Source organism: Amblyomma americanum, chromosome 1 (assembly GCF_052857255.1).
Source record: "Amblyomma americanum isolate KBUSLIRL-KWMA chromosome 1, ASM5285725v1, whole genome shotgun sequence".
Lineage (NCBI taxonomy): Eukaryota > Metazoa > Arthropoda > Arachnida > Ixodida > Ixodidae > Amblyomma > Amblyomma americanum.
The window spans coordinates 200,371,516-200,443,604 of NC_135497.1; the positions used below are offsets into that span (position 1 = coordinate 200,371,516).

The 72,089-nt window shown below is 44.3% G+C and overlaps 1 protein-coding gene across 9 annotated transcripts; it reads left to right on the forward strand.

Annotated features, from left to right (window-relative positions):
• The first annotated feature begins 568 nt into the window (after positions 1 to 568).
• On the forward strand, positions 569 to 58,148 carry Rgl (Ral guanine nucleotide dissociation stimulator-like). Of its 9 annotated transcripts, XM_077648265.1 has the most exons (17): positions 617 to 946; positions 1,057 to 1,155; positions 1,311 to 1,338; positions 4,872 to 4,970; positions 9,603 to 9,707; positions 15,058 to 15,254; positions 21,825 to 21,890; positions 27,308 to 27,492; positions 28,512 to 28,663; positions 28,778 to 29,182; positions 37,053 to 37,139; positions 40,708 to 40,952; positions 42,776 to 42,832; positions 44,976 to 45,072; positions 49,994 to 50,182; positions 50,288 to 50,396; positions 55,120 to 58,148. In XM_077648265.1, the coding sequence occupies exons 2-17, from the start codon at positions 1,148 to 1,150 to the stop codon at positions 55,281 to 55,283; spliced, it is 2,193 nt and encodes a 730-aa protein (XP_077504391.1). In that variant the 5' UTR covers positions 617 to 946; positions 1,057 to 1,147; the 3' UTR covers positions 55,284 to 58,148. The 9 variants fall into 9 exon arrangements, with proteins under 9 accessions (XP_077504397.1, XP_077504392.1, XP_077504391.1 ...); XM_077648270.1 differs by lacking the exon at positions 37,053 to 37,139; XM_077648268.1 differs by lacking the exon at positions 1,311 to 1,338 and having other exon boundaries at positions 632 to 733.
• The last annotated feature ends 13,941 nt before the right edge of the window (positions 58,149 to 72,089 follow it).

Below are 72,089 nucleotides of genomic sequence, written 5' to 3' on the forward strand. Positions count from 1 at the left end.
TTGTCACCATTTTTGCCATTGAGCTAGAAGAAATGTTTAGACGAAGGATATGCATTTGGACATATCAGTGTAGACCCCAAATTTTAGTTTGCTGTACCAAATGCATCTTGAATTCGAACCCATGGGACATTTGAGATGAACTTCTTTTTTTTTTGGTGCTTAAACTTGTCAACCCGTTAATGGTACCTTGTTTGAAATAGGTAAATTTTCATTTCAAGGAGGACATTAGCACATATAAGGCAGTGGCCATTGTGGGTAGAAGCTTTGGCTCAGATGGTGAATACTGACTACGATGTAGTGGCAAGTAAAGAAAGGTAAGGGTGAGAGTTTGCTTGCGCCGTTTGCAGCCGGTTCCAACTACTGAATTTTCTGAGTATGCAGCTCTACATACATTTTTTCTGCTGATATGCCGTGATCGGAATTGCGAAGTTAGTTTCAAACAGCCTGTAGTTTTCTTTAAAATCATGCCTGCATCCAAAGCAAGCCTCTGCGAAGCATTCTTTTCCCCGGCCCAAAAATAGCAACAGATAGCGAGCGCCCCGAGGTGATCGTCATCTTCCTCATCCGCGAGATGGCGGCACGTAAGAGCGGAAGCAGCCGCGTGAGAACGATCTCGGATTCATACTGACGCTGCCGGTCGACCGAACACGCTAAGCCGCTGAACTGCTGAACTGTACGTCTTGGCACGCACGGCATCGCGCACCCGAACTACCACCGTTTCGTCCTTGCATTGGTACGCTACCGTTAGTCTACATCGTAATCAATGTCGGTCACGCAGTTTTCCTTGAATCGAGGCTGAGTTGAAGCTTGCGATGAAATGCATAGTGGTATTGGGCACTGAAGGAACGGTTCCTTTAGTTTGTCTAGTATGTCGTAGATGTGCGACCAGTGCGACTGCATAACATCGTCTGCAACGAACAACGCTGCGTGAGGTCCCCATTAGCAGGTCGGTCTCGAAGCCTAAGTAGAGCTTGTGTGTGACGCGTTCTTTGCTTTCGTTGCCGTGCGGGTGGCGTCGCGTCGGCGGTGACATGGTGTCGGCTGTGCTACGTGCAGGGAGAAGGTATAAGGTGCCCCTGTTATGAATGTCAGCCTTGCGCCTCGACATGTGCTGCGCGGGCTGAAGAAGTTATGAACCCCATCATTGATGGACAGGTAAGCAACAAGTTGCTCTTTCTGGCGCCGAAAGCTTAAATGCTACTTTGGCTGTACCTCAGTTGGTGGTCTTCGCTGTGGCATGCAGCTGGTTTTTTTTTTTTTTTCTCGAGAGGTTGACGAACATAACCATTCTAAATGCAACGCCTTTGCAGTGTCCCAACGCATAACGACGTACTGTTTGTAAGTACACCCTGCTGAAAATTTTTACTGGAAGGCTATGAACTCCAACAGAGCTGTTTAGATATTCATCATGCATTTTTGTTATGAAAGTTGTGCGCGTTGCTAAAAACATCGGTCATTTTTGCTGCATCCCATGTGCAGACGCTTAGATGGTTGACGGGGAGTTCATGGGTCTGAACCGCGGGGTGGTTTCCGCGTCGCCGCCCACCACCTGTTGATGTGTTTTTCGCTGGTGCCGGAGCGTTTGTCGTTGACTTCCAGGTCTTTCTTATTAATTCCTAATGCATAGAATGCCACATTAATTTCGCTCACGCACAGCCGCAGCAACTGTAACTGTTGAGCCTGAAGTTTGTTCCGGTGGTGCTCACTTTTGATAGTGCTATGGCGAACTTTATCAGCTTCGGGTGCATAAGTATGACTAGCACGATGTGCTGCGCACGATCAAGATCAGAGGGCTTGTTTCTTCTTAACGGATGCAGCTTAATCGTTTGTGCGATTTCTTGCGCGTTTAGTCAAGGGAAAGGAAAAAAGATTGGCATTTGTTAAGTAGCTGTCTGTTGCCGGTTCAGTCTTGTGCTAAAATGTAGTAAAATGCATTCTTTTTGCTCGTCTCCGCCCCCATGCTCTGGTGGTGTCAGCTTTCAAGCGTTCGCGTAGGTATGCAGGTAGTAAAACGAGATCTGATGCGGCACCTAGCCAGTTTTTCATTAATTTTAACCTTAGCTAGTTATCTAGCCTATGAAATTCCACCCCTATATAAGCATTCATTGGGTAAACAAAATTCTTGAGCACATATGCCCTGTTGAACATCTCTCTATAATATCTAATAAATATTTGGTAGCTACCTGTGTTAGTATGTGCACTCATTCCTCATACTGACTTCTAAAGCACATGCTTAAGGAGAATGAGACTTCTTGGTTTGTGTCGAATTGCATAGAGAATGTCCATGTATCCCAAAGCATAAAGTGACAACTGAAACTGCGCTGTAAGATTTACTGCTGTACAGCGCGTGGGCGCAGCTGTAGCCTAAAGCTAAGGTAGTTAACTAGCAGCATACATATTTAGCATACCTGCTCATATGATCTCATGGTTGCATAGGGCATGTGCGTAGTCTATCAGTGCTATGGGATATGCCAAGCTTGTGTGAGCATGTCTCACTTTGATTTTATCGTAATATGTGCTGTTGCTTAATCAGCACTGCCAGAAGGTGCAGTCCACGCGGCTTCGAGTATTTAGACCAATAACAGAGCCCTAGTTTACCATGGAATAAGTATAAATGCTTGGCATTCGTGGGGCCAACCTATAGCGCTTTAACTTTTGCATAATTTGTAGTAAGATGGGCCTTCTTTCTCTCATGTTTTCGGTTCACCATTTTCTAGCTGGTCTTTTGCAGTCACTGTTTCATTTGGTGAATGAATTAACTTAATTGGGTATCATAGTGTGTCCATCCTCTCATATTATTTTGCACTCTAAGAGGACAATAGAGTCTGAAGTCCAACTTGGAAAATTATCCTTGATTTAGACGAAGAGCAGAAGCCTCCATTTGTTTTTGAACCTGAATTTTGCACTAGTTGTACCGCACAACTGTTTTTACTGCAGTAGTTACTGAAGTAATACAATTTGTGCATTTCTTGGAACTGAAGCCACTACATTACGTAATGTTACATTTTGACAAAATTTGATTTTCATGCCAGGCCTGCCTGCTTAACCTTTCGCTTGATGGGCCGCCGCGGTGGCTCAGTGGTTATGGAGCTCGGCTGCTGACCCGAAAGACGCGGGTTCAATCCCATCCGCGGCAGTCAAATTTCGATGGAGGCGAAATTCTAAAAGCCCGTGTACTATGCAGTGTCAGTGCATTTTAAAGAACCCCAGGTAGCCGAAATTTCCAAAGCCCTTCACCACAGCGTCCCTCATAGCCCGAGTCGCTTTGGACGTTAAACCCCTATAAATCATAAACCTTTTGCTTGAAGTAGTATGGACGCCAAATTTTTGTATAGATGTTCTCTTCTTTGGAATGTTGCTCAAGACAATAGTGCACCAGAGTTCCCTTGTGGAGTTCACGTGTAATTTAACTGAATTTCTTCTCTCATGTTTTAGTTTCAACAGCAAAAAAATGGTTGTAAGTTCAATTCAGGCCATGTGAGGCATATGAAACCTGTGATATAATTGATGCTTTGTTTTAATTCACTGCGACCCTTATTATTTCAGCCTGCCCCATGAGCCAGTGCAACGAATGAAGCAGCTATAATACTGCTGTTTTTGTATGCCTCATTGGACCTGAACTAAAGTTTGACATCATAGTCACTGTTCAGCTGTTGAAACAAACTGATACGTCAGAGAAAAAATTTAGTTTTAAATTATTTATTGGGGCACAGGGAAATTGCACATGGCAGTTTATGTTTACTTATGTCACATACATATTTATAAAGGAGGAACAGACTACCTAAATTTGGTGTCCATACTGCTTTAAGCAGGTAAATGATTTTTTCAGTGCTACCCATGGTTTTGCAGGCCTCCATAGTCTAATCAGTAAAGTTCCTGAAAGGCTTTGGTTTTTTCGAAGGGTAATTGAGGGCTGCGTATCCCGCTGTTCGAAAAAAAAATAAAAGTACAGTTGTTTGCTGGCGCCCATCACTAGAATGATAGGTCATAGAGAGTGTGTAGAAACATGTTGAAAGCTTAAAAGCTTTTAGCAGCTGAAAAGTGCCATTTCGATGCAGCTGGTGCAAATCAAACCAGCAATGGGAACATGGTGTGTAAAATTCTAAAAACTGCCAGAAAATGGTTACGTACGCTTAAACTCATGTGATATAGAAGCTGGCAGTCATTACTGTACTCGGTGCTGAAAACCTGAAAGCAAATGAACTCTCTTGAGGGCACTTGTTTTTATGTATGCACATGCTCCTTTGGTTTTGTGCTATCCCAGAATTGTTGCACTGCAGTGCTACAGTTGGCAATATTTAGAATGTTTTCTTGTACCAGCATAAATTTTCTGATAAATTAATCATATTAGACTGAGTTGCTGAAGTTCATTCTTTCGCTGCTTACGCCTAGATATTCTCATGTGCCAGTTCTCTTCTATATCGCTATCATGTGCAAATGCCCGTTTATATATATATATATATGACACACGCAGACAAGGTAAAGGAAAAAGGAAATGAGGGGCTTGTGTGTGTATGTAGCACCACACATTTAAGTTACTTGCTCTGTTAGCTCATTGCACTTGCACATAAGCAAAGGGCACTTTTGCATGTTTTTAGATGTAGTTGACGGTATCTTTTGGCAGTCCCGCAAAGCACAAAAAAAAACTAAAACATTTTTCATGTCATTTAGGTAAAAGCAAAAACAGTCTGTTGTGATAATCCTCGTCAAAGCACAGAGTATTATTAGATCAGTTCATGACCATGTCTGCTTTTACATCGGGTACATGTAGTTAATGAAAATAAAAAGGCCTAACGTCTACTTCGATGCATGGACTGTTATGAAGTGCATGCAGCTCCCGTTAATGGCTCCTTAACTACTTTCCTAAACAGGCCACTATAAGCAGTGGCTTTCAACATACAAAAATGAGAGGGCACTCTATCAACTGTCATGGACATGTTCCCTGGAGCGCAGCTGCTGAGACCATTAAGGTAACGTATCATAGCTAGCGCAGTTGTCTTTTCTAGGCATTTGAGCCACTATGCCACAGAAACGTAGTTTTGGCATCCTGAGCAAAGGTGTGTCTGAAAGCGGTTGCCATCAGCAGGAATTCTCCTGTCTGTGCTTAACGTCTGTGCACACAGTAAGTAATGCACAGTGTCTATGTGTGAAGACTAGTATGCACTCTTTGCACATAGACGCAGCTGTTAGTTCATAGTAGTTTTTTAGTGCTGCAAGTTGTTACATATGTGTATTGGTTAAAAAGTATCTTTCAAAAGGTTTATTCATGTCTGCAAACAATGCATGGTTTCATTAACTCTTCCCCAGAAAATGTCATTATAGCCATGCATCTGTATGCCCCACTCCCAAGATGTCTGCTTCATGCCTGGTTTTTATTTGTTTCGTTTTCTTTTTGCTTTTTGTTTAGTGGCGCTTTTGTTTGCAAGTGTGATCTGTACTGTGGTTTGCACAAATGATTGTGTAAATGTTATTACTTCTGTAAATGATATTGTTAGAACCTTTAATAAGAAGATAGTTACTGAACATTAACTATTTCTTCTAGGCAGTAACTATCTCTCGTGGTCAGTACTATCTGGTCAGTAAGCAGTTTTTGCATTCCATATTGCATAGTGCATTCATATATGTAAGCAGTACATTTTGCCTTCCAGCAGTACATTTTGCCTTCCAAAATACATTTTAAAAGCAATGCACAAACTCTAATGACAAAGTGCCCAAACAGGTAACTTTGACCAAGCATTGCAAATAGTTGGGGATGGCTGTTTGGTTGATTAACCCTCCTAGTTCACCAGTTAAGGCTCAGAATGCAATAAATTCTCAATTGAAGCCATGAGGTCAAATGATAAAGGCCTTTTAAAATTCTGGATGCATAATCCTAGTTGCATTCATACCCATGCATCAATGCATGGATGCATGGGTATAGGGAAGTATGGAAGCTTTCTGCATTCATGTAATGTGCAGTCAATATATTAGTTTGCTGGCAGCATGCTTAGGAAATGCAGTGATAGTCCTGCTGCTGGAGTTATCAAAGAAAGCCTAAATGGCTGTTCTGTATGTTTTTTGAGTGTGCACTCTTAGGTGCCATCTTTTTTTGGTGTTTATAAGCTATGAATACCGAAGTGCCATGGAGTAAAAGTGTACTTGCTGGAGCCGCATATTTGCTAGAAATTAGATCACAATTTGTTGCCTGTGCAAAATGGGCAATTTATCCATTATCTTGCTTAGCGTTATCAGCTATGGCTGGGCAGGACCTTACTTGAGTGTCAAGTTATCAGGCAAAGAGAATAGGAAGCTGCTTGCATGTTTTCCTATCTCATATGTCGTGTTACTTCACAATGCCTTACTCACTTCCCATCAACATCAGTATATCCACTGTGCTACAATTGCGTGGGTCAAGTGCATGCCACTGTTACCGAATGAGCTTTCTCTTGAGAGTAAAAGAAGAGTTCCAACTTTCTCGTTCTGCATGTTTTCAAGTAACAATGCGCAATGTTTGTCCTTTTTGAATATTATACACATAAATTGTTCCAATTAGTTAATCACAAGCTGCCAGCCTTGATGCAGTCAGTTTGTTTTTTTTCAAGATGCATCTGTGATCATGTTGATTTATCAGTTAATTGAGGAGCCTTTTGAGAAGCTGGGCTACTGTGGCATAGTGGCTGATGTTTTCTGCTGCGCAGCACCAAGTTGCAGGTTCAGTGCCTTGCTGCGGGAGTGACATTTGGTTTGTCGAATGCCGTGTGGTCAAAATACTGAATACTCATCATGGCCAATGAAATAGCATATTTTGTTAACCCTAAGCTTTTAAGGTGACAAAATTTGGCATTGAATTTGTACTACATCTAAAGAAGTGGTCAAAATACTGAATACTCATCATGGCCAATGAGATAGCATATTTTGTTAACCCTAAGCTTTTAAGGTGACAAAATTTGGCATTGAATTTGTACTACATCTAAAGAAATGTACTTTCCTGCAGTTTCTCTGTCCCCTCATATTCTTTGCTGTGCTAGGTTTGTTATTTTCAGGGTTTCAAAAAAAGGTGCAGAAGGGCTGAAAGCTCAGCATTGTGCCTACTTGCATGTGCATTCAGTGCAACAGTACATATGTACAGGGTTGGTCAAAAGTTTCCATTCCACAAGGTCTGCTTTCGAGCTGTGTGTCTGGTCATTTGCATCATCCTTGAAGCTGAACATATCTGCACGGGGTAGGAGAAGCATCGTTCTTGCCGTTCACAAGCCTGTTAGGTTGATAGCAGTGTTGCTCAACTATAACGCTTCAAAGCAGACTCTGCGGCCTGTGAACTATTGACCAACCCTGTACTTGTTGCATCGCATTGCTTATATGCTTGCCCACCAGCAGTCACCTGAAAGTTTAACCTTGTTTTATCCCTTTATTACAGCTTTAAACAATGATGTGGGTAATTGCATGCTTTATAAAGGGACTCTTTATTTCTTACATCTAACTCTAGTACTTGAATAGCTCATTAACACTGCTTAACTAAGATCATTTGAACAGTGCGAAGAGCTTCACTAATGCAAAGTGTTCGAATTTATTCAGAAATACACACTGTGTAAGTCTTGTGCTAGCTCCCTTTTATATAATATTCAATAATGCATGTTTTTCCTCTCTAAAATGATGGCAATTGCTTCTCATGCTGCACTTGCATGTACTGAAGTAAGATAAAAACAGCATGTATTGTCATTGTTAGTATAAGCATCTCAACAACATTAAGGCTGAGTGTTGGAGTTTGTGAGAAGGCATTCTTGGTCCTGGACTGACAGTTGCTCTCCTTAGTCAGATCCATGGTAAGCGCTAGCCTACACAAGTAAATAGCAAAATCTGCCTGTGCTGCTAAAATATTTTAATGTTGGCAGTGGGCTGTGGTAGGCAACTTGTGAATGCAACCACCACAACTCTACTCTGGACTTTGCAGTTGTTGGTCATTCATCTGTATGGACATTTACTTCGAGCCTTGTAGTAGTTGTACCAGTTGTAAGTTGGATACTTTTGCCTCAGTTTTGCAGGGTGCAACATGTTGATGTGAGACAAGTTATGCAGTTCATATGGAGCTCAAGCAAGCTATAGAGGGTTTTGGAAGGGCTTTCTGGCATTGTAGTCCATAGTAAGATTACTATCATTTTACAGCAGCCTCTGGATATGGTTCATTCAGCGAAGTCACGTGGTCGTTGGCGGCGATGTCCACACGCTCCTCCTTTCACCCTCCGCCTTGCTGCACCTCTCATGTCATTGATAGGTGGCCTGTTGTTAGGTAAGGCAGGCATCCAGTCCAGTATGACAGGCAGAATGAGGGAAACAGGCTGGAGTGAGAGGGAGCATTGTATTTGGGACAGTGCACGTAAGCGGGAGGCCAAAGCCTGCAAATGCGTGGCAGATGGAATAGAGGATAAACATGCTTGGAATGCTAGTTGCAAATGCACTGCACTAGACGTTGTAGACCCCAAAATGGAAGTGAACGGCCACCGGTATCAAGGCAAAACAACATAGCATTGGTTGGTGCCACATTGACCTTTGTGTCCGATGACTGGTTACTGCATCAAGCTATTCTGTACACTCTCAGCAAGAGGCATTCACTAGAGATTACCTGCGGGACCAATGCTAGTGCAACATAAATGTAACAGACATCCTACACCCTTACCCAGGGTTACTAAATGCTCTGAATGGCATCAGCATTTTACACTACCCAGCTGTTCTGAAATTCTCATTACCACGAAGGTAAATGTCTGGGGAGTGTTTTGCAGTGCTGTGAGCAGTTGCAGAAGCCAGGACTTGATGGACACACATGGAAACAGGTGCAAACCTGCACCTTGCTTCAGCGATGTGTCTGATAAGAACATAATTAGGGGCAGCAGAGTAAATAGGAGCTTGTGAACCCTATGCATTCAGTATGGAAATCCTTTAAGGTGTTAGAGTGAACTAGTTGGTACCAGTTTCTACTTATATGGGATGGAACTTTAGTGCATCGGGCTGATGTTTGCATCCTCTGTTGCCCTTAGTATATTTTCATCTGATACAGTATTGGAGCAAGTTGGAGGTTTGAGTCTCTTATGTCTGTTTTCTCTAGTTGCGTCCCTCGCAACAACTTGCAACGCAAGGACGGGAAAATTGTGGCTGGATTAGAACCAACTAGCCTTTGGTAATGCCTGATTAAGATTATGGAGATTAGTCATTAGTGACAGTCCATGCAAACACTGTTATACACATTGTATGTAGAATTGTAATGTTGTCCAAAAGTTTTCGCAACACGGAAATTACAAGAAAGCTTAATTGCTTGTCACTCTGTACATGCAGCCATGAACTGGAGGGTGTTCTTTGCACTTCCTTCCGCGACCTGCACAATTCAGCCCTCAATGCCTGGCCATGCCTCTGGGCAGTGAGGAAATTGTGCTTTTTTGTGAATTTGGTGGTCGAAAATTTTTGTGGGCACCTGTACACCTGAGTGTCATGCAAGTGTGTCATGAAGTTTCCACCAAGGTGGTATGCTGGCATGCACGCTGCGGCTAATGTTCTGTACAGGTTTCTTTCATGCATAACTATTTCGTGCTGCAAATTCATATTCTTTATGTGCTTTGATGCATTTTGCACAGCAACCTTCCTGGCGTCTTTGGGGGGAAGAAAAGAGTGATGGAGCCGTGTACACAGTTTACCTCAAGAAAGTACGGTACCACCCAAGCAGCTCGCTCAGTCGACATGTGAGTGCTTCGTGTGCTTTCGGATTTCATTGACAGATATGAGGTACATGTTTTGCTTGCCTACTTTCTTGTAGTTAAAGAATATCTCCTGTCAGCTTGGCTGTGATGCAATTGCCGCGCCAATTGTGCCAGACTGTGCCAAAAGGCAAAGCCTGCTACATGCTGGTGCATTATGACAAAATACGAGTTATCTGTGCCAGGCCTGCACCAAAACTTCGCCTTTTCTTTAGGACAAAATTCTCGGGCGCCACATGTTATCCTTCGTAAATGTATATGCATGCTGCATTGCATATCTTGCTAGCCGGGCCTGTTGTCACCCCACGTAATGAAAACAGAAGTGAAATAGGCCAGCTGAACGCAGGTGTTTATTCTGGTCATCCTGTGATGTGGAGGGCATGCTGGAAATGCGCATGGTAAAAACATTCACAAACGGCAGCGGTTTTAGCTTCCATGCTCTTGCTCGGCTGAAGGGGGAAGTGGCATGCTACCGCAAAGTTTTCTGTGGCCGTCTACTTTGGGGTTTGTTTCATTGCCCTGTCAAAAAATGGCTGATAGTCCTGGATAATTTTTTTCACTCACGTCGAACTGTCTCCCTGCTGCGTGGTTCCCGTTTCTCCAGCACATCCCAGTAAAAAAAAAAACATTGGAGCCAATTGGATTTCCAACTTGTTCCAATTGGACCAAATCAGTTGCCAGTTTGTTTCAATTGGAATCATGTTCCAATTAGATAGCCCAAATGGACTATCCAATTGGACCAACTGGTTTCCAGTTGGTGAGCCCCATTGGTCTTACCAGTTGCATCCAGTTGGTCTGTCCAGCTTCACCCAATATATTCGTATGAATATTTCAAACGAGGCAGAACTAATATGATTCTTGTAATAACAGCTATCAGCAGCTTCACCTTCTAAACTGTATTTGTCATCTGCACCATCACTGTGGTCGAAATTAAAGAACTGCACTTAGTGGGCAATCGCCACTGGCCCCAGCACCTCATAAATCAGGTATATAAGTTTGAGTAGAACTGTGTTCTGTGGGTGTACATATTGAGCTAATATATGCTACTAGTGTCTGAATGTGTAGCGCTTCATATGTGTGATGTGTGAGCGTCTGTTGTCCTTTATTTCCATAAAAGCATGTGAATTTCAATTCCGTAGTAAACTGTTGGTTGGCACCAGGCAGAGTGTCTCCCTGCTCCTCACAAATCGGTTTTCCTTTTGCACATTAATAATACGTTAACTCGTAGAAATATTACGCAACAGCATATACTGCTCATTTGGTCGAAAAGCCATGGGTGTCACAGTAGTAGTTGTCAGCACCAAGCATCAGAAATATTCCTTTCGGGCGTCCACCAAGATGTGTGAGACAGGCGTCATTTCTTTTCCTTAAAACCAATTTTCATTTCATTTCCTTCCCTTACGGTGCGTGCGGTGTGCGGTTCAGGTTTCCACAGAGATATGTGAGACAGGCATCATTTCTTTTCCTTAAATCGTCCAAGCTCAAGGGGCTATGGCATTTTCTGGACTCCTTAGCAACGCTGCAACACGCTGTCACGTCCCACTCTTAAAGACTAAGCTTAAGCATCCTCCAATTTTTTCTCACACTTGTATTTTGCACAGCTTAATCTGGAGTTATATTTTGTGAATATTTCTGGGTGCAAAAACTGCCTGGGCTAATGGGCCCAATTGGTTGGTCCAGTTGGGTCCAATTGGTCAGCTGGCTAAAAAGCTAAAAACAAAACAGCGACCAATTGGTTCCAATTGGAAAGTCTAATTGTAACCAATTTGAATGTCCAAATGGTTCCAATGGTTTTTTTTCTTGATTGGGATATTCAGTGGCATGCAACTTCAACAAACGCACGACATGCACGAAGCCCTATGGAGGCAACTCTGAAGTCGAAACTTTCGACAATATGACTAGGTGCAGCGGCAGTGTGCACTTTGTGCCGCTGCATCCAGTCCAATTGTTGCGAGATTATGCGATTCTAGCCGTAGGATAACATTTTAAAAAGTTCTAGCATGGCATGTTCTGCTACTGTTAACTGCATCCACGGTGAGCTATCTCCGCATACGCAGATGGCCCTGAGAAGCGCACACCGGCCACTGCGCAGACGTAGTTGGGCCCCCGGCTCCCCGCGGCAGCGGATCACTGTAGCGGACTGCGCTGTGCTAAACCTGTCTAATAACTCGATTCTTTTTTGCATATCTTTTTTCTTTTCAAACATTGTTGCTAGGAACGGAAAGGATGGTGCACAGTGGTGCGTTTTTTTTAACTGTATATGAGTCGCATTGATGACAGATTACAAAAAGAAAGTGACGTATACACCGGAAAATAAGGTATATAGCTGCGCCAAACACTCACTTCTCTGCACCAAAGTGACGTTGGCCAATCATATCCTTGGCTTGGTCAGTCAGATCATTCCGACTATACACCAAAGCTTTAATCACCCAGTTTTTCATGTCTTCTAATAAATTGTTCAAATTCTTCCTCTGGCATTTGTGTTTACGTGGTACTAATTCCCACTCCACCATGCACCTGTTCTGTATTTTTACACTTGGACCTAACAAGTGCCCATCCCCCAATATCTCGTGATTATCTTCAAATTTTAGGTGGGTGCTTTGTTCGATATTTTATGGTAGTACCACCACATGGAATACATCTATGTGGGTTTTGTAGTTTGTAATTTTTTTTTTCTAATGTAGTTTTAGTTTCAGCAGCCAAACAGTAGCCGGGATGTCACATGTAGAATAGAGGTCGCACAAGGCATGCAAAAACTGCAATATAATAGTTGCTTGTTCATTGCTTTCAAGAGTTGGAGTGAATTTAAGTGATGAAGCAGTGATTATAGGTTTTTTATGCCTTACATGACCACAAAGCCAACTTTTGATGTCATAGGCACCATTTGTATGCTGGAACAAAAACTGAAACTACATTGGAGAAGGAATTGTCTATATTATTCACTGGGCATGAATTCCACGTGATGATTCATTTTTGCTAATATCTTGCACATCACTCTGAGGAAGAAAACACACAATGCAAAATTTAGTGACCGTACTCCTTTAATAGTTTCACATAGGCGTTATACAGTGAATCCTTTGCTTAAGCTACTACTGAATTTGAATGAGCTACAGTTAAGCTTGAGAAACTTCTGTGATATACCAGGTGTTTCAGGGAAGCCCACCACTAATTTCTTTTTTAATTTTTTGGGGTAAAGAGAAGCTTTTCCCGTTTTCGAAATTCTAAGCACTGATACGGCTATTACCAACAGCCGGCTTCAAATTTCTTGATGTAATCGGGTGCCTATCGATAATAGTTAAAAAGTTAACTATTGACGTCCAGCACTGGTATTATTATGCCAGAAAAAACTTCTCTTTACCTCAAAAGCCTTATTTTTAAAATTTAGTGGCAGGCTTCCCTAACACACCTGGTGTAGTAACTAGTAGACAAATGGTTCAGCTAACTCTGCTCTAAAGGAATATGGACACCTAATTTTTAGTTCCGTGTCTTCTTTGGAATTGCACGCAAGGCCTTTGTGTACAAAAATTGCCATGTAGAATTCGGCTCCGTCTGGTAAATAATGTATAATTGAATTCTTCCTCTCATGTTTTGTTTTCAACAGCTGAATGGTGGCAGTGATGGTGGTAAAGTTCAATTCAGGTTACATGAGGCATAAAATATAGCATGATTGCCACTTTGTCGTTTTAATTTGCTACGTCATCACTATTTTTGTGCACCTAAAATAGCGTAAACTAAAATTTGACGTCATAGCCACCATTTAACTGATATGAAACATGAGAAAAGAAAATTTGATTATATACTATTCACCTGGCATAGGTGAATTCCATGTGCGATTTTTTTTATTTAATTTTTCACAGCATTACAGAGAATGAACACACAACTGTACTTCTTCAACCTGGGTCAAACAATAGAAATGAAGTGCACTGAGCGATTGGTCTCTGTGCTAATGAGCTGCAAGAGTTCGTTCAACAGTCCAACAGGCTGCACTTAATGTGTTGCCGACGGTTACCTTGAGGTTTTTGTTTTGTATACTTAAGGGGGGAAGGGGGTCTTAGAGAAACAAGTTATTAATGAAGTCATAGTTATGAAATATTCAGGGAACACATACTTTTTGTGTGCTGATTCTAAATATTATTTAATTTCATGTAAATCAAGTTTTTGTGCACTTATACGTAATATGTTGTGTAAGTTTTTTGTCTAGAGGTTTTAAGAAATTTTGCTGCAGGGAACTTGCTATAATGCATGCCATTGGCCTCTCTTGCCATCAAGGAATGCAGTAAGGGCAAAATTAACATCCTGCCTATCGTAGAAGTTGAGTTATAGGGTTTTGAAATTGCCACTCCAGAAATGGGAAGAAATGTTTTTATTCCTATTTTTGAAGTGGCAACTTCAAGACCCTATATCTCAAGTTTAATGGTAGGAAGAATGATAATTTTACCCTTATTGTGTTCTTTGATGGCAAGAGAATCCAGTGGCATGCATTTATAGAAGTTCCTTATAGCAAAAGGTTTTTAAAAGCTCTAAAAATTCCATAATATGTTACATATGTGCACAAGGATGTGAAATAAATGAAATTAAATTACATATTTAGAATCGGCACACAATAGTACATGTTCCCTGAAGATTTCGTAATTTTTGCTTCATTAATAAAATTTTGTATTTAAGATCCTCTTTCTTGCTTAACATAGACATGCACCATGTGATTTAGTTCATTTGTCGCATTTTGCATTGATAAACAATCTAAATCCTTTTTTTGATGCACATCTAAGCATCTAGCTTGTGGATTTCTGAACGTATGAGGTAGAGCACTTATTCTAGAAGCATGCTACAAGCTAGGGTTGATAAGTTCTCACTTTGGTAATAAAATTCTCAACTAAACTAGGCACCTGGAAAGCGAAGTAACTAAATTTCAGTTACTCTTTAATGTAAGCTTAGTTGTATGGCATCACTGTCACTTTCCACTGCGACTGCTATAGAAATCAAATAAATTTAAAGCAGTGACATTTACCTTGAACTTTAATAGCAGCTAATACAGAAAAGGAGTGGCTTTATGGAATTAAAATAAAATGGCAAGTGCATGGTACTGTTCATTTAAATGACCCAATCAGTAATGTTCCCTTGACATTGCTGGCAGAATATTTTCAAACGTGCTTGCACCATACCTCAGCTTGACCTTGGCCAATTTTTGGCCACTGAATGCATGTTTTCAGAAGTGAATGTAGCTAATAGGTAAATAGTGACCCCATAAAATAATGGCATTGCTTTAAAAGGATGTCCTGTTGTTCTCTGAGCAGCTTGTTTCATGGAAGTCAAAGGCATTACATTTCCCACCCAGGACTCTGAGGACTCGGTGTCCCACTTGGAATGGGAGACAGTGCGGGTGCGAGTCATCAAGGCAGGGCCCCTGGAGGCCATCGTGGCCAACCTGGCTGATGATGAGGGGGGCCTGGAGCCAACAAATGTCAATGTGTTCCTGGCCACATACCGGTCATTTGCTAGCCCCCAGCAAGTGTTGGATGCATTCCAGGCCAGGTGCGTCATTATGCTTTACTTCCTCTGCTTTGTAGAGCTTTGGGGTCCCAAGAAACAGCATGGCTTACTGCTTCTGGGATATCTAACACAGCCACAAGTAAATTCTTTTTTTCACTAATGTGTTCAGTGAAGATTTTCCCAGGTGTTTCATGTGCAGGTTGTACTATTTCTGGCCTTCAACCACTGTGGTAACACGTGGGAACATGCTTCACTTCAGCACCATTGCGACCGGCTCAAGTTTAAGTAGTGACATTGAATCTCACTAAGTCAGTCTTCTCTATCTATGTTGAATGCGGACTTCCTGGCATAAGTATAGTACCTTGATGAAATCCGTTACCTGTAGCACACATTATACCTTGTTTCAAGTATGTCTGAGGTTTCCGTTCTTTTAACGGCATCGTGGAAAGATTTGAATGTTCTTGATTATGAATGATTACTTGTGCTGTAGTTCAAACTTAATTTTGCAACTTTAGTAGAACGTTCTTTCGAGCTAACTGGTTCGTTTTGAGAAAAATTAGAACTGTGCGAATAGAATGAGGACAAGAGGCAACGAAAGAAATACGACACCACGGGCACAGACTGCCAGCGGTTTGAAACAGTTGCTAGTGTGTGCCCGTGGTGTCGTATTCTTTTCTTAGCCTCTTGTCCTCCTGTTCGCTCAGTCTTAACTTTCCTCGGCGCACAAAGTCTGGTTTCATGAATTTTCTGATTGTATGACATAATTCTGGTTTGTTGAAATTGTGTTCACATTAAGATCTCAATAATTCATACTCTAAGGGTACTGAAAATTTGTTTGATATATGCAACTCAAATTCGGAGGAACCTTCTTAGTACACTTGATGTTGATGAGACCAGAGCGCCAGTCTGGATAATCAGAAGCCCAAATTGAGTTCACATTACCGAGTGTTCTCTGTAATGTCATCATAGGTAGAGTCTGAAGAACAAATGATTTCATTTTCATGAAGTGTTCCAGATGAGAAGCAAAATAAAAAAGCCGTAGTAGGGCAAGAAGCCTCGAGCATACAGCAGTGTGGCTAAAAAATAGTCACTAACAGTGATAACAGTAAAGATGTCGTACAGGTTCATGACTAGAACTTCCTCAGATATAATACCGGCCCCAGTAGTGTCCATGTGTGTCTGTGTTAGTGTGGTTGCACCTGGTCAAAGCAAACAGTTTCAGTGAATCGTTGACTACATTGAGGGAAACTGCCGCAAGTATGTCTTAAAAGGGACAAATTCTCAGAGTTGCTGCAATTTGTGACCACTTTTTTTATGGTGTACCCCCATCCTTTGACCACATACCAATCTCTTAAACTTTTCATCTTTTTCAATGGCAAAGAAATGAAAATGTTATCTGTGCCATACCCCCACCCTTCCCCTTCCTGGAGTGCCCACTCTTGCCTGCCTGTATTGTGTAACTGCAGTAGAGCAGACGTTTGGGCAAGTTGGTGTAGATTCATGATGATAAAAGCAGCACACCCTTTGACAGAACACAAAGAACAAGAAGGAAGACACCACCAGCGTCCTGTCAAAGTGTGTGCTGCTTTTGTCTTCATGTAACCATAAGTGACGTATTCTCGAGATTCCCAGTTCATATGCAACTGATGACTGAGGCCCACCTGAATAGCAATTTTTGGGGCCAGAGTTATAGCCAGACTTATATCCGTACACAAAATTTCGCAAATGAAAACTTGCACAGAATTCCACAGGCATTCATCAGTGCAGCCGTTCGAAGCATACCTGCCATGAAAACTTTACCAAATTTGATTGGGCTCTACCAAGCTAGCAGCTATGAACTCCATGAGTGAAACGCTTTTGTAGACACACTTACCAGACATGTCAGATGATAGACATCATGTGGCTTGTTGTGAATGCACAATGGGCATCAGAAAATGAGGGTACAGACACTACAAAAGAATCTGTTCCACTGTCAAATTATTAATGCAGCAGACCTCGTAGGCAGTTTTCTAGGCCTAATCATAATCAAGGCCCCTAACTTTATGCAGTGGAAAATTCTAAGTTCTGCACGTACAGAATAAAGAATCTGCGAAATTTCATGAATGCAGAATTAAAAATCTATGAAATTCCATGGGAAGCATACGACGCATGAAATGAACATGCAAGTTTATTTTTTGAGCATACACTTTGCATGTTGCAGAGGTCCATCTTCTAAAAATTGAAGGTGGCTGTTGTAACTCAGCATCCAGTAATGTTTCATGTTATCTTCAAAGAATGGCACTTGTTTGATACAAGATCTCTGTGACTGCAATGGAAAAGGGTGCTGGGGTCACTTCTTCCATTCCAGGCCAGAAAAACGGAACATAAAAATCTTCACCCTGTTTGTCTTGCTTAGAAAAAAATGGTGCAAAGTCTCTGTCACTGGAATTCAGTTCTTGAGCAGTTTTCAGGTACAGTTGCTACTCAGCAGCTAGTACCGGCAATTCTTGAGCAAGTCCAGGCGTGCTTGCAAGCTCCAGCCTTTTTTTTATGGTAGAAAACTGAGCAGCAGTGGATCCTCTTTAGGCTATGGTTTGCCTGAACGGTTTGGGATTTCATTTATATTGTAATATCGCTTCTAAAAATCTCTTGAGGTCCTTAACTTCTCCTCGTGTTGTATTTGAGCAAATAAGGTAAATTAGTAGTTTTCCCATCATTTTGCCATTCCTACTGATATCCGTAACAGCATTTGTATCAAGAAATGAGAATTTGACTGTCAATACAACATTCCTACTTAAGTCCTTTTTTTTTTTGCAGAATCACAGTAAACTAGTGGTCATAATCATGATCATCAGCCAGAGTCAATTCCACTGCAAGATAAAGTTCTCCCTTTGATGTGCAATCAGTTTCCTCAGTTTTGCTCCAGCCACAGCCACCCTATTCCCACTAATTTCCTAATCTCACCACCTCACCTGATTACGTACTGCTTTTGGCTATGATAACTTTCTCTTGATATCCACTGTTTCACTTAAATAGACCGTTGGTTATTTTTTCTATGCATTACGTCTTTTACACAAGCCTATTTCCTCATTTTAGTTTTGCTAATGTATAATTTATGCACATTCGTTCTGTAATAAAAGCTTTTTTTTTTAATACATCTTTTTCTTTTTATTGCTCATTGGGCTATGATTAGTGTCTGCTGAAGTGTTTACTTTGCTAAGGAGAGAATATTAGATGCACTGGAGGTTCTCGTGAGCTGCAGAAGGTACGCACCATTCTTGATTGAGCAAAAGCAAAAATTAAGAGTGAATACTGGAGGTTTTTTATTTTTGTTTATGAGTAACCAAGTCTCAGATCCTAGTGTTGAAAAATAATTGCTGTCTACTCAAAGTGTCCCTTCGGTTATTGTTGTACGAAATGTTCTGTAGTGCTTGGGGACTGTTATTATTGTTTCATTATGTTAAATTATGCATTCTTTTTGTGGACATGTTTATTTTATTGATATTTTGTTTTCACTACATAAATTGTTTTATTAAATAGCCTGAAACCTCACTCGGTTCTTAATATCAGGAACTCCCTTTTTGCAGGGTGCCAAGTGTTGAAACTTGAATGTACTCAGGTGCATTCAGCCACTTCAGTGAATCTGGATGTATCCATCACTCTTGTCATAAACACACCTGGATTGTGGTTCTAGGTGTACATTCCAGCTGGTGGACTGGGCAATCAGTTCTAGTAACAGATTTTTCTAGTATGGACTAAGCTTACACTATGATCTGCCATGGTGATCCAGTGGCTGATGCATTTGGCTGCTGGTCACGAGTTTGTGGGTTCAATTCTGGCCATGGTGGCTTCAGTTTGGAGGCGAAATGCAAGAACACCTGTGCATTGATGTTATGGTTCATGTCAAAAACCCCAGGTGATTGAAATTAATCCAGAGCTCTCTACTACAGAAGAATGGCAGACTAAGTTGTTCATGGTTGTTTAAGAACAGCACTACCAGAGATGAGATACAGAAAATGAGAGGACACGCACTGCGCAGTGTGTGTTTTCTAGTGTTCTGTGTCTCGTCTCTGGTAGCGCTGTTTTTAACTCTTTCGTTACCACGAGAAAATTGACTGTTTTTGATAGGCCCGAAACATAATTTTTTCCTGCAAAATATGTGAGGTGTAAAAAATGCAATATGCATGAAAATGATAGCAATGGAATGTACTCTTTGAAGGCATGTATGTGAACACAAATACTTGGTGTAGGTATCGCGAAAAGAGTTGGAAAATGCACAAAAAGTGAAAAACTAAGAAAAAACGGTATTGACAAGATACTTCTTGTAGAAAAATATATTGAAAATATTCCAGAATGTACAAAATGTGTTAAATTTGTTTTTAAACTAGCCACTAAAAATTTGAAATTATAACTCAAAATCTTTTTGACCTACCAGTTTTTTTTCTACACTACTACATGAAAAAAAGGCCATTTTCAGAGTGTCTTTGATATAAATTTTTCACTCCAAGCAAAAAATTTTCAGAGCAACTTGTGATGTATCAAAATATAGCTGGATAAATATACAGTTTTTGACATTATCAGTTTGCACTAAGAACATCTTTGAAGAAGCCAAAAAAAATGGCAGTAATTCGAAAAGTATTTCTGCCATACCATTTGGGATGATGTAGTCACATTAAAATTAAAAAAAAAAAAAGCAATACAGTGAAACCTCGTTACAGCAGATAGGTAAAAAATTGTAAAATAGCTCAGTATAGCCAAATTTTATCTGTGAAAGAACGGCAGCTGGGAGAGACCTTTTTTGTAGATTTAGCACTGTTTCGAAGCCGCTGGCGGCGTTTGTAGAGGCTGCAAAAAAAAAAAGACAAACGTCAGTTAGGTTGGCTTCCTCACAAAGCACTGCTGCACGCAGCAAGTAGGTAGGTAGGTGCATACAACTTTATTTGAGATTTTAGGGAAGGGCTGGCGATCAGATGGCTGCATGCCCTTGCACCACGGTAGTCTACGCAGCTCAGGCGACAGCCCTGTCTTGAGTGGCAGCTCCAAGAGCTGTGCAACAGTGCCTCCCACTGTTCGGTTATGGTTCGTAATGCAGACAAGATTCGCAGCATAAATCTTGTCTGCATTATGGATAGCAGCCAACTAGCCCAAACCACCGTGCTACTGCAACAGTTGGGGCTACTGTTGGGTGTGTAAAGGGTACGTGTTGACACTTCTAAAGAGAGACACGGCGGCAGCTGGGTGGTTCCTTGTATTGCACTGGTGTCGCATAGAAAATTGGACGCCTCAACAAAAGCTATTGCCGTTGTCAGCACCTCTTGTGTCATTGGATGTGAGCAGAGGATGACTGCTGGAGAGCTACAGCAATCGACCATGTTACCGGTTCCAGGGCACTAGCTACGAGTGCGAGAGGCTTGAACTAATATCTACCGCCTGGCTATCAGTTTTTCTCGCCACTATATCTTCTGTGGCACTGTTGGCAAATGCGCGATGAAGCGTGAACTGTAGCGTTAAGGCTTTCCACACCACCATTAGTCACCTATGTAGTGAGGCAAAACTAGCCGTCTGCCATCTGAGCGGGCACAGCTTGGCACTCTGCAGTTCAATATATACATTTTATGGAAAATCACATTCCATATATAAAGTAACAAATTCATGTGTTTCTTGAAAGTATTCATGAGCAGTTCCATATAGCCAATAATTTGTAATATCAGTGTTCGTTATGATGAGGTTTGACTGTAAATTGCCTGAAAGTTCTCTACAATGCTTTAGGTTTACAATAAACTATTTTGGAAGACGTTTCAGACAATTTTGAACCAGTTGGAAAACATCCTACAGCTTTCGCGAAAAGGTATTGCGGAGCGTCAATCCGAGGTCGGTGACGTGATTTCTGCTTGGTCTGAAGTCAATTCATTTTTGGGTAGATGGAAGTAAATCTTGCCCATAGCTGTCGAGACACTACAGAAGCCAGAAATATCATTCATTACATCAGTGCAATGCGTATACCGGCTACAGGAACAAACAAGCAAACAAGAAGTGAAAAACGAAATCTATGGTCGGACAAGTGCCTACGGTTCGTGCCTAGCTTACACAGTTTCTTCGTTGGAATCAAAATTTGTTGACTTAATGTCATTGTCAGTCATTGCTGCCTGATGTTTGGAAAAAATCTGCTGCAGATCCAGTAGAATCGCGTGAAACGGGAGTTATCAGATTGCGCACCGTCCCTGCAGCTGATGCCATTTCGCGAGCACACTATGCCAGAACCTCGAATTCAACGGTGTTTCAAAAATTGCCACCTTGCATGTAAAATACAAACTACACAAGAAATGAAAGTAGTGTCTAAACAACCCATTATTTTCCGCAACAAGTCCTCGGTGACTCCGGTAGCACTGAAATCGCACTTCGAATCCATTGATCACCGGTGATCAATGCATAGTGTAGTGGTAACGAAAGAGTTAAAACAACCTCTCTACTATAGCGTGCCTGGTAGCCCACAGAGTTGCTTTTTCACATAGAAGCTATATTAATTTAGTAGTCAAATCAAGCAGTCAGTCAGTCAGTCAATAAGTAAACAAAATTTTGTCTTCTGGATGTGAGTCTTCTGTGGCTAATAAAAATCAATTTACTTTTGTGCAGGTTTCGGGAGCTGAAGAATCGGGATGGTGCGAAGGGCCTCAGTGCAACATCTCAGCGACATCACCAGTAATTGAACCACATTTGTTTGTTTGGTGCAAAGTAGCTTTCATCTGAGTGATGTTGAGGAACTCTGAATCTGTAGCAGCAGCACTTTTTAGCATGTTGGTCAATTTACACAATTTCATGAGGTCAACTTGGCAACAAGGTAGTGTTCTGACCAAAAGTGTTTCACAGGGCCCAATTTGTATCAGTTTTCAAAAACAAGATGAAGAATGCTTGCATTCCTGTTGCAACTGTGAGCTGATGTTCCTGTTCATCCATGTTAGCTGCGGATGTTTGCCAGTGACCTTCACGGTCACACGGATGGGAGGTCTTGAAAAGAAACAGCTGCTTTACCACCTCGCCTTCCAGGATATGTGCACGTGCCCCAGAAGTAAAAGTTAGCACGTATTCGTAGAAAAAATGCTCTGCTTTACCAGAAATGACAGTGGTCAGCTGGATTGGCACGGGTCTTGACTTAGCTTCACAAATAAAAAGAAAATGAAATATAATTAAACTACTACTTGCTAGGTGAAACTCAAAGCGGTATGAAGTTGGACCAGGGCCTTCCTTGCATCCTCCCCTTTATACCAGGCAGTGGGTAGAAGTGTAATGTATGGTTTTTTTTTTTTTCTTAATCTCTTCCAGTGTGAATCCGTGTCCCTGGCAGTGTCAATGCTTCCAGAGCAGCCAAATTATAAAATTTTGTAAATTGTGCATTCTTGAGAGGTTGCAGTGAATTTAGTATAAGTTAGTAAAATTAAAAATTATATATGTGAACTATTTGGAGCAGTCTAGTGGAATTCTGAGTTAATTTGGCGAGCATTCAGTTAATGCATTGGTTGGGCGCGGCTTTTTAACTAATGCATAAGAAAGAACTATTGTTCAGTCAGTAGTCGTCCTTTATTTGCCATTTTCTTGTTTAGATGTGCTTTACTACACTTGCATTTAGGGGACACTGTGCTAGTGGCATAGCCTGGAAGGCGAGCTTCTGTGCCAATTACCCTTAGTCATTCCTGTTATTCTGTCATGTTGTCCTACCTGTGGTGCAACCAGTTGCAGCCATGTAAGATTTGCGTAAAATAGATAAACAGGGCCCCTTAAGAAGACTTTTATTGGTGCAATGTGCAAAACAAGAGCATAAAGTGGTGTTCTCGCAGTGAGTGAAATCGGAAGGGTAGCTTACTTTCTCATCATCAATAGTTTTAAAACTCTTACGACTGCTCTTAAGTTCAGGTGGGACAGTGAGGAACCCTGGTGACCATGCAAGTGAAGTCTGAGATGTAAAAGGCACACCACCCACTGCAATGGCCCTTTGTTCCCCGCTAACCAATCGTAGAGGAACAATCATTCCCTCCCTTTCTTATACCCGAAGGGCAGGCTGCTTTAGAGTTGTCATGGGCCTCTTGGGCAGTGGGTGGAGAGACAGGTGTGTGCCCCTTGTCCTCATGGGACCGGTGTGCAATGCCTTGTGACAATTGCATGCTAGTACCAGCTCGCAGAAGATGTGAGGTTCTTAATGTACCGCACATATTGCTTACAAGTGCAACAAATCTACTGTGTTAACAGTGTTGCTTGTAAACATTCGCGACACACCTCGCAATACTATGTAGGGTGTTGCAAATAGTAATTATTTAACCTGTTTTTAGGACAGGAGGACTCATGTTGTCCCACTTGCTTAAAGTGCCGGCAAACAGAGAACAGTGCACGTGCGTACCATATTTTTGCAGGCTGAGTACTATTGAACAATCAAACCAATCTATTCAGCGTGTTTCTCTCGTTCGTGTATGGCACAGCCTATCGAATCGGCTGCTCCGCTTACCGCAAAGAAAACTATGTTGCGGCCAACTGCGGTTTTTTAGACTTCGGACAATCCAGGCAAGTTTCAATCCGAAATTGTTTATAGAAAAATTTGGACTACCATTAGCTCTTTGTGCTCGGTGGTGGAGCCCAAACTGGCCAGTAGTTTGCGCAGAATAATTTTTTACAGCCCGGTCAGCATACCGAATACAGGCAGTGCTGCGTAGTGTGTCAATGGTTCTAGGCGGAGTCTCAACAGAATGACACTCCACCAACATGTTTGTACCACGCTTTGCGAAACGTCTTCAAAGAATTTGAGCAACCACATTTCTGGCACGTCGTCTGAACTGTAGATTTTGAGGTGCATGTGGCCCCTCTTAAACGCGCAGTGACGCGAACGCACGTATGTCTAGTCCACACTGAAGTGCCTCCAGGTAGTGCAGTCTTAATACGGATTCTCGCAGGATGAAAGCAGGAGCGCTTTTCTAACGTGTGCAGAAAAAGATAGTTTTGATAGCCATGGGCAGTCCAGCAGGTCATCGAGGCACAGGCCCCAACAGGGACCCAGCAAGCCGACAACGGCGAGCGGGGACCCAGGCTGCGCGGCCGGCGCCCAGAAGACGATGTAGGCCTCGTCCGGAGCGCACGTTTGCTCGTGCATTTTACTTCAGGCTCAAATAAAAGTTTTACCAATCCAATCCAATTTGATAGCCAATGTAGCAGGCGCGTTTATTAGATTAATGCGTCCATTGTCAGGTATTTGTGGAGTGCCATGAAAATCTCACCACAGCACTGATTTCGAAACTGCAAAATACCAGAGCTCACAGATTTTTTGAAAATAAACGTTGTTCATGAATTATCCAGTCCAATCTGCCAATGTTCTGGCCCGATTTCATGACAACGAAGCTTTTGGTTCAGCGAAGTTTTTTGCGTGCCCCGCGAATTTCTTTGTAGTGGGACTCTACTGTGTCTCAGATTCTAAGGAAAGTTTTTCATTCGCATTTGATGCTACATGTGGTTGCAGCTTACAGTGGCAACTATGATAGTTACGTCAACCTCCGTGCTGGCTTTTAGTGTGAGAGCACTTCTAGCCGCACTCCCCCGGTTTCAGCGATGTGTGTCTGTGTGAAGCCTCTGAGTAGCAACTTTAACTAGCTCAGTGGGTTGCCTCAATCGCTCTGTGAGTAGGTGGTGTCGTTCATATACAAATTGAAGCAGTTATGTACCTTTCGTTTTCTCAAAACCAACAGAAGGTTTAGACTCCGTTAATTTTTAAAAAAGGAAAGGTGCATAATTGGCTCTTTGAGGTACGTGGCTGTGGTGTCTACCTGCAAAAAAACGTGCTTTTGCACATTATTTCATGGTAAGCAATGCTAAACTGCCAGCCATTCTTTTTTTTCCTGTGTCTGGGATAACTTGGGATAAGTCAGTCAGGTGTAAACATATATGTTACATAGGTTTGTTCTTATATGCACTTGTTCAGAGCATTAGCTCTTCTTAGCTCGTTTTGTAGCGGTGGCGGTGCCATCCTCTTGTAAGGAAGACAGTTAAGACAAAGCGCCAGCCACGCTTCACTATTGCTGATTGCCCCCACATGAGTGTCGTTCTTGAGCTGTCCACTCCCGTTGGTTGTAAATCTCCCTTCAAATAGTACGTTTTTAGAGCCTTAGTTCATCTTAACTTTCAGCTCTTGCTACTGCGGTGGCCTAGTGGTTTGAGCATTCGCCTTGTATGTGGGAGGTGCGGGGTTTGACCCCCAGTGTCACCGGGCACCCTCCAATTTCTGTTGGCACAGATCAGTTTCCACTGGCACCCGCCAGTTTTCATTTCCCTGTGGCCTTTTGCTCCGCTTCTGTAGGGGGAAATGCTCAGAAAATAAGTCTTCGACCCCACCTTGTGTTGACAAAAAACAGCTTGTGCTATTGTGCTCTTTAGCCAAAGCTGCCCTTGCGCCACTAAAATTAATCATCATCTTGACTCGTTCCTCAATTTCCCACCATCATTGTCAGTGCAGTCAGCAGCACGGTCCTTTGCATAACACCAAGATGCTGCACGCCAGTAATCGCATGGCGTGTTTGTGTTCTGACAGGAGTGCCAGCAGCAGTAGCTCGCTCAGCGAGCTTGACAGTGTGCCAAGATGCTGCTGCGGCCGGCTTCGCCTGTGTACATTTGATAAAATGTCGGCAAGGCTGTGCGGAAGGAACGTGGTGCTCAAAGCAATGCATGTAGGAGTACATGTATCGAGCATTGGAGAGGTGCCTGGTAGTTTACACCAAAACACTACCTACAAAAATTCTTTGCTCTCACACCACAGCTAACGCTCAAACATTCATGTTACACACTCGTAACTGTTCTGGGAGTTTTTTTTTTTTTTTTGCATTCCTAATGCTCTGTTTGCTATTTCAATCTCAAATGACGAGGGTGTGTTGTTGTTTGGTATTTTCTTTCTTTTTTTCGTTACATTGCACAGGTTTTGAAACTCTTTGTAATCAGGAGTCAGCTTTGGCTAAGTAACTGTTTTCAGTTGGTTGCTATGACTTCTTTAAAGGCGTACTTTTGTCCTAGGTTGGACCAGCCCTCTGTATATTCATTTCCTTGTAGAACATAAGGGAGCCCAAGTACACAGGTACACTGCAGATACCTGTAGACACCCTCAGGTCCCCTTGGGGCCCCCCTTGAACACGTGCCTGAATTTCCTGAAAGGTCATCGTCCTCCATTAAAGTGGAATATCTGTTCTTCGGCAAGATCCTGTATTCCTCTATTTTCCTTCTTACCGCTTACTCATTCATATGCTTTTTCCTTATTAATTTCCTCTGTTTCCTCTTCACTATCCTATGGTCACTACATCTCCACCTTGCTGAATACTTCCATATATTGAATTATGCCAGGATGCGTGCACAATATGCACTCTCATTTTTAAACTCTCCGTTCGGGCTCTTCCAAGTCCACTTCTGGTTCTTCCGTTAACAAAAGATTTTTTTTTTTCCAGAGTACTGTCAATCCCAATTGGCATCATTACAAGAGTAGGCACATGGTACAGGCACTTACAATATTTTGTAGCACGGTGATTCATTATCTGGCATATTGGCTTTTGTCCTGGCATAGTGATGTGTGATGAGAGAAAAATGAATTTACCATGCCTAATCCGGCATTCGTCATGCTTTTACCACTCCTCTCCCAGCGCATCTGGGACGGGCTTGATTAGGAATGGCATTAAGAGTTTTTGGAGGTGCTGTTGGTGGAGCGAGCCAGCCAGCTCTCCCGAGGGGGAAGGTGCAGTTTTCGGGAAGGCAGTGCAAAGTGTTGGATATGAGTGGTCTTGTGTAGTGCACACTTAATGTGTGTGCACTGGACACTTAGCGCCAAGGCATGGAAGCATAGAATTAAGATGTGGTAGTGTTAGCATTTACCCAAGGTCAATATCATTGCTTTTGTGACGTTACTGTCCTCAAGTTGATGAGTGGGTTCCCACTGACTGTGGTGAGAGTGGAACTGAAGCTGACTTTCATCAAAGTGACTTTATCTTTGGATGATGATTGCTCAGGTATTCTAAATAAAACATGCTTAAAGTCAGAAAGCAATGATAAGTAAAGGTGTGGAGGAATACATAGAGGAGGGAGTTTCAGTACCTGTTTCTGTTCAGGGCACTGGTTCAGGCCCTGCTGGTGTGGCTGGACATGTATCCGGAGGATCTGTACGAACCACCCCAGTTCTCGGTGCTGCACCAACTTCTTGACCTGGCCCAGGCTCAACTGGAACCTGGTTCCAGTCTGGAGCTGCGAGCTAGGCAGCGGCTGCAGCAGTTTCTTGCAAGGGACCCTGAGAAAGGTGACTGTGGAGTCTTCATGTGAAGCTTAATATGGTGTGGGTTTGGGCTAGTTGGTAATCCATTCTTGCGACAAAGCGCACAGAAAACGACAGACGAGAAAAGACAGAGAAGCGCTAACTTCCAACTAAATTCACTTGGAAGTCAGCGCTTGTCTGCGAGCTAATTACAATTAAGAGCTGTAGTAAGGTTGATGAGAGGACTGGACTTTGGGTTGGCCACGTCTGGTGGATGGGTTAGGATGAATTTTAGAGGAATGGGGGCAGAATGATGGTAGAGAATCTGGATTGTTGACTCAGTCTCTTGAGGTATGGGGGGATGATTGGATGAATTGATCTGCACCCCCCCCCCCCCCCCCACTTCCCTCTCACCGAATGTGCATGAACTGTTTGACCTTGTACTCCATCGGTGCGCCTAACTTGGCAATTATCTACAGTTTCTACAGTTATCTACTATGCGGTCGGACTGTTCTCGGAGATCAGTATGTCCATTTGTCGTCACATCTTCCATCACGCACACATATGAGGAGCACTGGTGAATGTGCAGCATGCAATTCACGTGTGTGCAGGGCTGTTTCGACGATCTCTTGTTATGCGAGTCATGCCTGAACGTGGCCTCGCTTCACGAGCCTGTTCAGATTAACTGCTGTGAGACATGTAGCATCCAACACCTAGACTTGCACAGGCATTGTCCAGGGCTGAGGCGGCAGTTAGAATTATCTGGATTTCTGAATTAACAGCGGTCGAATTAACAAGCTTTCACTGTATGTGCGGATTTTGTTCATTTTGGATGATGTGAATGTTTTTTGAAACCCCGTGCAATTCATATCAAGTTTCTACTGTAGCATGTGGTTTTTCAACAGAGCTCTTTGGAACAGAAATTTCAGGGCCTATTTACTGGATTTCAATGCTTGCAGTTTAATTGATCCAGCATGATGCAGGTCAGAAAAACCTGCTTGCCTGTTGACTGCAGCGAGTTAAATGCCTTAGCTGAGAGCGTGCTCCTTTCTTGCATTTGCCAGAGGGACCATTCTTCAAGCCACAACCATGGAATGTGGTATTTGTGAACAGTTGGCCAGGAGCCCAGGCTCGAGCTCAGATGGCAGGAGGTCCCCTCTGGCTGCAGGATCTGGCAGAAGAGAATATTGCCCGCCAGCTGACCTGGATGGACGCAGTAAGCTCATTTCATCTTTCCCTCTGTATTTTTATTTGCAAAATCTCTCATGGGGTTTTAGTGTCTGCAGCTGGGTGGCTTCTGTAGTGTGGCTGATGCCTCCTCTCGTTGCAGGACCTCTTTCGGCGCCTGGTACCACACCACTGCCTGTCTGCCATGTGGCGCAAGCGGGGTCCACGGGATTGGGCAGGCACTGTGCATAATACAGCCACAGCCACTGTGCAGCAATTTAATGCGGTCTCGCGCCGTGTCACCTCAACGCTGCTGTGGGAACGCTGGGACGAGGGCAACCGTGTCCGCCTGCTTGCCAAGTGGATTGGTGTGGCCCAGGAGCTGCGGCTGCTCAAAAACTTTTCCTCTCTCAAGGCTGTCATTGCAGCACTGCAGAGCAACGACATATACCGCTTGTCAAGTGTGTGGGCACGAGTGGCCCCTGATCGGTTGCAGACATTCTTGGAGTTGGCACGCATATTTTCCAGTGAAGACCACCGACTTTCTTGTCGCGAGCTCATGCTCAAGGTGGGCTGTGCATAGAGCTCTTATTGTAGGTTTACCCAAGTACAGCTATAGACGCGTGTCTCATGTGCTGCACAGTTGAACTGTTGGATAGGAATGCTGTTTTACTGCAGTCGAAAGGACTGGCTTAGTGGCTTCCAGCAGCCAGCATGTGTAACTCTGCTTTGCTTTTGCAGCATGGTTAAATTGGCATAGTAAGGCGTAATGAAGTTTCTTGCAACGAGACTATCGGATGCAATGCATGCTTGCTTGCAGTCTTATGCAGTGTACTCTCTTCAAAATGAACTCTCAAGCTGAATTCTGATATACTGAGCACTTCAGGGATATTGTTTAGTTCATGAGCACAGTAAAAAAAAAAAATCTGGTCAAGATACAGAAAACTTGTATACGTTGTTCTAGCAGTGCTGCAAGAGCATTATTAAAATAGTTTTATGCAAGCAGAAATTCTCTCAGGCAAACAGGCAAAACACGAGGCAGCTGAGTGTTTTACTACAGCTGCTGTGCAAATTTTTAAATGTTTGTTTTTTTGTCTTGTGAGAGAACAAGTTTTCTTTGAAGTCCTTTGTATTCTTGTGCTTGTCAGACCTTGTTATAAAGCAAACAAAAAAAACGTAAAATAGCTCGATATAGCCAAAATTCGTAATACAAAATTTAGCCACTAGCATGTGCAAGAGAACTGCAATTTATTCTGTAAAAGGATGGCTGCTTTAGCACCATTTCCATGCTGCTCGCAGCGATTCTGGAGGCCGCAATGAACAGATTGCCAAATGTCTGCTAGATTGGCTTTTCTGCACAGCAATGGTAGCACACGGCAGTGGCAGTTCAAATGTCAACTTGGATGGGTTCCCTGTATCACAGTATCACATGAAAAACTGGATGCCAGAACAGAGGCTTTCACAGTTTTCACCACCTATGCGACAGTCTATGCGGGTACAGGATGGCTGCTGAAAGGTTACAACCGACCAAGTTGCTGGTTCCAGGGGTGCTATCGATGGCCGCAAGACATGTGAATGGGTGCCGACTGCTTGGCTAGCAACTTTTCACCCTGCTGTGTCTTCCATGGAGCTGTTGGCACTAGCGAGATATAGCGTTAATTTTGGCGCAGACGCTTGCTGCATCACCACCAGTCACTTATTTATTGAGGCAAAGCCTGCTGCCTGCCATCAGTGTGTGAACAGCTTGGCACTTGGCAGTTCGATATATCCGTTTCATGGTCATATCATAGTTGACCAAAACAAGATGGTGGAGCTCACGCTAGGAGAGTTATGAAGGCGACAGGACAAATGCCGTGGGTGTGGGCGTTAAGTATGTAACACATTATGAAAGGATAAAAGAAAAAAACTGCGTGCTTTCTCGTGATTGTGCTTAGCGGGTGGTTGGCCATCTTATTCACATCAGGTTCCATATGTGGGAAAGCCCGTTTGTGGAATTTTGCATGAAGTCAAGCCTAGCAGCGTCCAAATGCAGTTGGTCCACACGATAAATGCCAAAGAAGAAAGCGAAAAGTACTCATTTGTATTGTTTTCATGGCACTTTAAACTCGTTCGTCAGATAATTTGCCCAGATATTGTGGTTTTGCCATGGTAGAATTTATGAATGCCATTGCAATATAAGATCACTGCTGAATATTTGGAAATTCTCGAATATCAATTTCTCTTGTGGGTATGAACCGAATATCAACATATTCTATTCGTATTCTAAATTTCGAATATTTGCGCACTTTTACCAGTAATTCATAATATCCATGTTCATTATATCGAGGTTTGACTTTAATTGGGGCTCTATGTTCTCACAACCTGATGTTAGGCACTTGTGTTAAGCTGCACTGCTGTAAGTCTAACAAGCTTACAATGTTTTGTCAAGTTCTTCAGGGTCCACTGTCTATTTTTGCAGTGGGTCATGCTGCAATAAATACTAGATGCTGCACAATCGGTAGGAGCATGAGTACACATCAGCATAAAATTTCAGTTGCTTATTTAGTTGCTTTTCATTATTGACCTGCACACGAGTGGGGCATTTAATCAACCCTTTATGTTGGCACATCAGTAAGTGCAAAGTGTTTGTTCCGGTTTGTGCACGTGTAATTGTGCTTTCCTGATCATGACAAAGGGTATGACTTTGCGAGAGTGCTGTCCAAGAGGCTGTCCTTTGCCTTTGCTGTTATTTGTTTCCAAAGCAGGGCATGCATAAAACAACTTCCTTTTTTGGTCAACATAGACTTTTCCACTCCTCAGTGTAATCTTGTGAATTATTTTCTGATTAGCTAAAACTGATGGCGCGATACCATACACGACCGCTAGTTAATAGGGTTGTGGTGGTCGTCTCCAATGGGTTGACTATACAGTAGAACCCCACTCTTACATTTTTCATGCAACTGTGAAAAAAAAAATGCAACAGTCGGGAAACTTGGTGGCCGAATACAGTGCTTGAAAAAATTGGACATCATTGTCTGCCGCTTTTCTTTTATTTCTAGCAGGTGCAACATGCTTCTCTGAAATTTGCAGGGCTTTGGGGCTTGCATGACCATTTTGCACGCACAGAATGTCTGAAACGTCCTACGATGGTACTTAGTCTGCTTGAGCAGCTGTTGATGGAACGGAGGCAGCAGTGAGGAAGGAGCGCGATGAGCAGGCAAAATTTCAGCACGTGTCTGCTTCTGCGCTTTTTTTGCAACAACTGCTTTAATCCTACACAATCCTCATCTATTCGAATCTAGACATGGCATCTTTTAAGCTGCAGGCGACAAGAAAATGTTGATGACAGAAACAAAAGCCTCGGCACTGACCCGTGCAACCGCACCCCGTACAGCACTGCTCACCCGCTACCTGCTGCAGTGTAGTTTTGTTTTTTTCGCCATCAGTCATTTTTGTTTGCATTACAGCTGTGGTGGAACTGCACAAACAGCCTCAACATAATTCACTCCGCTCATAAGCGTGTATGGTGTCAACATTGGCATGCTGCAGTGGGGCCCACCAAATACAATGCCAGTCAATTACCAGTGGAGTATGGAGTCTTCTTTGGCTGATGTGCAGTCTGCATTCCACACATGCTGAATGTAAACTGTCAGTGCTGGCTCTGGTCAAAGCACTGCCGTGAGGTGAAATTCACAATGTGCCATGCAGGAGCACTGTCACCATTGCAATGTGTCAGTCAAGTGTATATTTAATGGCCTTCTTTGGGAACTGAAGCGGGACTGGCTCGCAAAAACTCAATAGTCAGAAAATCGCAGCACCTGGCAGTGTAACAGTGGGGTTCTACTGTATTTTGCATTATCCTTTTGGCTGCTTATACTTGGTTTCATACATAGCGTCCAATGCTGCCAAAGCTCGCACGCCTATTCGTGCTAGCTACTTTTGTGCCCACAAACTAACTCGTCGTTTGTCCTAAGTGCAGACAGGCATCTTTTGTTGTGGAAAAGTTCAAGTACCACAACTGGCAATGTCCTGCACTTCGTTTTACCTCTTATGACATTTTTGTCCTGCCTTTCACAGAGACCTCAAAAGATTGGCATACAGTGGAGTGATACATGGCTAGCACGCCTATTTCCTCTTAACTCCATCAGTGCCCAAAAAGTAGTTCACCATCAGTGCAAATTTTATTCAGAAAGCTCAATAACAGTGCCAGACTGCCTTGTTCATGATTTGAAATGCTGAGCATGTTGTTTTATGCTTCTCCATGTTTCCATGATAACCTTCACCAAGGCTTCGAGAAGTTAGTGATACACGGCGGAGTGATATGCTTTTTTGGGTGCTGTAGTCGCTTAGCTTCCTAACCATTGCATGCTAAGTGTGAAACAGAAGTATAGGGACTGAGAACGCCATTGATGCATTGATTTTTCATCGGTTTTCTTTGCTTGGTGCAATGCATTTCGTACGTTCAGTGACACCATCATTCTGAGCGTTGTCGATTGACTGTTGCCAGCAACGAGAAGCCACTAGTAGAACAAGCTTCACGTTGCATCCAAGATGGCACTGATTGGAATAGCGACTTGCGACTTCGAGATCGCAAGGGCGCAGCAAGGGAGCAGCATGAGACTTTCTTGCAACTGTCGGTTTCGGCCGAAACATTCACACAACCTCAGTGACTCACAACTGGCAATGCACGTTTACTTCCTGACAGTCCACCTTTTCACAAGATGTGGCACCCTCTGGGGAGTGGCAAAAATTCCTCTGCTACTGGTTGAAAACAAATGCGTGTCGGAGATGTGAGCAATGAATTTTGTAGGTAATGAACCAGCTCTGCTGAACTGCATTTTTTTACCGATTGCACAACGTCTAGTGTTTCTTGCAGTGCGACTCGCAGCATGTTCAGACAGTAGATAACCCTGACCGGCACCTTGCTGTTTATATTTAACCTAATTATGCATGGTCCCACATTGAGACTTGCATGATTGATTTAATGAATAGTGTGGTAAGAATAGAAATGCACAAATATTTTACTCCTGTCGCTGAGCCATGACTTAATGATTTTTTTAATTGAACGATCTATTCTGGTCAAGATTACACTTTTGTTGTCATTATTAATGCCTAATCAGAAGCTTAGTCAAAAAGGTTCTGTACCCTCATTTTTGTAATTAATAATTGGGCCATTATAACATCAACATTGCGGCTCTAATTTGTGCATAAAGACTGATTACTTTGTAGTGGAACACATGGGACAGCTTAAAAAGGTAGACTGTACTACGAAGTACAGTACTACGAAGTGTGAAGTACATGAGCCAACTAAAAGCAAAAACTAATTTATGCATGTTTGGCAGGATTGTTGGTAATGCATATACTGTAAAACCTCGTTCATTCGGACTTCAAGGTACTAAGAAAAATGTCCGAATTAACAAATGACCCTTAAAAAGCTGCTGAAAATTGTCTGCATTACAAAAGGTTTATTTCTTGCAGACCTGGGCGGTGGTTGTCTGCTTTTGATGTGTAAACTGCACTGCAGTGACGATTTTTTTTCCAGTTCCGTCAGATGCTTTACTGCATGCACACTTTCGGAAACATTGACACAAGGGTGCTCCAAAATGTTAAAAGGCCTCCATGGCTTCCTTAGTGGTGCAGTGCAATAGCAGTGGAGCCTCCTCACAACTAGCATCATTGTATGTGAAGAGGCTCCACTGCACAAACTACAAACAGCGTGTGATGATCGTGCAGTTTTGGCACACACAAAGAACCATGGGAACGGAAGTGAAGGAAACACTTCGGGGCTGGAACGGCAGAACACCTAAAATGAAAGCTACACATGAATTGGTGTCCAAATGGCGTGCAGCTGTGCTCGGTTCACTGGCCTATGCACAGCCAGTGCCGTTGCTGTGAGCCGGTGTGGAGCTCAGGAAAGCTGACAAACTATGGGGCCAGAATATTTTTAGGTGGTATATTACCCCTCTGATTGTCACCATGCCAGCTGTTGTGTACTCGTCAGAGGCTCACGGGCAACAGTGCACCATGCAAATCAGGCTGGAGGAGGGCTATTTGAATGATGACTTGCAGTGCCGGTCGCAACTTGTTAGGGCCTTCCACTGGGAGCCAGTCCAAATTAGAGAGCGTCCGACACCATAGACGTGCATGGGCATTGGCCGGGTCCCTACCACAAGTTCAAATGCTCTTGATATCGGAATTAACCTCAGTCGAATTAAGGAGGTTTTACTGCATTACAAATCTCTTAAGCCAATTTCTGTAATTTGTTCTTGTTATTATAAGTGCACTCACTCACAGCTGTGTGTGCGTATGCACCTGGTATTCTTTTTAGCATACCATATTTACTCGCTTAATTTGCGCGCCCCCAACTTCTTACCCAGATTTTTGAGGAAAAGAAACTTTTACTCGCATATTTTGCACTGTGCTGTGCCAGACCACCAGCATGTACGCGGGTCCGTGCAAGGTAGGCTTGAGAAGATTGGCGCTGCTGCGTTGCTTGCAAAATGTGCAAGTGGCGAGGGCACGAGTTATGCGCCGCTTATCTGGCTCACTTGCGCTGGCAGTCGCTGTCTCGGATGAAAAGTTTGTGCGCGTGCCTGAATCTGTAACTACCTAACCATTTGGTGTTCGATTTGCTGCTAGTCAGCGGGGCCACATGCGAGGGCGCTGTCTTATTGCCCGTTATCTCCTTTGCCTCTCATTGCTGGCTTTGCAATTGTATTGCTGCACATTTATTGCTTTGAGTCATGCACGTGTACTCGTGCCATCCCACGGGGAGCTACATTTCATCGAGCGGTGTGGGAGGAGGTATGCGTCTTATATTTGGAGTCAGCCTTTTTTTTTTTTTTTGCCATAAAGGGGTGCGAGTTGAAGGGTCGATATATAGGTGGCCATATACAGTATATATTGTTTTTTACGACTTTTGTTGAGTTTTTAAGACTTATTCAGAAAATATTTGTGTACTTTGCACACTCCATTCTTGAAGCCTTAATTTTAAAAAAAAGTGTGTAAAAACACTAGTAAATACTGTTTTCAAGTGTATGACATAGCATACTAAATGGCAACGTTAACCTTCCTGTGGCAGTACTTTAACAGTAGCAAGCCAGGCATGAATATGCATCCGCGTAAAGGAATGTTCATCCTAATTACATTACCATTAACAGGAAACAAGACGTGTATACCCACGGCAAAGGGGTAGAACAGAGTACCACAGTATTTTTTTATTTTGGGTACAACCTGGAATGGATGTATAGGAATGTATAGGAATTAAGTTTTAGTTTGGAGGTTCTAGCTTGAGGTGGCCTACTGAGAAGAGCTATTCATGCAGCTCCTGCAGATAGCATTCACATAGCTGACTTACTTCTGTGGACCTGTTAAATGGTATCTGCACATCTGACCATAACTGGTGCATAACTCCACTTTGCACAGTTGTGTACAAGCTGCTGTGTAGTAAATAGCTGCATTAGGGCTTTCCAGGACAAGAGTTTCAGGTTCAACGGTACAGCATGCTGTCCAAATAGCACTGAAGGTGTTTTCTAAGTTTATGATTAGGAGCAGATAAAACACTGCTCTGAGCACTTGTGGCACTAGTTTACGTCGCACTAGGCATGTCAGTCATACTTTTTCACGACTGAGTTGTGTAAGTAATAAATGTTTTGATTAAGCCGTCATTTCCTGAGTGCCAGCCAGGAAAACTGAAATTTCGTATTTGTCAGGGAGCCTTAAAGTACACTGTAAATTGAAGAGGAAATTGACCATGTAACGAAGTCTGTGAAAGCGGCATGGTGGTGAACATTAGTGCACAGAGGCAGATGCACTGGTAGACAGGTGAAGTAGCATAGGCACCTCGCCTCATTGGTTGCATTGCATCACTCCTTGCGCCTATTTCAGTGCAGTGTTATTTTAATACCGAATGCATTGTTCTTTCACTGGCATGTTGTGCATGGTAGTTCCTATCTAGTTGAGAACATTGTTCGAGAGTTGATGCCATGACACAGCCAAGACAGCCTCTTGATTAAATTGGCTGTGCATCTGAAAACAAAGCGCAGCAGTTCTGAGGCTGTCTTCACCACTTGCCAATTGGAGGGAGGGGGAGTGAAATTTTTTTGCAATGTGTTTTTAGCACAGGAAACCTGAAAAGGTCAGAAAGTTAGACATGAAATAGTAGGAACTTTGGGTCTGATCACATGTTGTGCCAGATTACTGGAATGAAGAAGCCTGGCAATGTCTTGAAAATCCCTTCAGTAGAATTTTTGCTGACTCTTTGTGTGACAGTTTTGGACAGGCGTTCAGCACTGCAAAGAAAGCAAAACGTGCTGCAGTCTGTCATGCATGTTATTTGTTATTGTGACCTTGTATGTTTTCATTCAAGTCCTTGGAAATCCGCAACCTGTTGTATTGGATTTTCCTTTGTTGCTGTTTGTTCATGCTGTTTTTGTGTGTCCGGTGTTCACTCTTGGCAGGAGGGAACAGCAAAGTTTGCAGACACAGTAGGTGACGATGATCGGCAGCTTCAGAAAGCAATGCAGCGGCAACTGGCAGCCGGCTCGGTGAGCAGCAGCATAAATGCCATGCCAATATTGATGTCCTTGAAGTAGAAGGAAGTTTGTCACATTGCCCTTGGATACATTAGGAGACTTCGTTTTAGTTGAAGCTGCAAGAAAATATGACAGGGTTATGATGTTACTAAGCGCTGTTTTCAAGCTCTTTGATCATTCAAATTCTCAAGGCAGGCTGCATGTATTGATTGACATCATTGTAGCTATGCTATATGCAGTAGTCATTGCAAAAAACGGCAAGCAAGTAGAACTTTGAACTGGAGGTCATCTGAAATTTATGCTGCATTAATTAGTTAGATATTCTGTAAACTTGCTCTGCAGAAACTCTACACTCCTGAGAGAATGAATAGCCAATAATGACTGTCTTAAATGCCTGTCGATGGTATGGGAAATGGGGATACACGTTTCCACATAGTGAAGGATCCTAATTAATAATTGTTGCTTGTTTAATTTGCAGTTAATTTTGTTTCTTGGGATCCCGTGACATAGGCATCAGAAAATCAAGACGGCAAACTTTGTTGTCTATGTTCTAGCTTCTGTGTATTCCACACTATTTTTTGCAATACTAAAATGGTACCAGGGTTGGGAGAATTAATTCTTGAAATTTTCTAGAGTGTAGTGGGGTGGTAATGAGCTATATGTGACCTTGTAATAAGATTTACTCACTACTGGAGGTGCTTAAGTTTTTGTTCGTCGCTTAAGTCGTTCAAGGGAAATTGCTTAAAGGGCAACTCCGGGGCTTTTTTTCTAATATTTCGAGGTTTTGAGTTTATAATGGCACCACATTCCTTGGAGTCTGCGGTCTCCAGCACAAGAATTTTTTTCAAAATACCAAATAGAACCACTGAAACATCAAACCATAATCGAAAAATCTGCATGGCCAGGGACCATGATTCTATTGACGTAGCAATGACACCACAGATGCTATTGGAAAAACACTTGTTCTTGCATTGACTGACTGAAATAGTAACTAGAAATGACAACTCACTTTGCAAAATGCATAAGACAACCTAATACAAGCCTCAAAATTTTTTCTTCACGCGTGCAATAACAAAAGCAATAACGTGATTGATGTTTTTGGCATCACAAACGCAATGTTGCCTGAGAAATCGCCTGAAGTGAGGCCACGGAAACTGTAAACATTAAAATCGATTTGCGTAGGAATAGATTACTGCATGACTCCCAAAGTTTGTGGACGTGATCAGGACTGGGAGGAAAACCGACAGTAAAAGTTTCATTACACTACCTAATCTCAAAATAGCCCTGGAGTTGCCCTTCAAATGGAGAAGTTGTGCTATAAAGCTAAATGTTGCCAGCATCCCCTTTGTCGCATTTTGCTTTTCAATGGTGCATTTTTATAAGTTGTCTTCCTCATGCGATACCAATAGTTTTCGACAATAGCAGATTCCCACTTAGCAAATGACTTCCGGTTCCGCTTGTTGCTCAAAGATGCATTTTTCCTTAACAAAGTAAAGCAGAGGCAAAAACTTTAGCAGCAGTTACAATAGTGGTAATTGAACAGACTTAGTTTTAGTCCACAGTTTGCATTTCTGCTAGTGGGCCTGCTTTTGTCAGGTACTGCATGATGAATATAGTAGTCTCTCCATACAGTGATGTCACTGTTGTTCACTTCTTATTTTAATGATTTTCAAGGATATACTTATCGCTAAAAGCAAGTGACGAGTTTGCAACATGAGCATATTCAAGTTTGTAAATCGAGTTTTGGTGTAGTGTTGCGCTGGTCTTTCATCAGAAGACAGATAAAATTTTGTGATTCTTCAGAGACTTTTGCATGCTCAGATGGTGTACTTGGGTTAAGTTTTTTACTGTAGCTATTATGGCAGCACATCTTTTTTCTTAACTGCGCACACTGCCATACCAGTTGATATAGTACTATGACAGCTGTAAATGGTTTTTCCCACCTGGGGGAAAAATGCTGTATAAGTAAGCCAGTACAAACATAACATACTTGTTTCTGAACATGCTCTACTGCTTTATAATTTGCTCTAGAAAATTGTGTGATTTGTAGCACACACGGAATGTCACAGCCTTTACTAATTGGCTTATTACCAAAGTAATCACTTGTAGAACACAATGCCAAAAAAGGCCTCTTATCATCCAGGTACGCATTACCACTTTTAAAATTTGGTTCCGGTTGCATAAACACTTGGCGCGCCATTAGTGCACTAACCTCACAAGGGCTTCATTCTAACCTTTCATTATGAAACTTCTGTTATTAAGTACAGGTGTATCTTTTTTTTTTTGCTTGGTTACATATGCTGTTAGATCTGCTACATGTGGAGGTGTGTAAATAATTTAGTGAAGTCGTGTGCTAAGGTGGCAAATTTCTGTGTTAATACGAAGCTTTGTACCTTTGATGTCACTACAGACTGTTCCGCAATTAAATGTGCACCGTAGAATGCTTCTCTCATATAAACCAGAGAATTGTTAGAGCTCAAATTGTGCACAGAAATAGCATTTAGTTGGCAGAATTGTTTTATACCACATTTGTTTGGAGTAATCATCTGAATCGATCAAATTAAATCTGGATATTTGCAGTGTCTGCGGCGACATCAAAGCAAAGCAAGCCGCTCTCTCAGCGATTGCACTGGTAGCGCCATCTCGTTTGTTGGCCATGTTGATTTGGCAAAGGAGGTGGGGGGTTGTGGAAGGTTTGAACTTTTTTTGACTGCTGTATCAGTGATCACAAAAAAAAAAAAACATAGTTTGGCCAAAACTGCACTAAATTTGAAGACTGTCGTGAAAAAGCTTCTCCTAACCTCCCGCAACCCCCTCCCCCCTCCTTTGCCGAATCTCTACGGCCTACAAACGATGGTGCCACCGGTAGAATTGCTTAGAGAGCGGCCTGTTTTGTTTTGTCGTCGCCGCAGGTGCTGCAAATATCCGGCTTAATTTGATTGATTCAAGGTATGTACCCTTAACAAGTGCGCTATAAAACAATTCTACCAAATATCATTTCTTTGCGAAATTTGAGCTCAAACAAATTGCCGGTTTCGCTGAGCATTCTATGGCGCATTTTTAATTGCGGAACATGCTGTATGCTGTAGCTCGTCATGCTGTGTGTCCAACTTTGTGTATGTGGATTTTTGTTTCTCGAATAGAGCAAAGTAAAATGTAAATACAATGCCTTCGTATTTTGGGGCAGTTAGTGTGTGCTCTATAGCTGCAGATCTCAAGCAAATAAGTCGCATAATGGCTGCTTTTTTTTTTGTGCTCAGCCCGACTTCGTAGTTTGTTGCTGTGGTGCGTTTTAAATGTTTTTGATGTGTTTGTGTCATTCATGTTCTTTCCTAGATTATTTATAGCAGATGTAATTGATTAAAGTGCACAACAATGCATTGAGGCAATTTGGGGAAATTTATGTTCGGTATGCTGAAGCAAACATACTATGTAGTAAGCATAAGTCACTGGGCACTCCTGGCATAGTAGTAACGTATGGGGTGTAGGGCTTCTTGCCATGTCTGTGTATTTTCAGTTAGGGAAAATTATCACATTGTTGTCTCCCCCAGTTCTAATCTCTGGGTATATTTCCTTGCAGCCAGGCACAATGCAGGGCACAGTGCCTTACTTGGGCATCTTTCTGACAGACTTGACTATGTTGGATGCGGCTCTACCTGATGAGCTGCCCGGAGGTCTGCTAAATTTTGACAAGAGGCGCCGCGAGTTTAGGGTACTTGCACAGATAAAGCTTCTCCAGAGTGCTGCTAACTGCTACAGCCTCCAGCCAGATCCTGCCTTTGTGGCTTGGTTCGACACACTGCCCATGCTTTCAGATGAACAGAGGTGAGTGCATCGGGGCATCCCTCAGAAGCAATGTGCAATGCATCAAGAAGCATTGTCAAGCGTATAACATTCTTTGGGGTACATTTTCGTGTTGAATACTTTGTGAGGAAAATGTAAATGTTCTGGATCACCATGCATGGATAAATATTTAGTGCCCAGTGACTTGTGATGGTGTTTTAAAAAGCAGTAATTACAACTGTAATCATAATGCATAGGATTGCAAAGCACAGACTGTAATCGTTTCCTTAATGCCTAATTACTTTAAACAAGTAACAAGGGACACTGACGGACTGACACTGAAGTCGAAACTACTATGTCTAAACTTACGGGAAAACACGACTGGATTTGATGTGGCAGTTGCCACATTCAGTATAGCCATGCCAACATTATAAGATTCCACCCATAAGTAACATTTTAAAAATAACTTTTTTTTTCTGTTTAACACATCAATTTTATCTTCAAATATGGCTACTGGGCACAGCAAAAAATGATGTGCAGTGGGGAGTCACTTTTGGCTGTATGCAAGTCTCGCCGTTGTACAGCACTCGGATACTACTGCACATTGATGCAGCCTCTGCACTTTCGGGAGATCTTCATCCTTCCTTAGCAAATGGCACAGAACAATTTTCCTGATATGATTGGTATTTACAGTAAAACCTCGATATTTCAAACTCTAAATTTTAAATCCTGAATAATTTGAAGAATTTTTTAGCCGCCGCGGTGGCTGAGTGGTTATGGCGCTCGGGTGCCGGCCCGAAAGACGCGGGTTCGATTTCGGCCGCGGCGGTCGAATTTCGATGGAGGTGAAATTCTAGGAGCCCATGTGCTGTGCGATGTCAGTGCACGTTGAAGAACCCCAGGTGGTCGAAATTTCCGGAGCCCTTCACTACGGCGTCTCTCATAGCCTGAGTCGCTTTGGGATGTTAAACCCCCCATAAACCATAAACCAAATTTAAGGAATTTTTGCGGGCCCGTAATTTATAATGCAAATTTTACCAGATAATTTGAACCGGCGGCCTGCACCCACCCCACTAATTCGAAAATGTGGTGTGCTGTGTGGTCCCGATTTCATCACAAACCTGGTGAAGTGACAGCTCTTTTGAGCTGCAAGGCCGGGTTGCAGAGTGTTGCCAATGGTTGATAGGCAAAGCACCACAGCCCCTGTACTCCCAGCACAAAAATCATCCCACGATATGGCTCATGGACTTCCGAAGCGTGCACCTGCATGGGAGAAGGCGCGCTTTACTGCAACACAGCAAGGGTGCTTCGTCTAGGCAAGGCTTAACTGGAGGGGTTCTGCTCGCTGCTGCCTCTAAACTGACAGTGGACCAGCGTGTGGTGGCTGTGCTGGCATCCACATACACGCACCCACACACACCACATGCACACACCTAGAAGTGTCGGTGCATGTCCCACAACATGTTGACTGTGTGCCACACTGGCCTGCTCTGTTTCTTTGTGTGGTGGGCTGTGGTGTTAGTGGTTAGGTTAGCAGCATATCTGGTTACGTAAAGTGATCACAAATTTCGTCCAATAAAGGTAGTGCATTGCCACAACAAAATTTTTGCCTGGGTTCAATTTTTTCGCTGCACTCAGTTTGAAGGCCCATTTAATATGAATATTTTTGCAGTACCAGTGATTTCTAATTAATGAGGTTTTACTGTATTATATATAGTAAACCTGCACGCTTTCTTCTTGCTTTCTATTTCTTACGCTGTGCTCAATGGTCGCTTGTTAGAGCAGCTTGACGTTTGATATCATGACTTTTGTGGAGGAGGCCATTGTGCTGGCTATTTATTGTATGGCTGTGCTCTTCTGTGCAGTTACCGACTGTCTTGCAAGGTGGAGCCGGCCAGCAGCCCCAAAAGAAGCGCCTTGAGGCAAGTAATGAACTATATGTATAGCTTGCACCGTCATCGCATCCGGTGGTCATGGGATGCCAGTTGGCCATGCTGCCGAACCACCGCCAGACCGCCACTAGCTTACTGCCAACTCTGTTAGCTTGCATCGTGTTGGTTCACGTTCATCCGAAGCTTCAATATGGTTTTGTATGCTATCCTTGGCTGCTCTCATTGTAGCAACAGCTCCAGGTGAAAGAAGGAGGTGACTAACATGAACATCAATAGAGTAAGTTGCTGGGCTAGTTGGTTCATAATGCACAGATGGTGGAATCAGCAAAACTGACGCAGGACAAGAACAAGGAGGCACGCACACAACACAGCTGGACTTAGTTGTAAGTCCAGTGGTGTTGTGTGTGCCTCCTAGTTCTTGTCCTGCGTCAGTTTTGCTGGTTTCACCATCTGTGCTACACGAACGTCTTCCGCATTCTTAAGATAATCGTAAGCATGCAGGTGCGAGTGCTCCAAGACGCTCGGTTTGTAACAGTGCAGGTTGTGGCTGGCTTGCGTTAGCTTAAGCGAGACGATTTGGACCCCACGGACCCCAATTTATGCGCGTGCGGAGCGCACTTTGTGACAGGTAAGAGGCTTGTGCCGTGAACTAAACGTTAGTGAAAACGTGGGAAGCATGGACTACGCCTTGAAGAAGTGAATGTTTTTGCTTTGATAGATGCCATTCAATCTGTTTGACAACACAAACCCAGATTTGGCCCCGCGTAGCTGTATCTTGTCTACAGCATGAGGCAAGCCGCTTCAGATCGGCATGAGTGCAGCGAGCAATGACAGCAGAGAAAGTGGCGTGCCGAGGCCGAACTTTTTTCTCCTAGACGCATTCAAGACAGGCTTCTCACCCACGCGCTGAAGAAATCCTTGTGTGCCTCCAATGATGTGAAGGCTTTCATTTCTTCAGATGTCACAAAACTGGAAGAGTACACGATATCCCCATGGGTCACTTCAGGGAGAACATCAACACCCATCGTTCTGTCAACTCCCGGTCACACTGTGTACGGATCCATATCGTCACACATTTTTACTTTCTGCTTAGCGTACGCACACCATTCAAATAAGTTCAGAGTAGAAGCCTGCACAGAATGGCTCATTTCTTTGTGGAGGAGGCATCGCGCCCAAAAGGATAAGAAAATAATCCAAAGCGTGCCAGGAGTGGTCAGGCATCACAGGGAGGACGGGCGGAGATGGCCTAATGGTTCGGCAGCATGGCTGCCAGCGCTTGATGGGGGCGGAAGTGAGGTCACGTGCAAGCTATGTATTGGGCCATTTAAAGGCCCTGGCCTAATTTGATGTACATTCTGTGAAATTTATCGTGAAAAACTAATGGGTCTTTGTGCTCAAGCTACAGAGTTCTGAGGAATGCTTTGATAGAGGGCTTCACATTAAGTTTTGCCTCCTTAAATTTTTATATGCTCGAAATTTCTGATGAGTCTTTCAGATTGACATGCTTAAATGCAGCTGCCTTGAGGGGGCACTGAGGACAAATATATCTAAGTTGGCCTGTATACAATGTACCACGTTCTAATCAGAGACCACACTCTCCATAACCACGGCTTTTATAAGCTAAAAGACAAAAAACTAAATACAAGTGTCATCATTGCTGGCTGATTTCACAAGTAAGCAGTGTGCATCGACACCGAATTTTGGTATGGATCCCAGAGGCGAGGTTACGCCATCATTAAATTCAAAATAGCGACAACCAGTCCTTTTTGGTGTAGAGGTCACGAATTTGAATCAAGTGGTGGGAAAGCTTTTAAATTCAATTTCTTGGCCATAAATGTGCATTTTGCAGCCAGAAAAATGTTAACATACCTGGAGAGAGCCAGACAATCAATTTGTACTGAAAACAATAATTGAATAGAGTTCTTCTTGATGTCTCTTTAACTGGGCTCAAACCTGCATTTTTGGACTCAATAGCAGGACACCATCTCCTGAGCCACTGTGGTGGGTGCCTCGTTTACAAGAAACTAGTAATCTGTTACTGAAGCTGTTGTTACTATTCTTTTTCTATTTTTTTTTCTGTAAATAGTTTCTAGCTAGCTTTTGCTGAGTTTACTCAATTGAATTCTGTCAGTTTTGAAGTTGTGAGGCTTCTGTTTGCCGCTTCACTGTGCAGTTCAGGCAATGTCGTCGATGGAGACACGGCATCCCTTACCAGCACCAGCAGCCAGCCCCAGAGTGGTGGTTCTCAGGAAAGCTTGCGTCGAAATGGGGTGAGCACTTAAGTATCTTGACAAAAACCTAATTGCCTCGTGACATGTGTGCACAAGTGTACGCTACAACTTTTGGTTTCAGGATATATACCAAGTGTTCTAGGGAAGCCCAACACTAATTTTTAAAAATAGATTTTTTTTAGCTAAAGAAGCTTTTTGCGACATAGTAATAGGCTCAACAAATTTGGGTAATGTCTTGCTCCTTTCAAAAAACACGTGCCTGTGGGGAGCGGGGAGCGCAACGCAATGTCCATCAAAGCGCAACACTTTTTGATGCACGCACCACGTGACAATCACTGCCCCGCCTGCACTGGAGCAGCGAAGTGGCGAGAAGCGGAGAGCACCGCAGTGCAGGCGGGGTAGCAATTGTCACGTGGTACATCACCATGGAGTGTCGAAATTTGATGGACATCACTTTGCACCCCCCCCCCCCTTTCCGCCGGCATGCAGTTATGGCGTGAGAAATGGCCCAAATTTGTTGAGCCGCAGCAGTGAGGTTAATCGTGTTTTTGAAATTCTCAAAACTGATATGGCTGATACTAACGGCCGGCTACAAATCTCTAATTGCAAAGAGGATGCTTCTCGGTAATAGTTAAACAGGTAACTGCAGTCAGATCCCTTCCCGCAACAGCGAACACCGCTACAGCGAAATTTCCGCCACAGTAAAGTATTTCCGAATCCCCATTAGGAAACCATACAAGACAATGCATTCATTTCCCTCCACAACAAACAATTTTTGGAGCGAGGTTCCACTTCAACGAATATTTTCTGAGTAAGCAGCCATTTTTTGTAGTGATAGCTACATTACGCTAGCATTTCGAGCCTTCAGTGTGGCGGTGCCGCCACGGTGGTTGGTCATGTGGTTGGTCTTGCGGTCGCGGCACTGAAACCAAGTAGGGGGGGGGAGTTAATCCACATCCAGGGACGAAGATGAAGAAGGAACGCCCAGCGAAATGGGGCAGCGAAAGACTGGCTTTGCAATTCAACTGAGCAAATTCCACTCGGCCAACTGTAGCTATCGCGTCACTCCAGGTTTAACCAGAGCTAAACAACAGCCAATTTTTTTTTCTTTTTTGTACATCCACATATGCCCATATGCCTTAGGTTTCAGCAAAAACTGCCGCTGAAGTCAGTTCGCACTTCCAATAGCACTGCTTCTGCGATGTGGTGCACGACTGCCTGTGACTGTTTTGCAGATGGCTCAGACTCAGGCGAACCGTGGCCATCTGTGGTGGTTTTCAGCTTTTTTGCTCGCTTCGCTGACAAAGGCGTAATGAAAATCAGTTCTGCATTAATTTTAGTGTGAAGTTATCGTGTTGACGGAAACCCCTGAAAACGTTAAACGTTTTATAAGCGGTGGCTAGTTCCAATGTGCTTCTAAGGTTCATAGCAGAGCACATCAGGCCTAGCAACACCGAGCAAGCAGCGTACAATGATCTGTTAATGCCCGGCATACCGGTGGGCAGCACACCGTTGCAAGAAGACTGACACCGTCTAGAGTACACTCAGTCTCACTTTTGCGCCACAGGCAAGCATCATGGGGATGTTTTTATTTTTTTCGTTTCTGGTGAACTTGGGCACTGACCTATACAGGCACTGCTGCGTAAATGGCATTATGACAGTGGTTCTAGGTGTTGCCTCAACAGAACAATGCTCCGCCAGCATTCAGACCGCATGTCGCCTAACGTCTTCGAAGAATTGAAGCAGCCGCATTTCTAGCATGTCATCTAAAGCATAGATTTTGAAGTGTAGATGACTCCTCTTAAACGCGCAGTGACGTGAAAGCACAAGTGCCTAGTCCACACCGAAATGCCTGCATACAGTGCAGTCTCAGTACAAATTCTCACTGGATGAAAGCGAGGGTGCTTTTATAACGCGTGTACAAAAATATAATTTGGATAGCAAATATAGCATTTATTTATTTGTCCACTGTCTGAGACTTGCGCATATCACGAAAATCTGCACCGTGGCGCTGATTTCGAAATGGCAAAAAACCAAACACTTGTTAAAATAAACATTGTTCATGAACTATCCAGTCCGACCTATCAGCATTCTGGCCCGATTTAACGACAACAAAGCTTCTGCTTCAGCGCAATTTTTCTTGGGGCCCTTGAATTTCATTGTAGTGGGATTCGACTCTATTAGAATTCAATCTCTTTACTAGTTAATGTGATTTGCCTGTTTTTTGACGTCTGGCAACACTGGTATTACTATGCCGCTAAAAGTTTCTCTTTCCCATAAAAAACCATAGTTTTAAAAATTAGTGGCGGGTTTCTATCACACACCTGGTAGCAGACTTTCTGTAAGGAAGTTGTTTTCGCTGCTCATATGTCCGATGAACTTTTTCAGCCAGCTGTTTAGCTTCTTGAACACCTCTGAATTCGAGACAGGACTATCAAAACAGCTTTACTGGCAGCTCAAAACATTCCCATCTTTTGCAAGTGCAGCTGAGCCCTGTTATGAGAGAGACTTTTGTAAGATACAGCCGGGGACACGCGACGTTTTTCACCCTTTGGTTGGCCACCCTATCTCTCTCATTAAAAAGACCTATTTTGTACAAGAGGTATTGTATTGAAGCCATTGGGTAATAAAGGACAAATTTTCTTGCTTTTAAAACACACATTGATACGTGCCATTGTAAAAGCAGAAATAGCGCCTGCATTCGTACAGGAAGAAATTGGTTCTCTCTCGCTCGCCCGCTCGGACCACTTAGGGACCACCGCAGTTTTCAGTCTCTGCTCCAGAGGTTCTCCTTCACATTGCATGTTACAATATTAGCTTATATTGTGGGAGTTCCCCCCAACTCCACGGATGCGGCTCGATTGCTCATAATATGCGCTCACATCCATGCTCAAGGGAGATGGCAAGATGTGATCGGTCACATGGTATTAAAACTGCAACTAATCTAGAGTGAGCCGGTTAAGTGCAAAACATTGACGAGGGTCTTCCAGTGAGAATGCGTGCGTTTGCCCACATGAATTAGTGTGGGCAGAAAAAAGAAATAAAAATAAAATTGCGCAGCCTGGCATTTGCCCATACTGGGAATCATGCGGGTGTGCAACAAAAGCTCATAGTGCTGGGAGCTAGCATGTTGTGCCACATGTGGTGGATTGTGCGATGGGTGCAAGCTTTCCCCTGTCCTGATGCTCAGCTTCTCTAGAGTGAAAGTCTTGGAAAATGGTTCTTTGATCCCACCTTGCATAAAAGCAAAATATTTTGTGCCATGGTGCTCTTTGGCCAAAGCTGCCCTTGCGCCATTAAAATTCATCATCCAAAGCCATAGATAGCAATATATTTAAAGCAGTTCTGAATGTTCTAGAGAATGGCATCTAGCTGATAACAATAGTTGGACGTGTTGAGAATGAAAGCGGTGTTATTAGGACAGTGTGGCGGTGGAGGGTCTAGTTCCGGGTGACATCACAAGAGGGCACTAGTGGGTTGACAAGTCATCATCATAATCATCAGGATAAGCGGCTGCGGCGGAAAGAAGGGAGACAAGTGGAATAAAGGTTATTGGTGTGGAAGCCCGCAGTCTTTCCATCTACTCAACCATGTGACCAGAAGCAGGATTGTTCCATAATCGAGCATTAAGGACCATTTGTGGACAGTCACTTCAACATCTTATATGCAGCCAAGCGTACACTTCTGGTGCCACGAGCTCCGGCCCTCTTAGCTGTAATGTTAGTCGTGTTCTTTAAAACGGCAGTCACATGCTTCTTATGTTGTACACTGCAACGACTGCAGATTTCTTCTCACCTCAATCAGCTCATTTGATTATCTCCAGTTGCACGAGGAAGGGAGGTTCTTCCACATCATGACAGCCATCGCACGTACACAAAGGTGATGAAACCATACTAAGTAATGCCAGTAGCTTCACCGGCATGTGCTCATGGCCCTTTTACCCAATTTGCTAAGCCCACAAGAAATACATAACACTGGTTGGCTGCTGGGCTCTAGTCGCCTATGTCATGTGACGTCTTAGCTGTAACGTTAGTCGCGTTCTTTAAAATGGCATTCTGCAGATTTCTTCTCACCTCATTCAGCTCATTTGATTATCTCCAGTTTCACAAGCTAGGTGAGGTTCTTCCACATCATGACAGCCATCGCACGTACACAAAGGTGATGAAACCATACTAAGTAATGCCAGTAGCTTCACCGCATGGGCTAACTGCTTGGCCCTTTTCCCCAATTTGCTCAAGACCACAAGAAATGCATATTACTGGATGGCTGCTGGGCACTAGGTGCCTACGTCACGTGACATCTCTATCACCATTGGTCACCGCATGCTACGCATCTGCTGAGCCATGCAGGAAAGGTAATCTTCAGAGCTATGTTGAGGGGAAGCCAGCTTAGCCAGCCTCCTGAATTGACCAGCACTCTGAAGTTTGTTCCATTAGATCTGACTGCCAATTTTTGTACAATGTTTTTGCTGTGCATTCACTTTGTAGCTTTACAATGGTCACGAATTGTTCTGTATCAGAGTATGGTGTAAACGAGTTCAGTACAATCAGGTTCGACTGTATTACAGTGCTCCACACACTTGTTTGAAGCCCTCAAATAATGTGTTCATGGCAGTTGGCACTACTTCCTGGGCTTGATATAGCTCTTTGATGCACGTGGAGTCAACCATGATCCATACAAAAGCTCATGCCCAACAGGATACTGTCCCAAGCCCTATGTCACTCAAGAATGACACCAGTACACTCTGCAGTGGGCCCTACAAGCATTCTAGATAAGAGTGGAGCACAGTACTCCCAGTTTTCAACTACTTTGGATGCATTTCAAGCTTTACCCACACACTGTGGCAAGTGTACATGCTCTGTTCCATTGTAGCAATGATGCATGCATACATAAGGCTTTCGACCCTAACTTAGGTCTCTGCAGGGTCCGAAGCAAACCCTTTTGCACTGTGCAATTGCAGTGGACCCAGCAACGCCCGTGGCAAAGCACTGGAAACCTGCAAAGCATGATGAGTGCGTGCCCCCCACCTACACCACCGCATGACCCTGACCTGAAAGTCATCAGGGTCAGCCTGGATCCAACACTGGCAGCATGTCAGGGCAGCCCAACTGGTGTGAATCAAGGCACAACTCTTTACAAGAGCATATTGGTATGTAGTGGCTTACTATAATAGTGCGACGATCAGTTTGCGCATTCTAAACATTTCAATTTTCCAACCTTGTCGCTTTGTTGCGCTTTTTACACTGGGACACAGCTGAGCAATGGGGACCACACACCAGCAGTGGTGCGCAATGCCCTGGAGAAGCATGGCCTAGAAGGTGATCCTGATGAGTATGTGCTGTCCCAGCAGCTTCCAGACTCTGGTAAGCACGTCATGGTGTGTGTGTGTGTGTGTGGCACTATCCTGGACTATGTTTGTTGAACCAATGTCTGTCACACATGCTATGAACTATGCTGCCTGTAGCAATTGGCTCATGAGACATTGGCACCCACTGGCTGTGTACTGCCAGTTGTAGCTTAAAAGTGGCATGAGGAGGCAGTCTCGTGAAGAGTTGCCTGAGCATAAAGCTCTTATATGATCACATTCACGTGTGCCTTGTTCCGAGCATCAGTTACTGCAAGTATGGGAAGGCTGCCTTCTACAAGAATGTTGGAGCTAAATGTTCAGCTAGGTTCCTTCATCATTTTGACGCCTTCAAAATCTCTATATTTGACGATTTTGAAATCTCTACAAGTTGATTTAGACAACAGATTTTTGTGGGTATAGGGTAGGCCTTATACCTCCCGTGTACCGTATTTACTCGCGTAATCCTCGCACTTTTTTTCCCTGAAAATCAACGCGAAGTTTGGGGGTGCGATAATTATGCAGGGAAAATTTTCAAGCAAATGTTTCGGAGTGTTAAATGCAAAGATGAATGGGTGCAAGATCAGGATTGTCAGGTCCGCAGTTGTAAATATAACGAAAACATTGCTTTCAAGCGTAACTTTCCTTCGTTATGAAAGTACAGGGTGAACGTAAGCTCAAGCTGCTAAAGCACTTTATTTGCCGCGCGCAACCTCCCCGTCACTACTCGCGTTGCGTACGTCCTGCAGGCAATTCTACTTTTCGTCAGAGTTCGTGTCGACACTGGAGTTGATGGTTTCTTCATCTTCCGATGCTTCTTCGTCGTCCCACGCCAGGTGGTCCTCGGTCGCATCCAGGGCGTTTGAAATTCCTGTTTTCTTGAAGCTTCTGGCCACCATGTTTACATCAATCATCCCCCGTGCCTCTGATACCCAGCTGCACAGCAGCTCCACGGACAGTCTTTTGATCTTGCCGCCCGGCGTCAGAGCATGTTCACCTTCGGCCATCCATTCTGCGTACAGCCTCCGGACGTTATCTTTAAATGGCTTGTTCAAAGATACGTCAAGAGGCTGTAGCATTGATGTGAAGCCGCCGGGTATAACAGCCAGGTCCGTGCGCAGTTCCTTGAACTTCGCCCGAACCGACTCTTGAAGATGGCCCCGAAAGCTATCAAGCACGAGGAGCGACGGAAAAAGAAGCGCTCCCGGTCGCCGCCCCCACACAGTCTTCACCCAGTCCACCATAAGGTCCGCGGTCATCCACCCCTTTTCTTGGACGCGCACGTGTATACCAGGGGGGAGCTTTCCTTTCGGGATGGTCTTCCGCTTGAAAATGACGTACGGTGGGAGCCTCCGCCCGTCCGCCGTCACGCCTAGCATGACCATGCACCTCTGTTTTTTGGCACCTGTAGTCTTGACGTGCACAGTCCGAGCGCCTGTCGGTTCGACTGTCCTGCTGCTGGGCATATCGAAATTCAGCGGAGTTTGGTCCGCGTTCCCTATCTGGGAGAGCAAGGAGTTTTTCTCCTGCCGGATCCTGATAACGAATCGATGGAAGTCCACTATTTTCTCTTCATAGGCTGCGGGCAGGCGCTGGAAAAGCGTCGTTCGCCTCCTGAGCGAGAGTCCATTGCGCCGCATAAATCGTGTGGCCCACCCGTTACTAGCGCGGAAGTCTTGCACCGGGATGCCCTCCTTTCTTGTGATTACAAGCGCCTGGTTCCGTATCAAATCAATCGACACAGCACACCCATCCGCTCGTCGAGCCTTGATATATTCCAGTAAAGAGGATTCGACGGCAGGAAATTTCGCAGACTTCGGTCCACGGAAGGCCTGTCGCGTCTTACCAGTCGTCTTGAGTTCGTCGTGCTGCCGTCTCCAATACCGGACGCAAAACTCGTTGACGCCGAAGTGTCTGCTGGAGGCGCGGTTGCCATGTTCCAACGCATACTCAATAGCTTTTAGCTTAAAAGCAGCTGTGTAGCTTGCGTAGCGTCCCATGGCGAAGCGGCACAAAGAGCACGGTGCAACACGCAAACAAGGCAAACGAGGCCTACGAGACACCGGAGAGCTGGAAACACCTTCGCAAAATGGCGTAGCGGTGGTGAGTGGATGAGCGGTAGCGACGGTGGCAGCGGATGATAGCACAGTACCGCCGCCTAGTAGCACGCGCGCCCAACCATGGCAGTTAGTTGTGGCCGCAGTCAATAGATGGCGATCGCTACGACAAGCAGACGGCTCGCGGCAGTAATTTTGGAGGTGCGATGATTATGCGGGGAAAAAAAAATTTTCCAATTTTTGATAGCCAATGTGGGGGGTGCGAGCATTACGCGAGTGCGAGCATTATGCGAGTAAATACGGTATTAGAGCGGTAAAGACAAGCGCTAGGCACCCACCGATCAGCACCTAAGGCGGTACAGGGCAATGTCGGGTGGTTCGCGTTGATGCTCGAGAGGCGGTGGCAAAACTGGGCTTTGAAATCCAGTCCTGGGTCATTGGTCAAAAGCGCTAAGTGAATCGGGCGCAATGCTACCTCGTATATTCGAGGATGTCTGCAAGATGGAAGAAGAGAATCCGTGGCTTAGCAACCAAATTCGAGGTCTCTTTGCCAGCTTTGTGCGACCTGAAGGGATCAAGCTTAAGCCAAGGTCAACTGAAAAAGCGGCTGTCAGCGACCGAGACGCAGCGTTGGAGGACGACTGCGGAGAAGCCGGTCCTCCACACTTATTACGCCAGGAAGACAGAGATCAAGCAGGAAAAATTTTACGAGGACTCCATAGGAAGTTCGCTACATTTTGAAGCACGCGCTGGGGTGCTTTGGTGGCCGAAATGCAAATGGAACAGACGAGACGTGTGTGGTGTGCTAACAAGAAGAGTCTGCAGAACACGTAGTTCTGACCTGTTCGGGGCTCTAGCCTCAACATCAGTTTGGAATGTCATTTGAGCGGGCCTTTGGTTTCCTGCCGCTCCGGCCACTAGATGGCAATTTGGCTGCTACTGATATGGCGGATATCACAGGCAGGTGCTATGGTTGGTGTGATAGAAACAACGAAACGTCTACTGACATTGTGGAGAGAAATTTTTATGAAGTCTTAAGAAGAGCAGCCCTGTTGGCTTGGTCGTTATGGTGCTCAGCTGCTGATCCGAAAGACGCGGGCTTGATCCTGGCCGCAGTGGTCGCATTTCGATGGAGGCGGAATGCTAGAGGCTCGTGTACTGTGCGATGTCAGTGCACATTAAAGAACCCCAGGTGGTCAAAATTTCTGGAGCCCTCCACTACGGCGTCCCTCGTAGCCTGAGCCGATTTCGGATGTTAAACCCCATGAAACCAATGAAACCGGAGACTAAGAAGACTGTAGGACCTCCTACAACATAGGCTAGGACACTTACGGAGATTTTTTTTTTCTTAAGGACCACCCGATACAAAGGGAAAGCCACATATCCAAATACAAATCCTTTTTGTGGCTTTCAAAGGCACAGGAGTAGTGGTAACATGGTAGTTCACTGCAGTTGTGGCTTTTGTATGCTGCCGCCGAGCGTTGCAATTAGCACGATGGGCAAACACCTTAATAGCTACACAGCTGGGAGTTTGCTCTCGAACACTGCAAGTGTGACAGGAAATTCAACGTGGACGAAAAGTGCATCCGACAATGGTGCAACCAAAAGGGTGCATTGAGGAACACAAGCTGCAAAAAGCGCACTTTCCAAGGCAAGCCGTGTAAGTTCCCCAAACTGGAAGAGCTGCTCTGTTATGTGATGGAAGTGCAGAACAACGGCTATGCGTTAACAACGCACATGCTGCGTGACCTCTTGTGGGATAAGCATGCATCAGAGCACAGGAGCAGCTCGAAGTCTGAAGACTTCGCGAGTGATGATTGAATGTAGAATAAATGCCGCTCATTCCCTGATTCGTGTTTTTACTTTTGGAAAAAAAAATTTCCACAAATCGCGTATATGGGCCAGACCCCGAAAATTGGCCCTCGAGTCTGGAAAATAAAGTGGGGCCCTTACATGCATTTATGCAGTAACTTGGTTTGTGTCAGTTTCGGTGACTGTTAGGATATCAATATTCTGTGAATGGCTGAAGCTTACATTTTGAACTCTTTGCAGCAATCTCAAGCTAGGCATGCGAAATGAATGCAGAAAAATGCTTTTAAAATGGATGCCTCCACTTCTAATGTAAACACCGGTGTGGCTTCGAAGAGTGTGTGTATTCGTTTGCTTGTTTGGATGCATTGCATCAACACTTTTAAAGGTCCAAGATAATTGTAATTGTTCACATAATGACTCCTGACAATAATGAGCCAAAAGTTTAACCGAAACCTTTAAAGCAGTGTAGAGCCACAATGAGGACTTATCATGACCAGACAGAAACCGCATATTTGACTATCATAGAGGGTGGAATTCTTTTCTCTGCAATCTAGGTATTCCTCATAAATTTTTGAAAATTTGAACATTCTCCTCCCACTGGATGATTGGTGACTGAAGCGGTTAGGTAATGTGCTTTTAGTCAATTAGTGCTGTCATGAAATTTATTCCTTGAGTTAATTTTCACCCTGTCAAATAGACATCTGCAGAAGTTGGCTGCCTTTCTCAAAGGGATTCTGTGTTATACTAAAGAATTTCCAAGTATAGTGTGGAATGCTTCGTTTTAACGCAGTATAAATATCTAGCAATGCTTCAGTGACTGCTTTAAGTGTCTTGCAGTTCGATGTTAACACCTGCAAATTTTTTGTGTTGCAGAAATAGTTTTCCCGTCTTCAGCCAACGTCTTCTATGCACTCAGCACAGCTCATGCCCTGAACTTCATCCTTCGCCCAAAGAAGAGTGAGCCATCGTCTCCTGTGAGCACCAAAAAATCCCGCAAGCCCTTTCAGCTCAAGTTGAAGTTGCCAAGTGGCACTTGAGTTAGTGTTGTCGTTTGGAGAGGGCTGCTTGCATTGCTTCGTGTGGTGGCTTGGCTGCTTATTGTGGACTGAAGCAATACCATGCAGTGCATGAGTCACTGCATTGCAGAGCATCCAGTCACTGAAACCCTTTTTGAGGTGAAATCAAATGTGCAATCATATAATTATGCTTGGAAATGTTCTAAACTGATGCATTACACCCAGTGGCCTGCCAAAGGACTTGGGAAACCTTTTACATCTGCAGTCTTCAGTAAATTTCTATATCTGAAATAGAACCCTCCTGAAGTAGAGCCATTCTTAAAGACATGTGAGAAGTGTTGAATGTTTTTGTTAATTGTAATGTTCTAAAACATCGAAGCAGTGGCATTGTGCAGAGACGTGTTTTTCATTTCACCATGTTTAGGTGAACACCTGACAACATTCTATGCTTTGAGTGTGTGTTGAAAATGGCATGTGCCAACAAGTACTGTATTTTCATAAAACACTGAAATGCTTGGGTTTGAGCTGTGGTGCCTGACTGCACTAGAAAGAGTTTCACTTGCAGGTGTGCTTGAAATGTGGCTGCACACCAAGAAAACTCTGTAGAAATAAGAGCAGGCAATAAGGACTCGTGAGATGGCTGATTGTTTTTCTTTTACTTATTATTTTGCATGTCCAAAATGAAGGCCTGTCTGTACTGTTTTGCCATATAAGTTAACGACCCAAACCTACTTTCAATGATAGCATCTTGCGGTCCCCTCTTGAATATTTTTTGTTGTTGCATATTTTCAGGGTCAGCAGCTTGTAGCAAAGCAGCGGGGAACCATTGTAAACTGCAGCCAGCAGACTTTGTCACTTTTTTTTTCCACGCTGTAACATATTACATGAGTTCTTACATTTCAGAGTCTATTATGTGTTGCACTGTTTTGAAGTGCATCAGTCTTGCTGTAAGCAAGTCGTGCATGCAACTTTGCACCCCTTCCATCCTCTACCCCCATTTTGTGAAATCTTTTGTACATAGCATTTTTTTTTTAATTGTTGTCATTGTTTAGCAAGTTTTTCTTGCTCTTAATTTTGGTCTGGTCCCAGACCAGAGCATCACAATCAATGCTCACTGCATACAGTGATACTCGACTGTGTGGGATAATCATAACATCGAACAACTTTGGGACTTGGGCATTTCAAAACTCCACTCTGCCATCACCTGCCTCAGTACTTTGGCATATCACAGTGAACAATAGCTTCCTGTCTGCTTGTAACTGTTCATTTTATTACAATGTCGTGTGTTGCAGTCGGCTTTCAGGGAAGCTTAAATCTGGTAACGCATTCAGAAGGCAGGGTCTTTCATGACACATCGAGTGCCTCTTATGCCATTCGTTGGGCACAGCATATTTTACACTGATGCCTTTTGGTGGTAGCTCCAACTCTTTTTTATTATACTCCTTGCTGTCCTGCTTACTTGCAGGTATGTTGTAAGCAGATTTCTTGGCTCGGTGCAAGGAATTTTTGACAAGTTTTTTGAAAGCTTATTTTGTCTTCAAGTTGTTGCTGTGATATATGGCGTATAAATATTTGCTGCTTATTTTCAACAATGCCATTCTCCACTTCTGTTTCTGTAGTTTTTGTAGGCATGTGTTGGGGCTTCCCAATTTCATTTCTACTCAAGTGTTTTTGTTTTGATCACTTTCAGCTGTTTCTGTGAGTTGCTTATCAGTAGTTAGTCACTTACTGGAGATGAACTACGCCTTATCATAGGGCAAGCATGTTGCTGTGTATTGCACTAAATGGCTGCTTCTTTTTTTGTAATTGTGTAAATAATGTGCATATACATCTTAGGTTCTTTGTCTTTTTGCACTTTTTTTCTCACTATTGAATTATACTTAACATTACCAGTGCTGTGGACTTTATTTTTGTTTTACTGTATATGCTGTTCTATCGGGCAGTACTTTTGGGACAAGAGACAGCAGCTTTAAGTTGCTATTTTCCTGTTCTGGCCTCTTCACTTCTGAGGCATTTCTTGAGTATAGTTCAGAATTTCAGTGTGCTCTCAAATGCAGTTAAATCTGGATGTACGTGAATAATGTTGTACAAATTGCTCTGGTGCGATAAGAAAGATTTCAATGTATTTTTGTTCATTGTTATTTAATCGGATGCTGTGTGGTTCAAGCACTTCAGAAAATGTGTGCAGTTAACTGAAGGCATAAAGTAGGCTTGTGTGTTATTTGGGAGGTCACTAATGGTTGTAGAGTCATAATATATTTGGTCAAACACTTTCATGTGTGCCCAGTTTACTCGGAGCTTTCACAATTGTATGCAGGTATTTAGTTCTCTTCCTCCCTACCATTCACAGGCCAGAGAATCACTGTCAACACATCTTTCTTCATGACTGTCATTCATGCTCACATACTTGCAGCTCATCCCTCTGCAAGGATACGACAGCACACAGAAAGCTGCTCATGTGGCTTTAATCTTTCTTTAGTGGTTACTGTTTTTGCCTCCTTTGGTTTTCTTAACCAGAGCTATGCAAGGTCACAGGTCAATCTGCACTTATGCAGTGTACATATATACCCCCCCCCTCCAGCACATCACTGCTCTTGTAAATGGCTACTGTGAGACCGAACAAGCAGCATTTTGCAGCCATTTTGCACTTGGCTGTCATGTACATGCGAATAAGGAGTAGTGTGTACCTACTGTGGAAGCAGTATTAGTAAGTGAGCCAGTGGTCGGACACAACTGTTTTGTCTTCTGGGCATGTGTGACCTGGCTCTTGTTTCATCCACAGATATACACTTGTGCGCACTTCCCTCTGTGCCTTCCTTGCTTTGTGATAATTATGCGGGCATCCTGTTGTGCATGACAGAATAAACCTCGTCAGCAATCACTGTAGCTTTTTTTTTGCCTCATTGCTTTGTGATGGCGTGGTACGAGACCAACTGGTCCTTCGTGGAAGGTACCGCATGGGAGTCAGCCAACTGCCGTGCTTGGGTGGGTAAGACCTCAAGCAGCGTCGTGTGGCCCGGTTGCCCAGTGCATGCGCAGTGTGAGCGGAGATCCAGATGACTGAAATGGTGCTGTTAACTATTGGGACAGTCCGAAGGATGGAAAGAGCAGCAGGGGAGACCTGCCTCTGCTGCAGGGACTTAAAAGTACTGGCCGGCCACAACAGGTGTGTGCAATGACTGCGCTACATGCGTGCTCCAAGGGCAACATTCATGCCTTTGGAGCATGCATGTACCACATGTGCAAAATATTGCTGTTTCCGTTGCGCAACTGCAGCATTTCTTGCCCTACCAGTGAGGCATGGGACTTACCATAGGGCTCCCACCATCCATCAGCCTCCCTACGAAAACAGGCTTGCTGTGTATTTTTCTGGCCTCGGACGCCTGCCGCATCGGGACCAATCGGCTCGAGCGCACGGCTCCCAGTACTCGGTAACGATAACACTCTGTGCTAAAGGTGTCTAGTAGAACGACGATGGGAACGAAAACCCGGCGTCCGACCGTCGGTGCACAGCCTCCGAGAAAGTAGAAAAAAAAAAACAAGTGTGATTCACACCCGCGGTGGCGCAAGCAGATCAGATTCGCGGGCCGTCGCTATATCACTCGTACATCACCGCAGCCTGTCTCCCTGCTTCAACTGGCAGCCGCTCGCGGTGTGCTTTGGAAATTGTCAACTTTCATATGTGTGCGATACATTCCAAACGCAAGAGCTCTCGGGCATGTGCCAGCCCAAGTCCGAACGCGTGGCCGTCTTTGTGCGGTCGTACAGAGAGAGAGAGAGCAAAACTTTATTTGGTCCATTAAGTGTTTAGCATTCAGTCTTCGTCTGCATTGCTGCAGACTCTTGACCTTCAAAGCAGGGTTGGGCCTCTAGTCCAGGGCTCCACTGAGTCGCGCTGCTTCGCTTGCGTGCTGCACCATTGCCCTTTGGGCGGCGAGCTCGCAGCTGTTGAGCCGGCTCTCCCACTGCTCCGCACTCGGGGTTTTGTGTTGGTGGAACGTGTAGTTTCGCTTACACTCCCAGGTTATATGGTAAAACGTGGGGGTTGCACCGCACCACGGGCATGTCTTCCTATACTGTGTAGGATACATCTTGCTAAGTATATGTAGGTTAAAGAATGTTCCCGTTTGCAGCCTCCGCCAACTAGCTGCTTCTTGTTGTGTGAGGCCCTTATGTGGCGGGGAGTAATTCTCCTGCCTCTTTGATAGTTTAGGTATTCTGAAAATCCGATCTCCACGGTGAAGTGCTGTCCCAGGGCGTATGGCCGCTCGGCTCTGTACGTGATCTCTCGAGCCAAGCTGTCTGCCCTTTCGTTTCCTTCTATCCCCGTGTGTGCCGGAATCCAGATTAATTTGTGGGTTGCTGTTTTTCTGAGGTGTACTGCTTCGCGGAGGATAGCTAAGGCAGCCCTGCAGATTCTACCTTTCGTATAGTTTCTGCATGCCTCTTCTGAGTCCGTTAGGATGACCAATGATTCGTCTTTTCGATAGCCCTCAGCCGCTGCCAGCGCAACAGCGACCTCCTCCGCTTCCGCTATCCTGACAAACACGGCTGCAGGAAGGGCGCTCCTGACAAGGTTGGGTCGCGACCCAAGGGGGCATCTCTATCGATCCGCCGATATACCCGGCGAGATCCGTAAAACCCTGCAGGTCAATCCCATTCCGAAAAACATGGACCCAAATCTCCACGTGGCCAGGAGACAGGCGCGGGCAGATTATGTAGAGAAGTACTTAGCCAAATTAGAAAACACAGTCTTCACGGATGCAACCATGTATCCATGGAATAGACGCGAAAGCTACTACAAGACAGCTTCGGTGGTAGTTGATAACACACGCAATCTAATCATCTGTGATCGTACAAACGCAAGTGCACGCGGACACTTGGAGGCCCGAGCCAAATTTCGAACGCGTGACCGGTTTGAAGTACGCTTGATAGCATTTGATCAAACTGGACATTTCACTTGAACAAATTAAACAATACCTCAATTTATTTCAGATAATTTGAAAGCATGCCAAGCACATTTCTCCCCGCAGGTTACTGCCAGCCTCTTGCGCTGTGCCACTAGTTTGCGCAGCAGCGTACAGCTGCCAAAATTTTTGGCGCGCGCTCTTCTTTGCGTCACTGTGCTAAGAGGCCGCCGCGAACCAGGGCGCTAACCAAGGAGGTTTTAGTATAACCTCCTTGGAGCTAACGAAATCGAAGCTAGCATACCATCGTATTCTTTTCCTGCATTGATCGCCCGCGCGAAAGCGTATCGCAGAAAAGTAGCGGTGTCGGCGTGACGGAAATTAGGATAGTCAGTTACAAGAGGATCCCGTAGATGGCGCCAGCCACGCGAGCGGCGCATCGGAAACCCCCCTAACCCTCGGTAGGCCCACTCTAGCTACCTTATGGACCTCCTTCACCCCGCGACGTCACGAAAATGCGGTGGCGCTGATGTTAGCAGCGACTTTCGCATGGTAGGCAAAACAGGTTCCTCTTGCCCGTGCCTACCGCAGCTGCCGCAGTTACCGGCGGCTGCTTCAAGCCTGTGCACTGCAGAAGCAGCATATATTGACCAGCTGCGTCACTGCTGGATCCGTGTAGTAGCATAAAAAATATTAAATTAGCCTCGATAGGTTTCTCGCGCATAAATGCCGCATTCGGAAACTGGCTAACAGGCATTGGGCCACGGTAGTAAAGCGCGAAGTCTGGGAGTCGATAGGCACTGCCACTCAATGCACTTAATGCATGCAAGTTACTGCGTTCATTCACCTGAACTTCAGGATAGTAGGCTGATAATTGCTCAAGGAAAAAAAAGACATATGTAGCTGCACACGTACTTATCACCTTGAGCCGGAGTGTATGGGGCGCCGACAGGTTCACTCGCCCCCAAGGAATGCGTTTTTTTGTTAATAGCACACCATGTTTAAATGGCGCGCTTTGTGACATTTAATAGTTACTTGAAACTGTTTCTTGATATGACGACCTTATTATTTCATTCGAGTAGAAAGAAGTCTGGTAAGTTGTGTCAATCTTGCGCGGTCGCGTTGGTGTGCTTAGAATAGCGTACCTTAAGTGTGCTAAACGCCATATGCTTTTTCATTGCATCATGCATGTGTCATGTTTCATGAGGTAATACATGATCGCGAAGCTTGTTTGGAAAGAAGCAGCCGCAGGCGTGCTACTAACAGACACGTGGCGAGATTGAGAGGGGACGCGGCATGAAAAGTGTTTTCGTTATTCATGCATGCGATATGTAACTAAACTTCGTGCAAATACGAAATTCCTACGCTAGTTTCAGTCATTCCTTTTATTTATAGCTATACCTGGCGCAGTTCTGGGTAATTATAATTAACACCGTCGTCAAGTCCCCCCAAGCTAGGTCTCAAATAATTGAGTAGATAGTGCGCAGTTTTTTTTTTATGCCAGCATGTGCATAAAGCCTTGTTCTGTATGATGACGCGATTAGTTGTTTTTCTATATGATCAGTACTTATGCATGGATAGTTACATGAAAACGTTTGTTACAAAAAATAACTAACACTATACTGCACGTGTAGGGAAAAAATCGAGAGATTTATTACGCTCCTCAACGTCTCAGGAATAGTTTGCGACAAATGGAATCATTTGATTTTCATGCGAATTACGAAGGTGAGTGATCCAGTCGCAGAAAATGTGAGGTCAGAAAACGAACCTTAAAGTTTATTCCCTCGTTTATGGCATCTTCGCTTTCGCTTTGGTCAAAGAAATGCGGCACTGAAATCAAAGAAATTACCTCACAATGTTTGACGACCACACTTCTAAAAAGCGTAATTTATAAATTTGTACTCAATATTTTGCTATAATTTTTCGTCACGAAACTAGACTTCAGGGCTAGGAAAGGAAATAATTCTAGAAATCAAAAATTTTCACCAAATCGACCAGCTTAACAAGAGGACAAGTCGGCCTGGCTGGTGCGTGGTCATGCGGCTAAAAACAGCGCTAAGCGAGACAGGAGATCGGGGACACGACTCTGTCCCCACTTTTCGCGCAGCGCGACACGTACGTATGTCAGCAGACGATGAGCGCATGTCTGCTCCGACGAAACAACGCCAGCAGTTCCCCTCACTACTGTCCCGAAGTAAAATCATTCCGGCTAGTGCAGAGTGTCAAAACTTGTTTTATTCAATGCCTAACGCGTAAATAAACGGCAGGAACGCTTTCTACATGTTTACTACTAACCATATATACAATACACAGTGGCAAACTATTTCTCTGAATACGGCGCACGTCGCCAACGCGAGCTCGTGTACTTAGACAAATTACTAAGTTGGAAGCATCAATTATTGCTATGACTCGCAGAAACTGGAAACGCACCTACATCCCTTGAAAACCCGCGCTCAACACCTATCCGCAACGCCACTCCCCGACCTTTTGCCTACCACGAGCTCGCTAGCGACTGCAGCGCCACCTCGTTTGTTTACAAACATGCAGGAGGTCCATAAGCTACCTTATGAGGGTGCCGAGGGTATACCCTCGGCACCCTCGGGCCCTCTTGCGTGGCGTAGCGGTAGCGCATGTATGACCGCAACTTGAGGGTAACCATAAAGCAGGCACGTTCGTACGGCTTAATGTCCCTACATATAGGGATTTTAGATGTACGTCGTACATCTATTCAGGATCATATGCCTCCCCTAATATTCTTCAACAGGAATCTTACCATCAATAAAAAATATGAAACTTTCATCCATTGCCGGCATCGACAATATCAATGCTAAGATACTAAAAAACACAAAGGAAACATCTTCGTCCTTTTCGCGGCTGGTCACCCAGTAACTCTTCACAGGCCAGCTAGCTGCCCAACGATTGGAAACATGGGAATGTCGTTCCAGTCTCCACAAATAGGTAACAAGAACTTACATTTCTCAAAATTCTAAGAAAGTGGTGCGCTTAATTGCCCTTCAATGGCGGAGCTTAAGTGGCCCTTCTTTCATTTCTTTAGAAAGATAGCTCTACTCGATGCACCAACCCCGCTCAGCACCACGTGACCTGTCCGCTGTCTGAAATTGACCTTCAGCATAGACAAGGTCAAAATGTGCCTAGATAGAAGAAGCAGGAAGACAAATCAATCCAAGACGGGTAGTCGAACCCGCGGCAGCGCGAACAGATCAGCTTCAAAGGACGCTGCACGAGGCCACTACCCTGTCGCCAATTTTTTTCTTTATTGCATGGAAATCAATCCCGCTGAGCTACCAAATGCTTTACGTATGCACATACTATTCCGCAATTCAGACAAACGTTCTCATGTCTTCAAACACTGCACTACACCTGCACATTAAAATTGCGGAAGACATGCATATGCAAGAACCGGCAGCCGTACGGCGGCCGGTCCTCCGCACCAAGGCATACTGTTCGCTGAACAGACTTAGATGTGGTTCTGTGCGTCGATCCAACATACGGCTTTTCCATAGGCTTAGAAGTCCAATCAGCATTAACAGATAGCGTGCAATCCCGGAATATTTCAGGACAAGGAAGAAAGTTGTACTGTACGGAGATATATTCAATGTCCTTTTTGATTGTCCGCTGAAGTATGTTCCAGAAAAACACTGCATCACGGCACCACACAAAGCATTGATCGATCGTCTCTGTTTGGCCGCGCACAGGAGACAGTTCACCGACCATGGCACAAAAGTTCCCTTGGCGGGTAGAGCCGAAGTGTAGAGTTGAAAAAAAAAAAGATTTTGTGGAGCTGATTGATTATACTCGCTGAACTCGCTTCAATACACTAGAATCCATAATTCCAAGGTAGGGCTGCCGATCGCACGGACACAGGGAATAGCGATTCTATTAGTACTTTTGTTATCTGCCTTCTTGACAGGACGAATAAATATTGCAACGAGAAGCGCACTGATTCCCCAGCCAAAATTAGGCCCACCCCGAATCTTGACCTTGCCCAATTTGGACCAAAATCGATGTCCATGGAACCATGGAGCGTGCCCGATACTATGGCGACCTCCAAATTTGACCCGGTGCATTTCCAAAACTCGGCCCGGGCCATCCCCGAAATTCGACCTTGTCTGATTTGGGCCATAATCGATACCCAACCATAATTGACCGCGCCCGACACGATGGCGACCTCCAAATTGGGCCCGGGCCTTTGGCAAAATGCTATCGCCCGACCTTTGGGTATAACCGTGGTTGAACACTGCCTAAGTTTTTTTTATTGGCTTTAAGCCGGGAAAACCTTGCAAGGCCCGGGTTCTATCTGTCTTTCATTTCTATATATTTTTATCTTTCTCTTGAGAGTACTACTAAAGGGGAATAAAAGGCAGCTGCTGCGCCATTCGCGTGCGCTGGTTTTTCAGTTTATTTTGTTTCTCTGGCCGACCATAGAGGGAATCTGAGCTGAGCTGCAGCCTGTGTGTGTGTGGGGGGGGGGAGAGAGAGAGAGAGAGAGAGAAACACAAAACCGAATAGACCGGCTCATGTGGCCGATAGCCTTCGCGGGATCCAGATTATTTTACCCTCGCACGCAGGCTGCGGGAGCGCTCCTACTTTCGACACCAGTCGCCATCTGTCGGCGCGCGCGGCACGTTGGACTGCGGCCGGGTCGCGCGGGCGGTGCGTAAATGTGTGTTTACGTGTTCTTCGCTTCCGTCGCTGATGCGCTCTATCACCTAACGTATGTGGGTGTGTGCTGTGCATCACTACTCACATTTTCCCAGGCCGTTCTACGGTTATCTGACACGCACTGTTACACACATATCCGAGGGTAGCCAACCAGGTAGGATGCGGATTCGAAGCAGGTACTTACAAGCATATTTCTGCGCTGGCGTGTCGTTTGTTGCCGTCCATTACGTACGCTACCATCTATGATAATTTTATGCATCAGAATGTATATTTAATGATTTGACTGGATGGTGCAGTGACGTGCAAGCGGTAACCGGATCGGCCAGTTGCTGATCGAAGGTTGTCCAGGCGAATTGCGTGTTTTCAATCGCCAGTATGTCTTAGACATCCGTGCGCTGAGCTGGCTATTGTTCCCGTTAAACACATTTCGTGCATGGGGATGTAAGCGCGACCGCCAACAATTTAAGTTTCTATTTCCGTATGTGTCTCAGAGGGGTCCGCGGGATAAAGGGCTGACCATAATATATTTCTCTCCTCTTGGTACCTACCTGAATCACAGCAATATATGCACGATTTTGTTACATTCTCTCACACGTGGCCAAACGGCTACGCGGCGCTGTCACACGCGCCGAGAGCTTCCGAATAAAATAAACACGACTTCGGTCCACAGAATTCGTGAACTCATATTTTCTAGCGCTTAGTGAACACTAGGGACAAGAACACAAATACACAGGACGTACGCTAGATCCTGTGTATTTGTGTTCTTGTCCCTTGTGTTCACTAAGCGCTAGAAAATATGAGTTCAAACAATATCCAACTAGCCCAAGTTTCTGCCTTACTAAGAATTCGTGAAAGCTGGCCTCTCCGCTGATATTGATTCAATCTTGGATAAATTAAGCGAGAATACATTTTTGTGCGCCAGACAGCATAAATCATGGCAAAATTTGTTTTCTGTTAGCCCTCTGACCCAGTTGTGCTCACAACGGTAATTTATTATGACCGGCGCACCACGTATCTGGCGAAAAGAAAGCCCTATTTGTGGTGGGTGCTTTATGGCCGACAGGCAAGATTAAGAGCGCATTGGAATTGAAATTGCATGCTAGCTGTGCACATAATGCTTGACACTGACCAAAAAAGTTTTCTCTGTGATGGAGCACCAAGACGGTAGCGATATAAGCGCGAGCGCGTGCTATATAATCGCCGGCACAATTAACGTGAATGCCGAACTATATGTCATGATTAACGCATCAGTTTTATCCCTTTGATAAAGCAAAGACTTTCTGCAACACAACCACGCTGTGGAAGTATGCTGGGTAACGTTTTTTTATCGCCCGAAGGGAAGCAAATCGCGGCTATAGGCAGGCGCGGCCGCGGAGCTGCCGCAGCCCCGCAGTCCCCAAAGATATGGACCTCCTTCACCCCGCGACGTCACGAAGATGCGGTGGCGCTGATGTTAGCAGCGACTTTCGCATGGTAGGCAAAACAGGTTCCGCTTGCCCGTGCCTACCGCAGCTGCCGCAGCTACCGGCGGCTGCTTCAAGCCTGTGCACTGCAGAAGCAGCATGTATTGACCAGCTGCGTCACTGCTAGATCCGCGTAGTAGCATAAAAAATATTAAATTAGCCTCGATAGGTTTCTCGCGCATAAATGCCGCATTCGGGAACTGGCTAACAGGCATTGGGCCACGGTAGTAAAGCGCGAAGTCTGGGAGTCCTTAGGCACTGCCACTCAATGCACTTAATAGCATGCAAGTTACTGCGTTCATTCACCTGAACGTCAGGATAGTAGACTGATAATTGCTCAAGGAAAAAAAAAGACATATGCAGCTGCACACGCACTTATCACCAAGCTTGAGCCGGAGTGCACGGGGCGCCGACAGGTTCACTCGCCCCCAAGGAATGCGTTTTTTTTAATAGCACACCATGTTTTAATGGCGCGTTTTATGACATTTAATATTTACTTGAAACTGTTTCTTGATATGACGACGTAATTATTTCATTCGAGTAGAAAGATGTCTGGTTAAGTTGTGTCAATCTTGCGCGGTCGCGTTGGTGTGCTTAGAATAGCGTACCTTAAGTGTGCTAAACGCCATATACTTTTTCATTGCATCATGCATGTGTAATGTTTCATGAGGTAGTACATGATCGCGAAGCTTGTTTGGAAAGAAGCAGCCGCAGGCGTGCTACTGGCAGACACGTGGCGAGATTGAGAGGGGACGCGGCAATGAAAAGTGTTTTCGTTATTCATGCATGCGATATGTAACTAAACTTGGTGCAAATATGAAATTCCTACGCTAGTTCCAGCAATTTCTTTTATTTAGAGCTATACCTGGTGCAGTTCTGGGTAATTATAATTAACACCGTCGTCAAGTCTCCCCAAGGTCTCAAATAATTGAGTAGATAGTGCGCAGTTTTTTTATGCCAGTATGTACATAAACCCCTGTTCTGTACGATGACGCGATTAGTTCTTTTTCTATATGATCAGTACTTCAATTTCCATTCGTTCTTAATCCTTCCTGCCGGCCATAATGCACCCACCGCATGTCTTTCTTGCAGCCAGCTACGTGGTGCGCCAGTTATATCAACAAATGGTCGTTGTGAGCTCAACTGAGTCGCAGGGCTAACAGAAAGCAATTTTTGCCATGGCTTATGCTATCTGGCGCATTAGAACGTATTTTCGCTTAATTTATCAACGATTGAAACAATATCAGCAGAGAGGCCAGTTTTCACGAATTCTGCGGCCCGAAGTCGCGTTTATTTTATTCGGAAGCTCTCGGCGCGTGTGACAGCGTCGCGTACGCCGCTTGGCCAAGTGTCATAGAATGTAATAAAATCGTGCATATATTGCTGTGATTCAGGCAGGTACCAACAGCAGAGAGATACTACGGTCAGCCCTTTACCCCGCCGATCCCTCTGAGATACTTGGCGGAAATAGCAACTTAAATTGGTAGCGGTCGTGCTTACATCCCCGTGGAACAATAGCATGCTCATCTCACGGATGTCGAAGACGTATACCGGTGATCGAAAACACGCGCTTCGCCTGGACAACCTTCGGCCTGCAGCTGGCTGATCCGGTTACCGCTTGCACATCACTGCACCATCGAGTCAAATCAATAAATATACATTCTGATGCATAAAATTATCACAGATGGTAGCGTACGTAATGGACGGCAACAAACGACACGCCAGCGCAGAAATATGCTTGTAAGTACCAGTTTCCACTCCGCATCTCACCTGGTCGACTACCCTAGGATGTGTAGCAATGTGTAACAATGTGTGTCAGATAACGGTAGAACGGCCTGGGGAAATCTGAGTAGTGATGCACAGGACACACCCGCATACGTTAGGTGATAGAGCGCATCGGCGACGGAAGCGAAGAACACGTAAACACGCATTCTACGCGCCGACAGATGGCGACTGGTGTCGAGAGTAGGAGCGCTCCGGTAGTCTGCATGCGAGGGTAAAAGAAGGCGGCCACCATCGCTGCCGTTTGTCTCTTCTTTCAGTCTCTCTGCTGGCCGCAGCCTGCCTCGATTTTCTCCTCTTATTTCTTCCCTTCTTTCTGCCACCACCCCTCCTCCATTCGTTATTTCACCTTTCTCTCCTGGACGCTTTTATCGGTGACCTTGGACGGGCTTCATCCATGCGAAAGGCTCACGCTTCGTATAACGGTTCACGCCGTAAAAAAAAAAATGCCGATAGGCCAAATGCGAAGAAGTTCGGTTTTCATTTCGGTCCCGGTGTTCAGATCCAGTGTTGACTGATTGCAGTTTTTCGAATAGCGATAATGGGTTAATGCCGATATATGCGGAACTGCATGATCATTCTCTACACTCATAGATCCCTGGGAGCCTTCCTACCGCTCCTGGCGTAGTGGTGCAGCGGTCAAGCGATGCGCCACTGCCCTTCTATGGCAGGTGCTAACCATCTGTGGGACTTGGGTTGGACTGCGATCCAGGTTGCTATTCCCGAGCAGCCCTTTACGATTAATTGAGCTGCTGCTTGACACGGTGGGCAGGTTTCCAGGTATAATATACATATATGCCTGGGCATGTTGCCCACCGCCCGGAGGGCAGGTGAGCAGCCTACCACAAAAGAGTCTTCAAACAAACGGACAAACACACGAACGGCTAAATACGGGGAACTGCCACTATAAAAGCTAGCGCACTAAAAAACGACAAAACCAATTGATGTTGCCAGTCAAATTCCTGTGAGAGCGAGGCTCTACTAAAGAACAGAGGTGTTAGTGCCTCTTAGAGGAGGCCCTCCAGCCAATGGCGTTGGTTAATTCTCGTGACGTCGTGGTTAATCCCCTTGGACCGGCTAGCGTGACATCACAGGGTTGGCGATGAAAGGGGAATAACCATATGGTATCGACCTTGGTGTCATGGAAATCTGTGGACACCATTGGCTGGCGGGCCCCCTTCGGGGCATCTGCCGCTTCTTTCTTCAGTTGCATCCGGCTATAGAGACACGCGGCCTGTTGCACACGTGCAATTTACTCGCAGAGTAAATGTACTGCGCAAGTGAAACGAGAAAAAGGTGGAAAATTTCTCCCTATAGTTATATGCACAGGGTCCTTCATTTTCGGGTTTCATTTTTTTCGTAATGCGGTAGGTAAAAATCGGGCGACATTTTTTGGTCCCAAATACGCGTATAAATCGGGTTTTACAGGAAAAGGTTCCATTATTGCGGTGTTTTCAAGATAATTTTTAGTGCAAAAGACTTACTCTCAGCGATCGTTTTTCGGTGGGATATATATTGCTGTATTTTTGCTCATTAATTATTTCATAAACAATGTCAGAATGACAGGTTGCACTTGTTTGCCAATCATATTTTTTTCTCATTGATTACAGTTATCTCGTGTTCTGCATTAGCAATCTCCTGCGCAGCATTTCCGCATCCGTACGAAACCTGCCTGCTTTTGTTTGTAGTACACTGCGAAAACATTAATTCGAAATCACACCGACCACTTCAAAGTGTGTATCCTCAGTGCTCGTGTTTCAGCCTCCCATTTTTAAACTTGTTTTTCGACCTTATCCTGAAACGAAGCCGCGCCGTTAACAAGCGTTTAAAGAAGTTTAAGATCGTCATTCTGACGAAAACACCCCTCTCCAATAAGCGCGAGATGTCCGCAAATTTTCCTGTCTTGTATACAGCTCACTAAAAAAATGCACGTTCACTGGAAGGTTCATTTTCTGGTAGAAATCGGGTTTATCCCGATTTTCAAGAAATATGTTCAGGGTGCAAGAACCTAAGGTTTTACCCGAAAATGAACGGTCCTTCATATACCTGTAGGGCCCTTCGTTTTCAGGTACAACCAGGTTTGCCCCGATTCTTCCACATCGAAATTTTTTTCTCAAAATCGAGTCAAACCCGATTTCTAACCGAGAATACACCCCCAAGAAAATGTTGTTTACCAGCGCACAGAGTTGACGGTACCGAACGGAAAGAAGTCGAAGCCTTGTACTCGTTTTAAAGCGCTCTTAGCAGTTCATTGTTTACGGTTTTCAACCTTTTTTAACATGTGTTGTAGAGCGTGGGTTATTGTTAAGATAGTTTCGAAAAACGCTTTTTAGAAACGAGTGGCCGGAACACGAGTATACGAAGGCGCGGACTGAAAGCGCCGATCCGCCTAGCGACAGCCAAGCATATCGGAGTTGGACACGAATCCTCGGGCCAGCGGGCCGACGATAGGCTGCGCTGATTGTGCGGAAAGCCACGCTTTCCGCTGTTCGCGTTTCTTTCCATCGTGATAGTACGTCTAGCACAAAGGCGGAAGTGTGTCAAATGTAGATGGTATACGCGACGAAATAATTGTGACAAGTGAGAAAAAAAAAGAATAAGAAAAGTCTGATTTCGTACATACTTTTATGATGCAATCTGCCATTAAGAAAATGACGAACAAAAAATCGAGCATTTTATTTGCCCCAAGGAAGAAACTAGCACTAACAGTCAGTTATCTTTTCCGGAAAGAATTGCGCGAAAAAACCGGAATCGTGGAACATTTTGTTGATAAAATCGAACCGCACCCGAATTTAGACAACAAAGCGTCTTATAAAGCTTAAAACCGAGAACAATCAAAGCTATTTAATCTGAAATGTAACCGACTTCAGTGGCCAGTTACAGCCCCAGCAAAGTAACTGAGCAACTTAATTAGAAGGACATGGTTATAGGCCAGTTGGTATAGGGCATCCTGAAATGCTGCCTCAGTCCCGTCTTGTTTGGCGCTTTTGCTCCTCACGATAACTGAACAATTACAGAAAAGTAATCGATCACTACTGCGTTATTCTCCTTCTAACCTCTATTACTACAAACAAATATACTCGGACTTGAAAGAACTTACGCTGTTGTATAATACGTTAATTTTCACGAGAAGTTGTTTCTCGAAGCTGTCGGCGCCAATTTTCCAACGTTTCCTCGTGGAGAGACCAGCAGCGGCACTGAAGACTTTCTCGACGTTCACGCTGGAGGGAGTGACGGTATTTTAACGTATGAACACCTTGCGTAGATGCGCAATGCTTCGATGCTCGTGCCCGAGTCCTCTGCGAAGCGCTGCGCTTCGTTGTTGCTGGCGCTCTGATAAGGCACTGCGGGTAAGGCCAAATAAAAGCGAAAGAAAAATCGTCTGTAGGCGATTTCTTGGGAACATCAGATGCGGCCTCTGGTGCGGAACCATAGGGTGGACGCGGCTTAGTTCATTAAAGAACAGCTGGTGGAGTTCCGGGCTTCACCCATTAACCATACAGTCACCCATTCAGCATAAATTCGAGGAATCGCAATGGATGCCAGTGGAAGCGCGCGGTGCCATCAGACAGGACGAGACGTGATGAACAGGCGTTGTCGTACAGGAGAGGCCGTGACCCGGTTGCGGTCCGGACATGATCGTGCGCGATGCTTCTCCGCAACCGGCCTACTGTATCTCTGTCACCAAGGGAACATCCCCGCTAGCACCGTCAAGTTCAGGTTCTCAAAGTTGTACCCTTTGTTACAATCTGTTTTTTAAAGAAAAAAAAAGAAAAACAACTGATCACCAGTAATCGATTAAGGAAAAATAATTGAATTACCGGGAAGGTTAATAAAGTGATCAATCAATTACAAAATTTCAAGAAATCGTAATTTATAGCAATCAATTGTAGCTCGTTACGTGCAACTCTAGGCTCAGCTTACTGTACCCTAGTCTTCCCCTATCGCGGCGTGTAACATGGCGTCGCTCATAGAAGAAAGAGCCCTTCGCT

Coding starts and splice junctions, on each gene's coding strand:
- Rgl (XM_077648265.1), top strand. Junction 21,891..27,307: donor ACATCTCAGCGACATCACCA/GTAATTGAACCA, acceptor GTTTCTGTTCAG/GGCACTGGTTCAGGCCCTGC. Junction 28,664..28,777: donor AGCTGACCTGGATGGACGCA/GTAAGCTCATTT, acceptor CTCTCGTTGCAG/GACCTCTTTCGGCGCCTGGT.